This window comes from Sapajus apella, unplaced genomic scaffold, assembly GCF_009761245.1.
Source record: "Sapajus apella isolate SASKATOON/1434 unplaced genomic scaffold, GSC_monkey_1.0 scaffold62, whole genome shotgun sequence".
Lineage (NCBI taxonomy): Eukaryota > Metazoa > Chordata > Mammalia > Primates > Cebidae > Sapajus > Sapajus apella.
In genome coordinates this window covers 19,575,110-19,647,198 of record NW_022437002.1, presented here as the reverse complement: position 1 = coordinate 19,647,198, position 72,089 = coordinate 19,575,110, and positions in this window count along the sequence as shown.

Genomic DNA, 72,089 nt, shown 5'->3' with positions numbered 1-72,089 from the left:
CACACATCAGTAAAAATTATTGCTAACTCCTAGAGACGTACCAGAATATGCACCACTGCTGCCATCACTGCTGCCCCTTGTGTATGCAATTCTCACCGTGGTGAGCATTTCACACTTTCTCTCACTGCATTCTCAGGACAGCCCCAAGAGGGAGACATTTATTAGCTCCATTTTATAAAACAGGAGGCTAAAACGAGTAACGTGCTCAGGGTTAGTTGCGCAGCTGCTAAGTGGTGGAGCTGGGATTCGAACCCAGGTCTGCTGACTCCAGTGTGCACACTCTGTCAGGATAATAAATAATCCAGCATTCAGAGCTGGGGGAGAAGAACCTCACTGGGGTCTAAAAGAACGATCCTGTCACTCTTGTGTGGCCAAAGCCTCCACTCCCTAGGGTGCAGGACTTGTTCAGCCTAGCACCTTATGACTCACTTACTATAATTGGGTACAGCTGTCTCCCAGAGTGTGGCAAGGTTTTCCCAAGTGCTGATGCACAGGCATCTCTGAAGCCGTTAAAGAGCTGGCTTTCAACTTTTGTTCAAAATAATGACCATGAGAAGAGTCATAATATAAACTGATTTTAATACATGCCCAGCTTAACAGACAAGCTCCGCTCCAGTATTGACATTTTCTGACAATACAAAATTATTTTATTCTTAGTACAAAGTTGCTTATCAGATGCATGCTGCTATTTGTTTTTAATTAATAATGAGATCATTTTATGGCCCATCTGCACCTCATTTCTAACTGTAGCACCCACTCCCAAGCCCAGGTCCTCTCATTTACAGTAACAGGTGCCAGGATGTGTTCTGGTTTCTCAGGCCCTGAACTCTCTATGTCCAGCTCTTCTGAAATCTCCCAACCCCACGCAGAGCTGCCCTGGGAATATTTTGGACTCTTCATCAACCCTGGGCTGCAGAAGGGCCTGAGGCAACCCCGCAGGCACGTCACACTCCTCCATCCCTGGACCAGTACCCTGGCTGGCTCCCCAGAAGAAAAATGAAGGTCCTCCTGACAGGCAAGCATAAATATTTTCTTTCCCAGCCTGGTTCAGATGGAGATCTTCGCTCTTAATAAAGTGGCAGCTGGCTATCTGGGAGTGTCTGAACGTGGCCTTCCCTGGCAGGGAGCACGTCATCCATCTCTGTCCTCACCCCGTCAGATGACAAGACTTTGCTGGCCTGCTCCTCCTTGGAATGTGCCTTGGCTGGCAGAAAGCAGGCAGGAAGCATTTGCAAAACACCAGTTTCATCTTCTGTCTGTGGACGGGCCCGGAGGAGCGAGCTGAGTTTGCTGCTCTTGGCAAGCCCATCTATCAGGAGTGTGGCCATCGGGTGCTGGGCAAGGCTATTTATTTAAGCCTCACATCAGGCAGTGAGACTTAATTTATGGGGACAGGAGGGAGGGTGGTGGAGCAGGCTGGGTCTTCCCACTTTGAAAGGTGCTCAGAACAGAAAGGGCAACAGCACCTAATGGGAAATCGTGCTGTGCTTTGTAGCATGTGGCCTGGAAATGGAGCTGCAAGGCTCGGAAAGGTTTTGAAATAACATTTCAGGTTGGAGCCCTCCCTGCCCCCACCTGGAAATAGGTGTTAGGATGGAAAACAGGGCACCTCGCTTCACCCCTCCTCACCAGCCAGAGCTGTAGAAATGAAAACAAAAAATTCTTCCTTAAAAGAAAACGTATTTTCCAAAGTTCTGTGAATTTTCTCTTGACTTCTAAGTCCAGAAAAGGCTGCGTGAAGGCTTGGAACTTTGAAGCCTGCTTGGGGGTCCAAGGAGGAAGCGCTGTGGGGGTAGATAGCAGCAGCCTCCAGGCCATTCAGGTTTGCTCATCCACACATTTGGTGAGCAGCAGGCTTCTGGATGGTGAGAAGATACAAAGATTTAGGGTTGCTGAGGCCTGGGCCCAATTCCCCGCTGTATTAGGTTCCCAAGGTTACCTTGGGAAAACTATTCAAACTTTCTGTGCTTTAGTTTCCCCATAGTAGAATGGGGACAGTAATGCAGATGTCTAAGGACTGGTATAGGACACTATTGAAGCCTGCAGGTGACAGTGCCGATTATTGCACACAATCAGTGCTTGGCAACATGTTGAATTTGTCCAAGAAACTCACAGAGGTTTCCCATTGCCTGCAGAATGGGGCAGAGCGCCTCAGTTTTATAGTCAATACCTTCTGGGATCTGATCCCCACCAATCCTCTCACCTGGTGTCCCAGGATCCTCCTACTAAAATTGGTGTGCAGGGCCCTGTTCATTCACTCTACACCACTGCACCCCCAGCTGCTTGCCCATGCCGTCCGACACCCAGCACGCCGTCCGACACCCAGCACGCCTTCCTTAGCCTTCCCTCCTCATCACACCTTCTGTCCGGAGGCCCTGTCGTCAGGGGTGGCGAGAACTACCTCTTACAAGTGCACACCATGGGTCAGACACTGCACGTGTGTTATTTTAGATCTATGTTTTACAGGATCAGAAGACACGGAATCAAGAGAAAGGAAAGGGAGCACAGTAAGAAATTTCTAGAAGGCAAACAATATGGTCAGATTTACCATGAAGGAAAGATCGTTCCAAGCCAAAGAAGAGATTGTGAAGTAGGGGAGGAGGCCAAGTGTCAGGGAGGAGGCTGGGGGTCAGGGAGGAGGCTAAGAATTAGGTCAGAGGCTGTTGCAGGGTCCCAGCAAGGAAAGACAGTGACAGCGGCTTTTAGATGGGAGGAGATGCTGGGTTTGAGAGTTTGCATCATTTATTCATTCAATGCGTATGCAGTGGGCATCTACTGTGTGTCCGGCTGGATTCCAGCTGCTGGGACGCAGTAGTGAACAAAGCAATACAAAATCTCTGCCATCCTGGAGTTTACATCCTAGTGGGAGAAACAGATCATAAACTAATAAGAAAAACGTACAGTGCGTTAGATAAGGGTAAATCTATAAAGAAACATCAAAGCAAGGGAATGGGATATCAGAGGAAGCGGTCAGTGACAAAATTATGGATACAGTAGCCACAGAGGGCCTCACTAATAGGGTACCTTCTGAGAGGAGACTGGAAGGAAGTGAGAGTCAGCCCTGCAGACGTCTGGGGGGAGTATCCCAGGCAAAGGGAATTAGGAGTGCCAAGGCTCCAAAGCAGGAGCGTGCTGGCATGTGCCAGGAGAGGCTGGGGTCTGCGGAACTGGAGGGGGCGCAAAGGGAGAGGATTAGGAGAGGAACTCAGAGGGGGGTGAAAGGAGCTGGGTCAAAAAGGGCCTCGTCTGTCTCAGGCTCCTGGAGGTCAGGACTCTGGTGTTAGGTCGTTAGGTGGGCCCCTCCCACTCTGGCTGCCCAGTGGATGGTACGTGTGATGTGGGTGTGATTGTGAAAGCTTTGAGGATAATGCCATGTGCTGAGCAAAACCCAGACCCTGCAGCCAGGTTCGATGACTCACGCCTGTAATCCCAGCACTTTGGGAGGCCAAGATGGATGGATCACCTGAGGTCAGGAGTTCGAGACCAGCCTGGCCAACATGGTGAAACCTGGTCTCTACTAAAAATACAAAAATTAGCCAGGTATGGTGGCGGGCACCTGTAATCCCAACTACTTAGGAGGCTGAGGCAGGAGAATCACTTGAGCTCAGGAGCCAGAGGTTGCAGTGAGCCGAGATTACACCACTGCACTCCAGCCTGGCAACAGAGTGAGACTGCATCTCAAAAAAAAAAAAAAAAAAAAAAAAAAAAAAAAACCCCGTACCCTGCAGGCCCTGAGATTCTCCAAGTTAAAGTCTTCAACACACATACCCACCCTTTCTGAGACTACAGTTTGGGAGAGGCTAAGATGGTAGCAGTGGTGCCCACCTCACGATGCAGAGGGCCTTAACTCTCCCCACCCACCTGCTACCTCTGCCCCCTGAGAACCAAGAGAGGGGGTGACTTCAGGCCACACTGGCCTCTAGGCCTTGTATCCACAAATATTGTGTCACATGGCTTGGGGTCTTTTCCTTCACAATGAATTTATCTTCATCCATCATTCCTTTACTTATTCTCCCCAGTATTCATTTATTAGTGTACACACTCATTGCCTCCCTCATTCTATTTATTTGTTTCTTCACTCCACACTTACTTACTTTCCTCCCTCCTTGCATTGATCATAAGAGTAACCAAATACATAATAGATTATGCAACTCCTGGTGTCAGCCTGCCTTCTCAGCTACAATGTGCAGGATGAGGGCAGGAAGCATGTCTTCTTCACAGCATCTGGCCCCACGTGGAGCCCATAGCACGTGCTCTATAAATGGATTCCTACAGCCATTCATTCACTGCACATGCATTCATTCTTTAGGCATTCCTGAAACCTCTGTGGGCACCAAAACCTGGGCCAGACACATTTTAGGAGAAGAGGGAGGAGAGGGAAGAAGAAAAAATAGGACACATTATCCCAGCCCCTGTTGTCCATCATTCCATCCATCCATCCAATAAACATTTACCGACACTTAGCACCGAATCCTGAGCTGGAAACTGCTTTTGTAAGAATGACCAAGGGAAAGGCTGAGGTTGAACCACAGCTGGGCCTCAAAGAATGGGCAAAATGTCAGGAACAGGGAGCAGGAACTGTAGCCAGGGGAGAGGGAATGGCAGGAACAGAGGTTTCCATAAACATCACCCTGCCTGGTGGTTAGGGGACAACTGCTATCAAGACAGCTTGGGGCAAATCGTGGAGGCATTTAGTTGCCAGGCATGAGAGTTTGCTGGGCTCCAGGGGAACTTGATCTGGGCCCTGTCATTTTCAATTGTGAGGAGGCACGTGGGGCAGGCAGCACTGAAGGTTTCAGGTTTGTTGCTCCTGGGCAGAGTATGATTTCCCATTTGCCCAGAGAGGAGGAAAAGGCCTTTGAAAGAGAGTAAAGATTCCCCAACAGGCCACACAAGCCCAAAATGGCTCAAACAAAGCTTTGTGATGACTTTAATGCAAATGAACTAACAATATATGGATTAAATCTTCCTCCCCAAAATACATGAGCTGTGGAAACAGAAAAGTGAGTGTTTAGGGGCATGCCCCTTGAGCTCCCTCTGAGCCTGTCTTAGCACAATGACATACTGAGGGGTGCAGGTGCCACCGTTCACCCAACAGGCCTGGACCTAATCAAGGACCAAGAGGTCTTGGCCCTCTAATACTGCAGCTCTCCTCCTCAAATCTTCTGGGCCCCGGCAGGCCCTGGCAGAGCTCCTGGGCTACTCTTGGCCTCTCTGACCAGGCAAAATTTGCTCATGGGCCTAGGTCTTCAGAAAGCACCAGCTCCTTCTGGCTAGCCAGGAAGGCGAGTAAACACCAAATAACAACAAAAACAATAGGTATGATTTTAATACTTATTCTTTCACATGTAAACACATTCAGCTAACAAAATGAATCAGTATCTCATTTGATCCTCATCAGAAGCTGAAGGGAAAGTTGGCAGAGGAGGGGGCGGGGGTAGATTATTATCACCATTTTACAGATGAGGAAGCTCAAGCCCAGAGAGGTTAAAGTGACTTTTGTGAAAGTCACACCTCTGCTACAGCGGTCTAGTGAGCCCACTGCACCAAACTTCCAAACTGGTAAGATCATGGCATCCTTTTTCAGTGAAGAGTGTGTCCCGGATGTAAATAGCCGTAAGTGGTTCCTATGGTTCTGTGGTTGAGATGGGCCATAAGCAGCTCTGACCTTTCCTCCCATCTCATGATAACCTGGGGGTTACAGGTAAGGCTACAGTCTACAACTGAGGTCTGGACTCAGCCCAGGCAAGAATCAGAGACCAGGTCTCCTGGCCCCAGCCCAGTGTTATTTCCACCCTACCTGCCCTGACACTGAGCTAGGGCAAGGCCCTCCTGGTTTTTTCAGCCTCTCTATCTGTAGTGAGAGGGTGTGGGAGAGAAAGCCTCTAGGGCCCCTTCCAGGGACCAGACTGTAACTGTGATCAGTTCCGAGCTCAGGATGTGAAGATGAAGCATGAGAGCAGGAAGTGCCAGGCTCCAGGGGGTGGGGCAGGCCCTACCAGGGGAGGCAGAGGGCACTGAAGCCACCCCTGACCGACTTCGCAAGATAAGGCCCACCCTCACCTCCCCACTTCCTCCTCTCCAGCCCCAGGGTCTCCTCCGCTTCCACATCTTGTTGACTTTTGAATTTACAAGGTGTGCCAGTTGCCAAGGCCCCCGATTGATTACACCCCTGGACCTGCCTTAGGAAAGCATCCTCCTCCCCCAGCCCCCACCAGCAACTGGGAGGTGGGGCTGGGAACACAAGATGAGATCTCCGAGGTGCTGGGAAAAAATTAAAAAGAGGAAACTTATTGAAAAGAAGACAGAAGAGAGAACACAAAGGTAAGTTCCATTCTGGAAAGGAAAGGGGGAGGAGCCACGTGCAACTTTATAGCCAGTTCTGAAACTCATGACTCTTGACCAGGTCTGACTCTGACCGTAGGGAACGCTCAGGTGGGGTGAGGAGCTTTATGGTGTTTGCTTGGTTTATTGGTTCTGTGAAAGAGGATATGAGGGCCCAGGCAGTTCTCTGGAGATAGGACCCCTCAAGGAAAGGCCAAGATTTATGGTTTCCGGAAACCCTCAAGGTTACTGGCCTAGGCCTAGGCTTTCCTTGGTTCCAGGGATTTAAGGGAGGGAGGGCCTGGAGGTAAAGGACATTCCAAATCGTGGTGGGAACCATTCCCCAAAAGACTTTATCTTCCATCGTCTCCCATGATTCCCAGTCTACTCCATGATGCTGACGGTCTGCCGTCATTTTAACGAAGTGGGGGCCTGAGGCTGAAAGAGCAGGCAGGGTGGTCCCAGGTCAGACATAATCAGTGTCAGAGGAGCAACTCAAACCTAACTCTCCTGGTTCCCACTCAGGGGCCCTTTCTCTCTGGGCTATTTATACTGGAGTGGCCTTTGAGGCCCAATCAGGAAATACCTGGGTCACCCTGACTAAAAGAAAAAAGTATTGCTAAGGGCTCTGGCCTGGAGTCACCTGTGTCACCACATGCAGGCCTGGGACAATAGCCGCCCATCACTGCTCAGCAAGGTGGCTTAGGTGTCCCCTCCCCCAAGCATGTGACCACACCAAGGGTGCTTGACCTTCCAGGAAATGCTCCTGTGGACACTGGCCCTGGCCAAGTGGCTCTGGAAACAAATGTTTCATTGACAACCTTACTTCACAGACATAAGAGGCTAGTTCCTGACACAGCCTTCCAGTCTTCCATGGACCCTGTTAGCAGGATAAATTTTATTTCTGAGCTTAATTAGGGGACATGCCATAAATATTCATGCAGCAAAATGAGCCCTGGCTCACAAGTGCAGCTGCTTCCCGCATGGGGGAAATTAACATTGTTTTCCAGCCATGAGTAATGAGGCGCCACTGCTGGAGAGAGGAGCCTTTTCAACAGCCTCTCTAGGACAGAAAGGGAGAGCCACACTCAGAGGCACCCGCACCCTGGGGAGCCAACCTGGCACCCACAGACCCCTCTGCATCTCCAAATGAGGGGCACAGCTGGGACCCTCTAGGGCTCAGTCCTGAAGGGGGCCCCCAGCAGGGCACTCAACAGAGCAGACAATGCATCGAGAACAGGGATCAGCAAACCATAGCACAAGGGCCAAACCCACCTGCCACCTGCTTTTGTAAATAAAGTTTTATTGGAACCCATTTGTTTAGATATGGCTACAACAGCAGAGTTGAGTAATGTGACAGAGACCTTATGGCCTGCCAAGCCAAAGGAAAATATTTACAATCTGGTCCTTTGCAGAAGAAGTATGCCCTAGAACTATTTCATCCTGGATATTTGTGATTATTAATATAAGTCCCACAATCTCAAATTCTCTGTAACCTTAGGAATATGGAATGGTTTTAGAGTCTCATGTTTCTAAAATCTTCTGTGCATAGACTCTGGGACCAATCTCAGCTCTATCACTTCCTTAGCTGTGTGACTGTGGGCCAGTTACTTAACCTTCTCTCTGCCTCAGTTTACTTATCTATAAATTGGGGGTAAGAATAGTTCCTAGCTCAAAGTGTTGTGAAGACTGAATGAATATTTATAAAGCCCACAGAAAAATATTCAGCATAGGATAAGCTATAAATAAGTACCTGTTAAATAAATTGATTCAATCTCCTAAAATTTCAAAATCCTCAAAAAATAGGATCTTAACCTCTCCCTACAAATTTCAGCCTGTAAGATCTTAGAATCTAAGCTGTGACAGGGAGTCCCCAAGTTTCTGACACTGTCCTAAATGCTTTATATGCATTATCTCATTTAATCTCCAAAACAATTCTTTGAAGTAGGAATTACAGGCAATTTACATATAAAGAAACGGACTTTGCAAAGATAGGAGACTAATCCAAGGTCACAAGGGTAAATTGCAAAGCTTGAACAGGAACCCAGGGTACCTGACTCCAAGCTTTATCTCTCAGATAATGCCATCCCTCACCCACTGCCAAAATCTCTCCTCTGTAACTGTCACAGCGTCCTCCAGCCTCTGCTGGGCACTGCCATGTCAGGAAGCTGGAGACAGCCAGCTCTGTGGCTGGAGAGCTCACACTGGGATCTGCTCTTACCTTTGCTCCTCCTAACCCCCTTGGTCCTAGTTTTTCTCTTTGTGGCTCTGAAAATCCCAGGCAAGAGACCATTGACATTTCTGGGGACATCTCCCAACTTGCTGGGAGCCAGCAGCAGCCTGAGCCTCAAGCGTTTGCAACAAACTCGGCCCATGAAAAAACAGAGCTCCGTAGCTTTAAGCAAACCACACCTCCAGCAAGCCCTCTCCGGTACCAACAAGAAGCAGGGACCCCTCTTTCTCCTTAAGACTCCCAACATTGCTGCCTGAACCATCACTCGGTGAGACAAGAGCCATGTCCTCATCTAAGTCTTGTCATAATACTCCTAGGACTCTCTAACCCTTGTCGCCTTTCTGCTTGCTTTCAGTGTTTTGAGATCTAACCTCTCCCCTGGTTCTGCAGCATAATGAAGCTCATCACGTGCTGGTAGCACTGCGTTTATCCTCATAGCATTCTTGACCTAGTGGGTCAAGAAAGTATCACCATTCCGATTTATAAGATGATGTACCTGAGACCCAGAGGCGAGGAGGAACAGAAAGAAAGAAGAAATTATACTACAGCAGAACCTTCTGGGGCCAGGCCCTGTGCTAAGCCCTTTGTCTCATTTCATCCTGACACATGTAGGTGCTCACCCCACTTGCCAGGAAAGGGAACTGTGGCTCCTAAAGGACAGCTGTCTTCTTCTAGGCTCCATAGACAGCGGGAGGAGGAAGACATTGATCAAGCATCTACCGTGTGCTAGGTACATTCATACACATATACGCCTTATTCTGCCATCACACACACACGAAACCCTAAGTGGGGGTCTTTTTAATGCCTGCTTGCCAGATGTGTAAACTAAGGCTCAGAGGCTGGGATGGCTGTCCCAGGGGAGCAGGGCTGGACCCCAAGCCTCGCTGGCGTGGATGAAGCACTTTTGCCCGACCCCAGCAGCCGTGGCGAGACTCAGCCCATATCCTTTCAGGGAGTGGAAAAGGAAACACTGGGCCCTTTTACAGGGTTTCCATGTGCAGGACCGCAGGACCAGGAGCCCCTGAGGATCGCCGATCTGCCACGGATGGGAGGAACAGTTTATTTTTTCTGTGGGCTGCTCTGGAGCCTTTCAAGGGTGTGAAGTTCCATGGCCTGCAAAAGCTGATTCTACTGGCTGTCCAGAGCAGGCCCTGCCTGGGCTCCAGCCCCTGCAGCCCCCACAGCCCCCGCAGCCCCTGCAGACCCCAGCTTCTTCATGTGCCGCCCACGGGAACTCCCTCCGGCCCTCCTGGCCTCTCACACGCTGAAAGGCTGCAGAGTGACAGGCTGGCAACTGGACTCTGATGTTTATTCACCAAACACAGAGACGGCCCTCCAGGCTCTCCTCCATCATCCAAGCCTCTGCTACCTCAGGAAAGAGAGGTCACCAGCCCACTCCCAGGCCAGGATCCCAGCACACTCACCTCTGGAGACTGGCTATGAGGAGGGGCATCCAGACTGCTCCTGCAGCAAGAGAGACTCTGGCTAGACACAAGGAAGAACTTGCTGCCACTGAGGGATGTTCAGCTTGGAGAGAGAAGGGGAATCTCCTGAAGTGCCGTGGCATCTTGGTAAGGATCCCAAGCTCTTCTGTAACCCCTGGGATAAGGGAGGGGTGAGGCTGCATGATTCTCAAGCCCCACTCTCTACCAGTTCTGACAATATGATAATTCTGAGGTCCCACGGCATGAGACAGGGGCTCAGAGTGGACCACAGGATCATTTCTGTAGGTTTCTACCTCCAGACCTGCCAAGTGATTGGACCAGACTGAGCAATTGTGTTGGGGAACTGCTTGGTTGCTTCCCTGTACACAGTCAAGGAAGTTGCACAGTCGCTTTGCGAAAACGGAACTGCTGCTACTGCTTTTCTGTTGTTCCTTTTTGCCCTGCCATTTTTATAACTGAACTGACTGCTTTGATTGGACTGGCCTGTTGTGCATCTAACCGATCCGTTGCTGGACTGAACTGACAGACCGTTCGTTGGCCGCAGTCAGCCGTGGATGTGTGTGAGCTCGTTGGTGTGCAGCTTTCCGGATTAGATATTTTGACTAAACGGGCTGGTCTGAGCCCTGTAATCGCCCCAGCCCCACTCCCCAACCTCACTACCAACCTTGGCCTTTCCAGAGAACTGCCGTTCCAAGAATGTCAGGCATAAATCCCAGCCAAATCCACCATGAAAGGACACACAGTATTGTCACGAGTTTAAAGCTGGGATTCAAATCAAGAAGGGAGAAAGCCCCAGTGGAGGACCTGTTGTGCCCTGCAGCCTTGCCAGGCAGTCCACGTGGGGTGGACCGACCCTGCCGCCCTGTCCCTTGTGTGTGTCAGGGGATTGCCAAGTCCCTAGCACAGCCCCCTCACTTGCTTCTTTAACTCACTTCCTTTCATTGCTGGCAGGTCCACCAACTTTCAATGGGGCTGTGGCAAGAGGGTACTCAGCCGCCCACCCCCAAGCCCATTCACGCTGCCCACCCCTCCTTGGCCTTTCAGGCTCACGGTGAAAGGGACTTGTCCACAAATCAGGGATTTGCCATTGTGCCCTTTGTAAAGACTCTCCATTTCACTCAGCCCCACCCCTCCCATCTCCAGAATCAGTGGGGTTGGCCCCTGAAGGGCTGCAGACGGAGGTAACAGCACAGTGCACCCAACACCCTTGTTTAGAATCAGGGCTGAGGCCTCAGAAACTCCAACTTTGTTTTGGAGCAAAAAGACGACCTCTAGATTTCTCCTGCCTCCACCCCTTCCCCATTTTACAGATGGGGAAACTGAGAGCCATAGAATGAGGCCTCTTGACACCTGGTTTGCTATTCCATTAGCTCATTTTCACTCCCCATTTCTTTTCTTCTTTCAGAATTGAGGAGGCAATGGCATTTGTCATTTGTGTTAACAATACACCACACCATTGAAAACGGTGTACAATGGCTGCAGCCAGCAGTCTAGGAAGTTTCGCATCTGAAATCAAAAGCTAGAGCCATGAAAATAGCAGGTCTTGGTTGAACTGCCTCTAAAATAAATAGAAACACTCGCCTGACTAATTTGAAATTCAACTCACAAGAAGGAAACAAAGCCAAATTGTTCTTTTCCTGTTTCTAATATTTTTGCTCCCACATTTAGATTAGTTAATCCAACTACCTATTTGTGGGTGGGCCTGCTAGGGACCAGAATGGGGCTCTAACTTGCCCAAAGGCACACAGCGTGGCAGGCATGTTTGGCCTGACTGCTTTCTACCTCTCTGGCAGGCATTTCAGTGTTGGAAAAATCTCGGCTACAACGAAATGGTATTCCTAGAAGCAGCTGGGCACTGCAATTTGGTTTGCTGTGGGGCTTTGCAGTTTCTAAACTAAAGGGTTTATTAACAATAGATGTGTGAGGCCGGGCATGGTGGCTCATGCCTGTAATCCCAGCACTTTGGGAGGTCGAGGCAGATGGATCACCCGAGGTCAGGAGTTCCAGACCAGCCTGACCAACATGGAGAAACCCTGTCTCTACTAAAAATACAAAATTACCGGGGTGTGGTGTCACATGCCTGTAATCCCAGCTACTCCGGAGGCTAAAGCAGGAGAATCTCCTGAACCCAGGAGACATAGGTTGCAGTGAGCCAAGGTTGCACCATTGCACTCTAGCCTGAGCAACAAGAACAAAACTCTATCTCAAAAAAAGGACTAGATGTGTGAGATACCATCTCATGCCAGTTAGAATGGTGATCATCAAAAAGTCAGGAAACAACAGATGCTGGAGAGGATGTGGGGAAATAGGAATGCTTTTATTCTATTGGTGGTACTGTAAATTAATTCAACCACTGTGGAAGACAGTGTAGTGATTCCTTGAGGATCTAGAACCAAAAATACCATTTGATCCAGCAATCTCATTACTGGAAATATACCCAAAGGATTATAAATCATTCTACTGTAAAGATATGTGCACATGTATGTTTATTGCAGCACTATTCATAATAGCAAAGACTCAGAACCAACCCCAAATGCCCATCAGTGACAGACCGGTTAAAGAAAAGGTGGCACATATACACCATAGAATACTATGGAGCCATAAAAAAGGATGAGTTCATGTTCTTTGTAGGGACATGGATGAAGTTGGAAACCATCATTCTCGGCAAACTAACACAGGAACAGAAAACTAAACACTGCATGTTCTCATAAGTGAGAGCTGACAATGAGAACACATGGACACAGGGAGGGGAACATACACCGGGTCCTCTCTGGGTGGGAGTAGCTAGGGGAGGGATAGCACTAGGAGAAAAACCTAATGTAGATGATGGGTTGATGGGTACAGCAAACCACCATGGCACGTGTGTACCTATGTAACAAACCTGCACATTCTACACATGTATCCCAGAACTTAAAGTATAATTAAAAAAAAAAAAAAAAAGAATAGATGTGAAAGCAGCAAAAGGGGTTGATTTCAATGCTTCATCTATGGGAAGATTGCCACGATCTCTCAGCATTTCTATCCCAGGCTGCTCCCTCCCCGAGGAGGTGCTTTATGTGAACCTGGGGCTGGGAGATTCTGTGTGGGAACTGAGCTGGAGAAAAGATCCTTTGAGGAAGATAGCCTCATATTTTAGTGGTCACTGCACAGACTCTGTCTTCATGGTGCTTGGATAAAAAGCAGGAGGTTTCATACTGAAGTTGTTTCTCTTTGGCTAGTCCTTCTACAGAGCTTTGGGATGAATTCATTCCGAAGGCAGTATTTCCTAAATTACCAGTGTGACTCTGAAGCCAACTTCGTTTTGCTTTTGGTTTATTCCTAAACTTAATAGAATCCCAAGTGTTAATCTCCGGCTGATATCTAACCAACCTCTTCCACTACGCTGTCATGGTGGGGATTTATGGCTGTGTGACCAGCCGCCACATCTCTCTGAATCCCGATGAAGACATAGATAACATCATCAACTCATCACTGAACCGTCCTCATCAACCCGGCTTTAATCACCCCCAAGACTGATAACCATCGGAGGCTGTTAATTCCCAGCAAATTATCTAATCCACGTGTTGTCCGATCTGTGTAAACTCCAGCCCATGAGGATCATAAAATAAATAAGCATGAAATGGCTTGCAGTTTTGAATCTCCTCTCATCTAGATAGGCCAGGCTGTGTGATTTCAGCGCTGTCGGGGCTCCCACCTCCTTCCTAGACGGAATGGGCAGCACAGGTTCCTATGTGGGCCTATTGGAGGCTGTTTCTGGGACGGAGGCCACACGCACACACCCCTGCCTGTCCCTCCTGCTCTCCCTCCCACATCCCAAATGAAGTCAAGGCTTCATTTCACTGATATGTTAATCACTGAAATAGTCTTTTCCTGCAAGACACAGGCATGGTGAATTAAGATGCTGGATGATTTGCAAAACGAAAAGCAAGCTGTCCCTTGAAAAACAGAGGGCTGGTAGGAATTTGTAATGATGAGAGGCAGGCAGAGAGGGGAGACAGAAAAGGAGGTCGGCAGCTCTAGGGGATGTAAGAAGCGATAAAATTAGACTGCGTTGTCTAGACATAAGCACAGGGTTACCGAGAGGTTTTGCGTGCGTGTGTGTGTGTGTGTGTGTGTGTGTGTGTGTGTGTGTGAATAGGACTGAGCCAAATGGCCTCTAAATCCCTTTTTGTCGCTGAAATTCGTCAAGGCTATGTCTAAAAGCCTATAATTCTAAAATTCTGTAATTCATAGATCTGATACTTCGCTAACAAAACAGACAGTCCCTGATTCCAAGGTTCTGTGATTCTAAGAGTTTGTAATCCAATGAGTCTGTAATTATAAACTGCTATGATTCTCTAATTCTAGACACTATGGTTCTAATTCTACCATTCCATGATGCTAATATCCTGTGATTCTAAGATTCTATCATTCAGTGTTTCTTTAATTTAATATCCACCATTCTCAAGTTCTAGGATGGAAGAGGCCATGATTCTGTATGTCTATAAATTTATTCTTTTATATTTCTAATGCTCTACGATTCTAGTATTCTAGAATTCTGATTTCATAATCCTAAAATTCTAGAATTCTAATGTTTTATGCTACTAAGAATCTAAAGCATTTATATGATTTTATAAATCAATTTTTCAAGAATTCCTACAATCTGAGATTCTAACATACTGAGTTTTTAAGATCCTACAATACAAAAATCTTTTTAAATTCAATGTTCTATATTTTGAAGACTAAATTTCAAGTAGTCTTAGTTCTGAAATGTTAATATTGTATGTTATCTTGATTCCAACGTTTCTCATATTTTATATTATTATGACAAAAAGTCATTTTATCTACAAAATGCGGGAATTAAGCTGCAAGTGACAAAGAATCAAGGGACCTCCACAGCTGTCCTCCTAATCAGATTGGAGCACATCACAGGGCCGTGGATTCTTCCTCGGTGGCAAAGGAGACCTGAAGACAGCTGCTTTACCCAGCCAGGGCTCCAGGAGCTGCCTGGAAAGACAAAGGCACGGGAGGCGGGGCCCGGCCGGGGTCAGGCTGAGGAGTCGGCCCCCTTGCCTCCGGGAGGCCTCTCCTCAACAGCCAGGTTTCCAAACATCTGCCAGCATTTGGGTCCCGATTGCTGTCCTTTAAAAGTATCCCTCTCCTTTTCTTGTTCTCCATCAAGGGCTCCCATGACAATCATTTCAAGCAGCTAATGAGTTTCAGATGGGCTTTGGGAGCCAGGAACGGATGGACGCTCAGAGAGGAGCGTTCTTAGGCTGAGTTCGTGGGCAGGGGGAGGGGTGGGGGTCAGAAAGGAGAATCTTTTGTAGCTGAAGCATTAGGGGCCACCCACCCCTCCCAGGCCTGGAGACAGAACCTGGAAAGGAGCCCGAGCCCTGGTCACACTGCCTGCTCCTTCCCGCTTGCCCACGTTTGTTCGCTGTCAATACAGAGACCCACACCCCCTTTCTATGCCTCACCCACTGTTTTGAACTTTGTCGAAATAAAGACCCAGAGGCATTATAGGAAAGATTGAGGCCTTCTTGGGGCCAAGATGTGATTACTCACCTGCTAATAGTAGGGTCTTTGCAAAAGACAGAAATCGCCCTTGTTGAAATTACGTTGTCTGTGATTCTCTCCCCTTTCCCACCCGGCCCGGGGTAGGGTTGGCTGTGGGGTCCCTGGGGATGCTGGCCCCTGAGCCCCCTAGCACCACACGGGGGCAGCTCAGCAATCCTGCCGTTCCCTGTACTAGACTGCTCTCTCCCTTTGGCCTGGGGCTCCAAGGAGGGGCGACAGTGGCCCCAAAGAGCTTTCTTCCTCCTGTGCCAGGGGAAGAGGAGAGGCCAGGGGCCCCGGAGAGGCATCCCAGCCTTCATTTCCATAGCATTCGGAAAGCCCAGGGAGCAGCCGGTGCCCAGAACCTGGCCAGGATTATACAGTGGGTTCTGCAGCATTCTCACTCCCTGGCTGCCCGAGAACTTCCGCTGCTTTCAAGATCTAATTTAGGGATTCACGTAAATGAGCGGAACATTGAGAAAGACACAGCAATGCATTTCAGAGGAACTCACACTCTCCACAACACATCCAGGCCGTTCCCTACCAGAAATGTAGGGCAAGTTCTGCAACAGGATGTGTATCGTTTAGGGTTTGGAGGGGGTCTCTCCTGGCAAGAGAGAACAAACCTTATAATTAAGTAACTCTTCGTTTCCTTTAAGATATCAACAACAACCACGTTCTCCCCAGTTGCCTAAATAGGACAAGTCCCCAGTTAAGCAGTTCCTGGTGGTCTGTGCTCACACATGTGCAGAGAGAGAAAAAAATCCTCCTGGAAGCTGGCCTCCCTGGCTTCCCAGCAGCAGGCCACCTCCCTGCCCCACCACCCCCCACTCCCCCGTTAGCAATTAGGGGTAATCTTTTGTTGCCTGGAAAGTGTAAAAATTGCCGGCTTTTCTTTTTGCATGCATAATATCCATTTCCCCTCCAAGCACGTTATTTGGTTTGGGAATTACATCTATTTACAAGAGTAGATGTTGCACAAAGGTTGTGTTTATGTGGAAAATTATATCGGTGACACGGGCTGATTGGCATGTGGAGGCTGGGAGAGCAGGCCTTCTCATCAGCTTGGAATAACAAAATGATTGTATTTTCAGCAAAGCTAATTGATCACATACCTCGCAGGGCTATCTGTTTACTTAAAGGCCATCCAGGCCCTGGGAAGGTGGAGAGAAGAGAGCCCGGGGCCGTGGTCACTGCCAGGCCGAGTCAGCCAAGGGCTAGGGGTGTGACACAGAGACCAGGGCGTTGGACAGGTCCTCAGGTGGTGAGGTTGGGCAGCGGGTCGGGCTGACTCCATTCTCCCCAGGAAACCAGGCCCAGACTTCACACTGGTGACGGTGTCCTTTCTCCAGACCCCAGAAGTCAGCGTAGGGCAGCGCAGGTGAGGGGAAGGACAGGTCGGAGTAGGATCCGGAGCCACTGATAAGAAAGGTGAGTAAATTCCCTTCTTTCATTCATGTGAAAAGCAGTGGGCTTTAAGCTGGTGCTGAGCTGGCCACACAGGGCTCGTGGGAGTGAAAGCTCTGGAAACCTGTCTCCATGTGTCTGCCTTGACCCAGTGACTCTGTCTTTGCTCTTCTCTGGGGAGCTCTAGATCAGGGGCCAGGAATGAGACTAGAAGGATGGATGGGAGAGAGGGACGTTGTGGGGTGGGGGGCACTGTGAAGGAGTGCATTCAGCCTCCAAATCTGCAAACAGCGAAACCTGAGCGCAGCCCTCTCTGACGCCCTGCAGGAACAGATCTTGCTGCTGCCTTTGGGGAAGGAGGTGCTTATCTTTAGGCTTAGGACCAGAATTCCTGACCCTGGGCTGGCTGAGCCTGTGAGAGGTCTCCTAAGAAGATATTACCTCCCCTAATTGACCCACACCAGTCAACAGCTGAAGCCACCCAAAAAAGCCCAGAGTTAGAATTGTATTTCCTCCCCAGAGTTAAAACTACAGTTATGTGAGAGCAGAAAGCAAAACAGTTGGATATAGTTAAGCAAGTATTTGAACTGAAAACGGCCAGTTATTTGAGAAACAACTTGTCCGCAATTCACCAAGAAACATTAATTTACCAGTCACTTTGCAAACCTGAAGTTCCTTTGAAAACTACTGGTTAAAAGTAATCTGTTATCCCTCTCGTGTTTTATGAAGATGACTGGTTATTTCACAAACTTCCAGCTGGGAGTCGGTCATGCTACTAGTTATTCTTTACAAACAACTTGTCACAAGCTCCAGCTCCTGGTTCGTCAGGTTAGAACTATGATTTGGTCTTTCTTCCCATTGCTGATCAAATTCAAATTTAGTTAACTTTTCCTAAAGCAAAGATGAAGAAATATTTGGGGGCAATCAATAATGATCTTTCACTGATTTCCAGGAAAAATCCTAAAATCCTGTTGGCTATTCAACCCAATAGCCTCATTTTACAAGTGGGGAAACTGAGGCCTAGAACATTCTAGTCTTTGCTGATCCCTGCTGAGGATGTCTGAGCCAGGTTTGAGTATTATTTGTGGGTACTTGGATCAGGTGATGCTAAGTAAACTTCAGGTGCTTCTTCTCTAAGCTCAGTCATGAGATTTTTCACCTCTAGCCAGGTCTGAGCCACACAGTCCAACTTTGGAAGAGTTGAGATATTGCTGTAATAACCTTCTGGTAATACTGTGTATGTGTGTTTGTGTACGTATGTGTTTGTCCACCAGGCACTTCAAAATCTCTGGCCTTTCTGAAAGACAGGCAAGTTTATTAATGCAGAGCTCTTTGAATTGTTTTATAATTGGAAACATTTTGCAATGAAAGAACATTAATAAAACCTGAATCCAAATCAAACTTCTCTGTGTATGTTATTTTTACTCCGCAGTCAAAAGCTTTTATTAGATTTAAAACTTTCACTGTGCTTATCTCTGGCTGTATAATGTTCTACAATTAAAAAAAAAAAGTCCAGTGACTCTGAAGTCTGGCACAATAATGTACTTTCTTGGATGTCTCTGTGTGTTGCCAATTAGCTTTGCCGTGAACACCGGCACCCATCCATCACCCGCCTCTGGGTGGCTGTAACAGAGACCTAATTTGTTTCATATGCCCCGCACTCTCTGAGCCATTCACCAGCGCCTCCAACCTGCTGAGGAGCAGCTTGGCTGAGATGAATGACAAGAAAACCCGAGAGGAGCCAGAGAGACCGCTTATCAGAAATGGGCCCTGCTCTGCTCACCTAGTGGGAAAATCCCAGCCCTTCTTGCCTCCAAATCCTTCCACCCACCTCCCGCCCCACCCCTCTTTCTCTTTCTCCTTCTCTTCTCCCCTTTCATGACCTCAAAGACCCAGGACTCACAGAAGGCAAGGCTTTGAGTGGAGAGTGGAAAACTTAGCCTTGTCTTCCAGCAGGGGCTGGCTGCTGTCCTCCCCCCTCTCTGCCGGGTTCCCACTCCCTCCCACCTACTCCTTTTACAAGCCCAACGTTTAAACCTCCAGTTCCCTAGGAATTTTATGAATGCTCAGCACAAGCCAAAACAAACTCGTAAAGAAAAAGTTTCTAAAGAAGGTCATAGACCCGTACAGCAAGTGCGAGGCGGTAAATACAAAAGTTCTTGGGGTCTTTGAGAGCCGTGGGCTGGGCGGTGGAAGGTTGGGGTCAATAGAGGGAAAAGGGAAGAACAAGGAGAAAGAGTGAAGTTTTCCTTTTCTCTCCTAGTCATAGACCCTCAGAGTCTTCATTGTTATTATTTTGTAAAGCCCTATAGTTTGATCCCTCATTTTATGGGTGCTGTAGCCCAGAGAGGTGGAGGGATTTATTCAATGTCACACAGGAAGCTGGCCCATTCAGGGCGCTGACACCCATGTCTGCAGGCCTCCCCCTCTGCGATACTGACATGGTGAGAGGAAGAAAGGAAGGGGCCTTCAGATCATGGAGCCGCCTATTTTAACTCTCTAGAGCAGTGATGTCCAATACAACTTTTTCTACAATGTTAGAAATGCCCCCTGTCCGTGCTGCCCAATAGAGGAGGTACTTGCCACATACAGCTATTAAATTAAGTAAAATTTAAAATTCAGTCCAACCAGCCACACTTCAAGGGCTACAATACTGGATAGCACAGATAAAACACATTTCCGTCTTTGTAGAACAATCTATTGGACAGCACTGGTCTGAGGGCCACTATCACCAGCCCCCAAGGATGTGCTTGTGGTCACGGTACAAGATGGCTCCTTCCTCTATGCTTCCACAGCGCTCAGTACCTTCACTACCCCCGATGACAGTGCCACTCAGTTATAAATGACCATGTCCTGTCTGTCTTGCCCACCTGAATGAGAGCATTCTGGGGGCTGGAGTCCTGGCTCTTTTCTCTTTTCACCTCCACAGCATCCGGCACAAGACAGATTCTCAATGAAGATTTAGTCTCAGAGTCTTAGAGTTGGAAATGACCTTAAAGGGAGTTTAACAGAACTGCTCCCAGGGCAAGGGTCTGTCCTGCAGCCTCGAGGTAGCCCATCCACCCACTGTTTGCACACCTCTAGGGACAGAGACCTCACTATCTCCACAGACAGTGGAGGCCATTTCTGAGCAGCTGGGATGATCAGAATAGACTTTCTCAAATCCAGCTGATTTCTCCCTATTGCATCATCTACCCTTGCTCTGCCCTCCAGCGTCTCACGATATTAATTTTGCTTTTGTTTCTATGTAATGACCCTTCTAAGAGCTAGACATAGTATAATTCCTCCATGTTCCTCTTCAAACATGAAGCTCATCACTGAATGCCTAATTCTAGATGTGGGCTGTTCAGCAAGGATAGCAGATACCGACCTCCCTGGATCTTGAGACTATTCTTCTGCTAAGGCTGCCCACACATTCAGCAACATCATTACTCCAGAGGTTCATCTTGGGTTTGGGTTGTGTAAACCTCCCAGGCCATATGCATGGCCATGACTAAGTTGCCCCAGTAGTGAATGGGATGGAAAGGCCTCTGCCGATACTGCTCCTTGACCTGGGTGTGCAGGGGCACTTCTCCTGCCTCCTTCTCAAGTAGCCTCACGCTTTGAGTGCCAACCTCAACATTTCTAAATCCCTCTCCATTGCCTGGGACTGACTGGAGCTGGCAGTGTCTTACAGGTGGGATGCTGTGAGCCAGACTGAGACCTGCCCAGGCCCTGGTCCACTTCTTCCCTTTGGGGTTCTTTCCAACCCTCTACTTTACGCAAGGGGTTGACCAGATGGCCTCAGGAGCTCTGGGATTACCTTCTATGGGCTTTTCCTGGGGCTGCATGGCCAGGCCCTAGTCCCAGTAGAGCAGTCTGGCAAATGGATCACGTCCACTGGCCAGTGTGATACTTCTTTTGTAGGATCCTATGAAACTGGGTCTCCAGAATGATGCTGACGTACTGATTTTAGGTGACAGATTGTTTCCAGAGGCACCTTAGAGGCAGTTCTGGTCCCTGTGTTCACAATCCAGGGAGGGGAAATAGCCTACTCTGCAGTATCTGGAGAGAATGCTGGGTAAGCCCAGAAGAAAGAGCCTGGGGGGCTTCCTAGAGGCAGCTATATCTAAGCTCAGTCTAAAGAATAAGCCAGGAAAAGGAGGGAAGAGAGAATTCCAGGCAGAGCAAGCTGTGTAGAAAGATGTCTGAATGTGATTCAGCCTGGCTGTGTCAGCTTGGGGAGATGGCTTAGCTTTTTTGAAGCCCTGTTTCCTTATCTGTAAAACTGAGAGAATAGTGTAGGCCTTACAGGGTCAGGCCTTCATCTAGTCATTCAGAAAACGTCCTGAGAACCTACTAAGCCAGGCCCTGTGCAGGTGCCAGGGGCATTCAAAAGAGCAAGCCAGGCTCCTGCTGTTAAAAGGCTCCAGACCGTGGCCATGCAGCGGCTGAAGGGGCTGCCCCAGGGATTGGGCCCAGTTCTGCAGCGGCCCACAGAGGGCTGAGCTGAGGCTGGCTGGGGCAGTAGGGGCAGCTTCACTGACTTCCTGACCCTCAGGCTCAATCTTGAAAGAAGGATCAGTAAGACAGTCAAGGCTGAGAAGATGGGAGGAAGGCTAAGTGCAAACAGAGCAAGAGGGAGCAGTAAGTGCAAAGGCACCGGGGTCTGAGACAGCCTGACATTGCTGGGGCATGGGGCGTGGTACCATATGCCTGTAGTGTATGGGGCACATTAACCGTGGCTGGAGATGAGGCTGGAATTCAAGGCTGTAGCCTGAATGGCCTCAGGTGCCTTTTATCACATGGGTGGCATTGAGCTCTGGAGGATTTTACGCCTGAGAGTCACGTATGAGATTTGCAGCTTAGAAAGTTTCTCTGGAAACGAGTGATAAGGCTGAACTGATGCGCAAGAGGCTGGAGGCTGAGAAACCAAGGGGGAGGCTGGGTGAGATGTCCAGAGGAGAGACGACAGGTAAGGCCATCACCAAGAGGGGTGGAGGGGCATGGCCGGACTGAGGCCCACGCAGGAGGCAGAGATGACAGGAGCCTGGGGATTGGAGGATGTTGTGTAGTGACGGAGAAATGGGCCCAGGAATGACTCCGGTGTGTGCCGTGTTTGCTTTCCAGAAGGAATATCGTTATTAGCTATGGTATTCCTTCAGGGAAACACACAAGGGCACACACAGGGCACACACCTGAGTCACTCATGGCGCCACTTGCATGCAGTGAGCATGTATTATGTGCCAGGCAATGTGCTAAGCATTTTACCCGCACAATCTCATTGAATCCTCACAGCAATTCTGTGAGGCAGCTCCTGTTTTATCTCCCATTTTGCACATGTGGAAACTGGCTCAGGAAGGTAAGGTAACTTGCCGAAAGTCACACAGCAGACCCAGACTGGCATTCAGGGCAGCCCTCAGGCTCTGGGTTCCCACCAGGCAGTCCACACCTGTCCGACCACCCAGGCACTCAGGCATAGGATGGGCTTCGCACACCTCTGCAGGGCTTTCCTGCGTGAGAACCCAGTCTCCTCAGCTCACTCATCCTCCATCATCCACGCATCCACCCCAGCACACTCACTGAGCTCCACTCTGGGCCACAGCCTGCGTGGAGCCCGGAGACACAAAGGTGAATAGATTTGCCTCCTCCATTACCCCCCTCCCACCCAGTGCATTCAGCCTTCAGCCCAGGGCAGGGCAGGGGGCCCGGGCTCTGCAGAGGCTCCTGCCCAACTTCCCTGTCCAAAGGCACGACTCCACTCTCCCTGCGCCTCTCTCAGCTCCGTGCTGTTAGTTCAGAGCCTCATCACAGCTGAGTCGTTATTTCCGCCTGTTGTGCCCATCTGCCCTAATAGAGGTAACCTCCTTGTTACCAGCTGAATTGTGTCATCAAATTTCCATGCTGATGCTCTAAACCCAGGGCCTCAGATGTGACTGTATTCAGAGGTGGGGTGTTTAAGGAGGTAATTACTAGTAAACGAGGTCATGAGTCTGGGTCCTGATCCATTGTGACTGGTGTCCTTATAAGAAGAGGAAATAAGCACAGACAGATCCGAGGCAGGGCCCTCTGAAGACACAGGGCAAAGAAGACCGCCATCTACAAGCCAAGGAGAGAGGCTGCAAAAGGAGCCCACCCTACCGACACCTTGATCTTGGGCTTCCATCCTCCAGAGCCTCGAGAATATGTATTTCTGTCATTTGAGCCAGTCTGTGGCCCTATGTTGTGGCAACCTGAGCTGACATACACTCCCTAAGGGACACTGTCTTCTTTACTCCGTGTTCTCCTGAGCGTAGCATTGTATCCCACCCAGGCGTAGGCTCTAGGTAAACATCTGTGGATTGAATATGTATGCTTAAATATGTGTGATGCTTGCACATGTCTGTGCGTGCAAGGATCTGTGATACACTGTGAATATGTGTTTGCAAGTATACCTGTCTGTAAGAGCAGATGTACCTGCTGGTGGGTGCATGGTCAGGTGTGAGCAGAGGTGTGACAGATGTGGGAGCATAAGCATGGATGGTGCTGTGTGTGTGTCCGTGAGCTTTCCACGCAAGTGTGCATCTCAGCATATCCACGTGCTCACCTGAAAATGAGTGTGTGCATGTCTTTATGGGTCAGAACGTGTCAGTGATGGTGAGCGTGAATTCAAGTCTGGGTCTCTGTGTGTCAAGTGTGCCCTTGCACTCACATGTGTCTGGCCTCCTCTTCCAGGAATGTTCTATGGCTGGGACAGTGATGGGGTCTCTGCCCCAGCTGAGTTCTTGGAAGGCTTCGGAGCTGCTGGCCCTCCCTGAGGCAGACTCACTCACAGAAAGTGCTTTCTGAAGTGAGGTTGGGCAGGGCAGGCCCAGCCACGAGGGGTGGTGGAGGGGAGAAACAGAAACCCTGCCAGCAGTGGCTCTCCTGGGACCTGTCCCTGTCCCCGACCCCCTGCCCTACACAGACTATGCTCAGTTCAGCAGACGGACCTTTGCCTATGTAACGTGTCCCTCCTCAAGGCGCTTGTTCCCTGCTCCTGGTTTTGTTCCTCTTGTTGAGATGATGACTATGGCAATGATAGTGGGTGGTATGTGAACAGAATCAGTATGTTTCCTTCTTCCCCTTGTAGTTTCTTCTTGTCCTCCCCCTCGCTCCAGCAGAGACTGACTCTATGCTCATTGCCTCACGGGAGGTGTGTGGCAGAAAAAATGTGGCCAGCAAAGGCTCCTGGATTTTCTTTCCAAAAGCTTAAGCCCAAGAGCATGGAGAGGCCCTGCAGAGGCGGTGGAAGGAGAAACAGGGCTGTCCAGCAAGATAACGCAGAGAAATGAGATGGACCAACCTGGGGGCGCAGGAAGAGGCAGGATTTCCACAGACCCAGGCTGCGCAGAGGAACACAGCAAGATCTGTGGATCCCCTCAGTGGAGAGGTGCTGACTGCTCTGGGGATGATGCGTATGTGAGAGGTTTCTCTAGACAGACACACCCCAATACAGCGCAGGAGCCTCCTAGAGCTGCCAGGCCAGATGGGGCCATGTGACGGGATGAGGGACAGCTCTAATGTCGCTTTGAGTTCAGCTGACTGACAACCAGAGCAGGCCCTCCCACCCTAGCATAGTGCAGAATCCTGGAACCTGAGTGACTGAGGTCACCTTTCCTACCAGCTCAGCAAAGTGGGGACTCAAATGCAAACTTGTTTTTAAACAATACTGGGCTCATTGTGTCCTGCATACTTGAATGTGTGGACTAAGATTCACACCGGTGAGAGTGGTAACAGCCAGCATCGGTCTTTGCATGAGTTCATCTAACCCCAAGGACAGCTCTAAGGGAAGGTACCATTATGAGTCCCTTTTTAAAGATCAAGAAACTGAGGCACAGAGAAGTTAACTTGTTCCGCAGCTGCTGTCTGGCCGAGTCAGGATTCTAAGCCATCTTAGTCACTACACCATGTCACAAATCCTTCCTGACTGGTGTTCCTGCCAACCCTCTCCACAGATTCCACAACTCCAGTGCGAATCTAAGACTGTATCACCCGCAGCATGCTTCAGCCCTCCATCACATCTTCGCCTTTGGGATGAGTCCAAACTTCCCTCCTCAGGGCCTGCCCCAGGACCCACCCCTCACCACCCTTTCCTTCCCTTTCCTCTGCTTCTCACTGCGCCCCTCCCTCCAGACAACCTGGCTGCCCCCTGCTTTCTGAACACGTTTTGCTTTCAGGCTTCTGCACCTCCGCACCACCCTGCCTATTCCAGCTGCCCTGAAATACCCTTCCTCCACAGACCACTTCCTCCAGGAAATCTTCCCTAACTGCCCCTCTCCCAGCTAGAAGGGGACTTTATATTTCCCCAGATTTTTTTTTTTTTTTTTTTTTTTTGGTACGGAGTCTCGATCTGTTGCCCAGACTGGAGTGCAGTGGCATGGTCTCAGCCCACTGCAACCTTCACCTCCCAGGTTCAAGCAATTCTCCTGCCTCAGCCTCCCGAATAACTGGGATTACAGGCACCTGCCACCATGCCCAGCTAATTTTCGTATTTTTATTAGAGACAAGGTTTCACTATGTTGGCCAGGCTGGTCTTAAACTCCTGACTTCAGGTGATCCTCCTGCCTCAGTCTCTCAAAATCCTGGGATTATAGTCATGAGCCATTGCACCCAGCCAACTGTGAGCTTCTTGAAGGCAAAAAATATGTGAGATTCAACCCTGTGTCTCCTGAGCACTTAGCAGAGAGTAGATACTTAGTAAATATTTGGAGAATAAATGATTGCATGATGTTGCTCACCATTCAGGCCCAAAGTAACACTTTTCTCCTCCCGGATCTTCTCTGTTAATAAACAGGGACCAGGAAGGGAGGAAGGATGGGATTTTAAGCCAGAGTTCTCAGTTTGGTCCCTAATTTCCGTGGACCTATCCGTCATTTCTCTTCTCTGAATCTTAATACTCCTTTCCCTAAAATAGGAGCGGGAAGGCCCCGGATTTGAGGACAGAGGAGGTGCTGGCTGTGAGCACACTTTGTAAACTACAAAGCTCCAGGGAGCCCCCTGAATGTGGCTCCAGTTTCCCCTACGGCGCCTCGGCTGGGGTGTCTTGGCCTGGCTGCTGGGCGTCCTCGAGCTCCACTTGCACCCAGGCCTCCCTTTCTGGGTGTGAGTCCGGCGGTGCTGACCCAGCCTGGCCCAGCAGGAGAAACTCAGCTCGGGAACCGTGGGGCGCCGAGGGGAAGGTCAGGCTGGCAATTTATGGTGTGTGGGACCAGCTCCCTGCCGACACATGATCTGTCAAGGGCGATGTTTTCCTTGGAAAGCTGCTCCTGCGTGGAACCCTCTTCCCGGCAAGGAGCTCTCCCTCAGGTGCTCACCGAGTTCACCGGCAGGCAACGGGGAGGCCAGGGCCTCCTGGGAAGGGGCCGTTTCCATCAGAAATGACAAATGGATTTCCTTAGCTCCAGGCCTCAGCCCAAGCACATTCCGCCGGGCAGAACGGCCTCCTGGCCTGGCTCTCCGCCCCATCCATACCAGACTGCCTTGGTCTCAACAGAGGCAGAGATACAGGGATGCAGAGACGGAGGGAGAGCGGCAGAGATGTAGACACAGGCACAGAGAGATCAAAAGTCAAAAAGACAGAATGACAGAGAGACAGACTGGGCAGGGAAGGAACAGAGGATGCGCCCGAGAGCCAAACTGCCTGGTGGTGGAGAGCCTCAGACAGGCAGGGACAGAGCGAGGAGGGAGAGGGGAGGGCAACGCCGTGCAGTGAGCGGCCACGGCTCGGGCAGGGGTCCTGAGAGACAGCAAGAGAGAGCTGGAGCCAGAGCGGAGGGATGAGACAGACAAGAGGGAAAGCCTGGGAAGAAGTGAAGGAAGAAGCCAGGAGAGGAGAAGAGCGGTGGGCAAAAGGGCCGATGTGGGCAAGGCTGTCACAGCCCACACAGGGCACTGAGGCGAAAACCAAATCTCTGCAACCCCAGTGAAAGAGATGGGTTGGTTCCACATTCATTTAGAACAAACGTATGGGCCATTCAAATCTCAGGCCCATCATGCAAACCTGCCCGCTCACCCCCTTCCTGGACAGCAGCAAGTCCCCAGACGTACAGGTAAAGGATGAGAGCGAGGTCCGTGGGGTGCCCATGGACTGTGTCAAAGGCCTGCGGTGGGTGGGTGTGAGGGGAGACCAGGGAGGTAGAGGAAAGAGCCCTTTTGGGGGGCTGCAGTGATGGTGAGATGGAGGGATGGTGAAGAGAGAGCTATCAGGAGTCCTGCTCTGGGGCCACGGGCCCCTGCATTTTTCATAGACTTGAGTTTGAAAGCTAGGGCGTCCAGCCTCCACTAGGACAGGAATAACTATTTATTGAGCCTCTACTAAGTGCCAGGCAGTCCTCCTGTTGCTGGGGATACCACAGTGAACACAAGAGACAAGCAATATGCTCCCATGGAGCTGCTTCCTAGTGAGGGGAGAAAGAGAGAGAAGGAACAAAGGCGTGCAATGCTTGGCCTGTCGGGCAGGGATGGGAGCTGTGAACACAAGCGGCAGGGGGGAGGCGAGAGTGCCAGGAGGCTGGTGATTCTAAGTGGGTGCTCACACCAGCCCAGGGAAGACCCAGCAGAAAGGCCTTGAGCGTGTGGAGGAGCGAGCTGTGAGGATGCTGGGAAAACAGGCCTGGCAGTCTGTGGACAGCAAGAAGACTGGGCCTGTGGGGAGGGGACACGAGGCCCGGGGAAGATGAGGGCAGGGCCGGAAGAGGGGCCGGGCCTTGCAGTTCCTGCGGGCCCATGTATGTGCTGGCTCAGGCTCTGAGTGAGATGAGGAACCAGTGGCGGCTTTGAGCAGAGGACTGAGGTGAAACGACTTACTTTACTTAGCAGGTGACTGCCATAGCTGTGACAAGAGATGGTGGTGACTGGGCCAGGCGTGCTAGCTGTGGAGGTGGTAACAACAGTCAGGTTCTAGATGTTTCAAAGGTAGAATGCACAGGATTTCAGATGGATTGGTGTGGGTGTGGGATGAGGAGGAGGTTGCAGTGAGCCGAGCTCACGCCACTGCACTCCAGCCTGGCGACAGAGTGAGACTCTGTCTCAAAAAAAAGTATTGACCATGCAGATAATTATTATTGATAATTAAGAGTCAGACAGATATGGATTTGAATTATGTGTCCTTGAACAATCTATTCAACTTCTGAATCTCAGAGGATGTACCTTCAAAAAAGAGGGCATAGCAGAACTTCGCTTGTCCAGCTGTTATGATTAAATGAGATAATGCATGTGTGAAATTTGTCATGGTGCCTGACACAGAGGAAATACAGAAGTGGGTGGTCAAGTGAGTGTTGGGGTTAGTTTACTTCAACTTATAAAAGAAAGATTATTAGATGTTCAGGAATTGTGTAAGCCAGCTATTAGTAAAACATAAAATATGTAAACTTACAATTAAAGGAATTACATTAAAAACAATGGTAACATTCAAACCCCATTGTTTTCTAATGATTTACACTTACTAGTATTGATACTGTTAACAGCTGTTGTATCTGTGTAGGTAGATACTACATAACGACTGCTCCTGTGCATCCCAGCTCACGTCTGTTTAGTGACGTCAGGTTCAGAGCTTGGAATTCACTATGGTAAGAGTAATTACACCCAAAATTTGCAAAGGCTACCAATCAGGGTTTGCTTTATTGTTTAGTTGATTGTCTAGATTTAAGAAAATGATGGAGAAAATATAATAATGCAATGTCAACTTAAAAGTATGTCATGTCAGCCAGGCGCAGCGGCTCACACCTATAACCCCAGCATTTTGGGAGGCTGAAGCAGGAGGATCACCTGAGGTCAGGAGCTTGAAACCAGCCTGGCCACCATGGTAAAACCCCATCTATACTAAAAATACAAAAATTAGCCGAGCATGGTGGTGGACGCCTGTAATCCCAGCTACTCAAGAGACTGAGGCAGGAGAATCGCTTGAACCTGGGAGGCGGAGATTGCAGTGAACCGAGATCACGCCATTGCACTCCAGACTGGGAACAGAGTGAGATTCTGTCTAAAAAAAAAGGTATGTAGCGTCTATAACGCAAAAATTTGAAGAAATTATCTTTAGCATTCCAAACTATTATGCAATTCAGCAAGAAATTTGGTCACATCATTGATGAATGAGTGAAGTTCCAACACAATACCTTTGTTGCTATACTTTCATCTTTCTTGTTAACGTAAACAGAATTATCAACCAAGCTTTCTGTTAGAAATACATTCATTCATCAGTTGCAAGTATTAGCTGGCTATGGATTTTAAAAATCAACAAAAGCATTCTCTAAGAATTAATTGGCACTATGCAATCAACTATAAAATAAATACACTGTATATTTAATTATTTGTAAATTGTGTGTTACACATTCTTGTAAAATGTATGATAAACATATATATGCATATTATACACATATACACACATTTATTGAGGGACAGGTTTAAGCATTTACCAGTATACCACTGTTGTCAATAATTGTATGACTATTGTTATTACATATAATTCAGTGTGACTCCTAGTACTGGCAGACTAATTAATTTAGACCAAAATCTCCTGTTAAGTAGTATAGAAAAATGGAACAATAATAAAACACATTTGTCTGAAGACATTGGAGAGCTAACAAGGCAGTGAAGAATTATAGGACCCAAACTGAAAGAAGAAGGAAACTCAGACAGGGAGACTTAGCATTTAAGGTTGCTTTTTTACTAGGTGTGTCTGCCGATTCCAGAGAAGACCACTGAGAGGCTGAGAAACTGAACAGAACTTTCAACAGATTCGTAAAACCAAGGAAACAAAAGCTACAGTTTAGTCTGCCAAGAAGGAAGGATCTAGTAACACTTAAGGCTTTTGGTGGAGATCCTGGTGGTTACATCCTAAGAGAAAGTGTGAACAGGAAATAGGCCACCCTATGAGGAACCGTGGCCTAGTCTTAAGTGATCTTAATCACTGATTGTATTAAAGTGATCTAGCACAGTTAGTACCCACAACCACTATTAAGAAAAGGTAAATCATCCCTGGACAAAGATAATATCAGCCCAGGCCTCAAAATTATCTCTAATTTTTCATAGACAATGTTTAGAAAACAATTTAAATTATCCAGGGATATAAGACTGAAAATTTTAAAAATAGATAAGATACAACAAAACAGACCTACAGGGGAGCCAGATCATTTAGTTAATCAGACATAGATTTAAAATTACAATTGTTATATGAGAAATAAGTTTGACTGTTGGACAGTTCTGTAGAATGACTATAGTCAACAATATATAGTTTCAAATAGCTAGAAGGAGGATATTTAATGTTCCCATACAACAAAATGATAAGTGTTTGAGATGATGGATAAGCTTATTATCCTGATCTGATTATATGTATCACAATATCACTATGTGCTCCATAAATATATACAATTATTATGTGTCAATTTAAAATATTTTCAAAACATTATTAATATGTTTAAGAAATTAACATTTGAAGGATTTCAGCAGAGAAAATAAAACAATAAAAAGAATTAATTGGAAATTTTAGAACTGAAAATTAAAATTTCTGAAATTAAGAACTTAGTGAATCAATGGATCAGTTTAATGGCAAATTGGATGTAGTTGGGGATAGAATTAGTGAGGTAGAAAATAGGTTAGAAGGAAATAACCAGGATGACATACAGAGAGCAAAGAAATGCAAAATACAAAAGAGAATATAAGACAGGCCTAGCATACCAATAATATGAATCCCAGATAGAAAAATGAGAAATGGAACAAAATCAATATATAAAAAGATGATAAAAGAGAACTTTCTAAAATTACCAAAAGACATTAAACCGCAAAATCAATGAGCTTTGAAAAACCCAAGAAGGATTAACTCTAAGTAAATCATGTCATATTACAGTTAAACTGCTGAAGATCAGACCAAAAAAAAAAATATTAAAAGCAACTAAATTTGTTTTAAAAAAAGACAAGACCTTCAAAACAGCAACAGGTAGATTGATAGCTTACTTCTCAACAGAAGCAACAGAAACTATACCTTAGAATAACATTAAACAGCTGGAAGAAAATAATCTGAAATTCTATTCCCAGTGGAAATATTTGTCAAAAATTGATGGTAAATAATTTTTAGACAAAATTTGAGAAATAAAAGAATTACTACCAGCAAACCTGAACTATAAGAAATATTAGGAACGTTCTCAAAGGAAAAACATCCCAGATAGAAAGTTGGAAAGACTGAAAGAAATGAAGTACAATAAAAGGTGTGAGTCTATGGGCAAATAGAAAGGAATATTGATGCTGTAAAATAACTACAGTAATATCTTGTGTGGGTTAGAAATATAAATAATTAAAAATATGAAAGAATCCTATTAAATTTGAGAAAAGAAAAATTTAAATTGTTCTAAGATGCTTGTACTTTCAGGAAGAAGCAAAAGTATAAATTTTTATGTTATAAAATGTTCAATAAGTTAAGAATACATTTTATAATCTCTAAATAGATACGATATTAGTAAAAAATAATAAATACAAAAGAAAGCAAGAAAAGAAAAAAGGGAACATAGAACAGGAAAGACAAACAGAAAGTAAATGATGAAATGAAGATTTAAACCTAAACAATTTAGTAATTACATTGATGACCTAAACTCTTCCAGTTGATTAAAAAACAAAAATTGCTAGCTCATATTTTAAAATAAAATCAACTATATGCTGCTTATAAGAAATGTACCTAAAATATAAATATACAGAAAGATTGAAAACAGAAGGATGGAAAAGGACATAACATGTGCTGTCATTTGAATATTTTGCCAGTGCCATATAATTAAGAGGTGGGGCCTTTAAGAGGTGATTAGGCCATGAGGGCTCCTCCTTCATGAATAGGACTATGTGCCCTTATAAAAGGGCTTATTGAAGGAGTTCAGCCCTTTCTCTCCTTTTGCCTTCTGCCACGTGAGCACAGCATTCCTCTCCTCCACAGGACTCAGCATTCAAGGTGCCATCTTGGATGCAGAGAGCAGATCCTCATCAGACACTAGATGCCAGTGCCTTCACTTTGGACTTCCCAGCCTCCAGAATTGTGAGAAACAACTTTCTGTTCTTTGTAAGTTACTCTTTCTGTGATATGCTATGATGGCAGCACAACATAGACTAATATAACATGCAAACTATAATGTTAAAAATTGGTGTAACTATACTAATATCAGACTATGTAAACTTTTAGTAAGTTTTAGTAACTTTTTCACAAATGGTAAAGTTTTAGTAAGGTTGATGGATATAAGATCAATAATCTAAAATTCAATTTTATTTCTGTATCTCTTTACCAGACTTCAAAGATGGCAGGTATTATAGTACTAAACAATGTTTAATACCCCAAAATAAATCTAATTAAAGGCATGTACAATCTCTGCATCAAAAACCATAAAACATTGAGGAGAGAAATTAAAGAAGCCCTAAATAAGTGGAAGGACATTCCAAATTCAAGTATTAAAAACTCAGTGTTGCAGAGATATCAGTTTTCCTCAATTTGATCTATAGATTCAATGGAATTTTAACAAAATCTCCCACAATTGCTTTATGACAGTTGCTGACAAGCTGATTCTAAAATTTACATAGAAAGCAATTAGCTAAAAACATCCAAGATTCACTTCAGGAGAAATAGTTATTAGAAGACTTATTCTACTGGATAGAAAAATGTATTACAAAGAGATAGCACCCTACAGGAATGACTTTTTTTGGGTTTTTTGGAGACAGAGTTTCTCTCTTGTTTCCCAGGCTGGAGTGCACTGGCATGATCGCAACCTCCACCTCCTGGCTGCAAGTGCTTCTCCTGCCTCAGCCTTCTGAGCAGTTAGGATTACAGGCATGCGCCACCATGCCTGGCTAATTTTGCATTTTTAGGAGAGACAGTTTCTCCATGTTGGTCAGGCTCATCTCGAACTCCCAACCTCAGGCGATCCACCTACCTCTGCCTCCCAAAGTGCTGGGATTATAGACGTGAGCCACCAAGCCCAGCCCAGAAATTACTATTTTGCTATTGGCCACAAGAATAGAGAAATAGATCAATGGAACAAAAGTCAGAAAGACTCGTGCTTATATGGGCACTTCTTTAAAGACAAAGGTGACCCCACAGAGCATTAGAGAAAGAATAACTTTTTCACGAATGATACTCAGTCAAATAGGGAGAGAAGGGTTTAAGACCAATTCCTTCCTCACACCATACAAAATCAATTAAAAATGAATTATAGATCTAAAGTGAAACAAGAAGCAATAAAGACAACATAGAAGAATATCATCATGAACTAGGGGTGGGGAAAGACTTCTTAAAGAGGACGCAAAAGTACTAGTCATAAATAGAAAGCTTTAATGAATTGGATTATATTAAAATCAAGAACTTCTGTTCATAAGAAGACTTGATTAAGAGAGCAAAAAGGCAAGATAAAGAGTGGAAGAAACTGTCTATAACATGTACAACTGACAAAGAAATTGTATTCGGAACATTTAAAGAATCTCTAGCAGTCAACAAGAGGGTAAACCAATTAAAAAGTTAAAAAGAGATTTCAAAAGCCAACTCACAGAAGAGGAAATCCAAATGGTCGATAAATATATGAAAAGGCATTAAACCTTATGGTCCTCAGGGAAATGAGAATTAAAACCACAGTGAGAATAGTACACACCCACCAACATGGCTAAATTTATAACAAACAAAACTAACAATAATGCAATAATGAGTTTTGGAGAGGATTTGAATTAGAATTCTTTGTATCGCTGGTGGGAATACAAACTGGTGTGACCACTTTGGGACACTGGCATTATCTACTAAAACTGAGAACATACATGCCCCATGTATATTCATGTTACTCAGAAATTTCACTTATAGGCAGGTATTTATGTCAGCATAAATACAAGCGCACGTGAAGCAAAAGACATGCTCAAGAATGTTTATGGCAATAGTATTTGTAATAGTCCCGAACCAGTAACAAATTAAATGTCCAATGACAGTAGAATGGATAAATGTATTCGAGCATATTCGTACAATCGCATATTATACAGAAATGAAAATAATAAACCGCAGTTACATGCAGCAATATGGATAACTCTCACAAGCAAAATGCTGCACAAAAGCAGCAAGAAATGGAAAAATATGATTCTCTTTATATACAGGATTTTATTCACATAAGTATTTATTTATTTGTTTATTTAGAGACAGAATCTCACTCTGTCACCCAGACTGGAGTCCAGTGGTGCAATCTCGCCCACTGCAACCTCTGTCTCCTGGGTTCAAGCAATTCTTGTGCCTCAGCCTCCCAAGTAGCTGGAATTACAGGTGCCCACCACCACCCCTGGCTAATTTTTGTATTTTAGTAGAGACAGGGTTTCACCATGTTGGCGAGGCTGGTCACAAACTCCTGGCCTCGAGTGATTCACCCACCTCGTCCTTCCAAAGTGCGGGGATTACAGGAGTGAGCCACCACACCTGGCTTTACATAAAGTTCTTAAATGGCCATAACACATTTGTGATCTTGTCAGGTAGCAGTGACCTTTGGGAGAGGCGAGAATAGAGTGGGAAGGGGCATAGGCAAAGATTCTGGTGTGCTGCTGATGCACAGACTGTGATGATCAGAGTGCATCTTCATTTCTGTACTTTCCTGCAGTGTTACATTAGATAAAAGGCTAAACAAAAAAATTAATCTTCTTCCTACACTCCAGTGGTTCCATCTTCCAGATATCTTCTCTGACTCTTAAAACTCAAATTTTATACCATAAACAAGCCCCTCCCAGAACCCTCACACTCATTGTTGTCAAAACTTTCTTCTGCTCCCACTCTGTGCCCAACTCTCTATTAGGTAGTAGACATACAAGGATGACTAATACAGTGCTTGCCTTCCAGGAGTTTAGATGACAGGAGGAGCAAGGAAAAAATACTATGATGCTCTCAGGGCAACAGCAGAGGTGTGCAAGCATTAGGTGACCTCAGGCTGCTGCTGAAGGAACTGTCATTGGAACAAAAAGAAGAGCATGGGTCGGTATCAGGTAGACAAGGTGGCATGTCCTTGCTCTACCACATTCTAGCTGGGACTCTGAGTAAGTTCCTTAAACTCTCCATCCTCAGATTTTTTTTTATCAGTAAAGCAGGGATCCTGCCAAGATATTTTGAGTGCCAAATAAGATAATACAGTTGTGTGCCTGGCACATAGTAGGTGCTCAACAAGACTTAGCCTTTTCCCTTTCCCTCCCTAGCAAAGGAGTCCCAGAGATGGGTTTGTGCTGGGCTTTGAAGGATGCAGGAATATCCCAAGTGAGGTTCACTTTGAGGGAACTCCCTCCACCTCCTCCTTCTCTCATCTCCACCCTGACCCCAGTACCAGGCTGAGTACCAGGAGGGTCTTTACTAAAAGCTTGTCGATTCAGTCATGCCCTCCCTTCAAGTTGTGAGTCTCAGAGCAGAGGATGGATGTGTTCTGTCTCAGAGCAGAAATCTGAAACAGCCAAGTGTTGGTTAAAGTCATGGTGATACATGTGCTGAGTTTGGTGCTAAGCTCTGCCACTCACCAACTCTGCGACCTTGGGTAAGTCCCTTTGTTCTCCAAACCTCAGTATCTTTCTACATATAATGGGATTTTAAACTCTCCTTCACATGGGTAAGATCATAATTGACTCAAATTATGCATATAATTATACATAAAATTAGGAAAGGAAAAATGCTGTGTAAATGTCAATAGGAATAATGATAGTGAAAACATTGATTGAGTGCTTTCCATGTGTCAGACACAGGGCTATGAGTATCTTACAGACATTATTTCATTAAATCCTTACAATCCTAGGAAGCAGTTAACAATTGCCAGCTCCGTTTTACATAGGAAGGAGCTGAAGCTTAGGAGTAAGTAGTGTGCCCCAGGTCACTCAGCTAAGAAATGCTGCAGTCAAGAAGCAGATGTAAGCAGTCCGACTTCAGAGGAGCCCGTGCTCAGAGTTGCCTTATGCTGCCTCCTGCCATAGTTCAAGGGAACTCAGTCTGAAGGTTTCTCAGCCTTCTCCAGGTGAATGCCAGGTACACCCCTTGTGGGAGTAGCAGGGAGCTTTAGAATGAGGAATAGGACCTCGGGGTCATTCCCATGATGCCAGGAAACTGTCTTAGTGCATTTGTGTGCTATAACAAAATATCTGAGACTGGGTAATTTATAAACCATAGAAATTTCTTTCTCACAGTACTGGAGGCTGGGAAGTCCAAGATCAAGGCACCAGCAGGTTTGGCGTCTGGTGAGGACCGTTTTTTGCCTCCAAGATGACATCCTCTGCAGAGGACAAACACTGTGTCCTCACATGGCTGAAGACAAGAAGGGCAAAGGGCAGAAGGGGCAATTGCTGCAGGAAGCCTCTTTTATAAAGGCATTAATCCTGTTAACAAAGGAGGAGCCCTCATGATCTGATCACCTCCCAAAGGCCCCACCTCTTAAGTCCATTGCATTGGAGGTGTTTCAAAATGAATTTTGGAGGAGACAAAAATATTCAAACCACACGAGGAACCCACTCAACTCTGATCATTTTGCCCCTGTCTGTTTTCTCACTGGATACTCTCAGGTCAGGTGTATATTAACCACATGTGGCAGATAGAAAATTAGATTCCATCAGCCAGGTATGGTGGCTCATGCCTTTAATGCCAGCAGTTTGGGAGGCTGAGACAGGCAGGTCACTTTAGATCAGGAATTCAAGACCAGCGTGGCCAATGTGGTGAAACCCTGTCTCTACTAAAAACACAAAAAATAAACTCCGAGATCCAAGATGGCTGATCACTAGCAGCTCGGGATTGCAGCTCCCACTGAAAGAGCAGAGAACGAGAGGACGCCACACTTTCAGATCAATTTTTGTTGCTCACACACCAGGAGATTCCCAGCGGAGGAGCCCCACCTGTCGCCAGCGTGACTCTTGAGGCCGGTGAGGCGGTTTTGCCGCTGCCTTGGTGTGGCGGTTCTTGGTGCAGAGTCAGAAAAGCACCATCAATCTTAAAGCCGCTGTTTTGGCCGGAGCAGTGGGTTGCTCAGATTCTGGCGCCGGGAATCAACAAGTTGGACGTCCATTCAGAAACCCAACTATAAAGACGGTAATTATAAAGACCACAGATGGATAAATCTATAACGAAGGGAAGAAAACAGCCTAAAAAGGCTGAGAATACCCAAACTCAGAACGCCTCTCCCTCTACAGGGGATCACAGTTCCTCATCAGAAACAGAACAAGGCCTGATGGAGAAAGACTGTGTTCCATTAGCAGAAGCTGGCTTTAAAAAGTGGATGATAAGAAACTTCTGGGAATTAAAAGAACTTGTTCTAACCCAATGCAAAGAAACTAAGAACTTTGAAAAAAGGTTTGACGAAATGTTAACAAGAATACACAATTTAGAGAGGAATATAAGTGAATTAATGGAGCTGAAAAATACAACACGAGAATTTTGCGAACTATGCACAAGTTTTAACAGCCGAATTGATCAAGTAGAAGAAAAGATATCAGAGGTCGAAGACCAACTTCATGAAATAAAACAAAAAGACAAGATTAGAGAAAAAAGGATAAAAAAGAACGAGCAAAGTCTCCAAGAAATATGGGACTATGTGAAAAGACCTAATCTACGTTTGATAGGTGTACCTGAATGTGACGAAGAGAATCAATCCAAGCTGGAAAATACGCTTCAGGATATTATTCAGGAAAACTTTCCCAACCTAGCAAGGCAGGACAATATTCAACTCCAGGAAATACAGAGAACACCACAAAAATATTCCTCAAGAAGGCCAACCTCAAGGCACATAATTGCCAGGTTCACCAGGGTTGAAATGAAAGAGAAAATACTGAGGGCAGCCAGAGAGAAAGGTCAGGTTACCCATAAAGGGAAGCCCATCAGACTCACAGCAGATCTCTCAGTAGAAACCCTACAAGCCAGAAGAGAGTGGGGGCCAATATTCAACATCCTTAAAGAAAAAAACTTTCAACCCAGAATTTTACATCCAGCCAAACTAAGCTTCATAAGCGAAGGAAAAATAAAATCTTTTGTGAACAAGCAAGCACTCAGAGATTTCATCACCACCAGGCCTGCTTTACAAGAGCTTTTGAAAGAACCACTACAAATAGAAAGGAACAACTAGTATCAGCCTTTCAAAAAAATACCAAAAAATAAAGAACATCAACATATTTAAGAAATTGCATTAACTAACGGGCAAAACAGCCAGCTAACATTAAATGACAGTATGATACATAAAGACTCAAAACAAAGGGATGGTGAAAAATTTACCAACCAAATGGAGAGCTAAAATAAATAAATAGAAAGCAGGAGTTGCAATTTTTGCTGATAAAATAGATTTCAAAGCAATAAAGATCAAAAGAAGCAAAGAAGGATATTACATAAAGATAAAAGGATCAATGTAACAAGAAGAGCTAAAGATCCTAAACATATATGCACCCAATACAGAAATACCCAGATATATAAGACTTACAAAGAGACTTGGACCCCCACACAATAATAGCGGGAGACTTCAACATCAATATTAGATAGATCAATGAGACAGAATGTTAACATCGATATCCAGGACTTGAACTCAGATCTGGAACAAGTAGACTTAATTAACATTCATAGAACTCTCCACTTTAAATACAAAAAATATACACTCTTATCAGTACTACATCACATGTATTTACAGGTTTAAATGAAATATTGCTTGGCTGCTTGTTAATTATTTTATTCCCTCATTTTTTTTTATGTCTCTATTATTAAACACAATTACAGGCATACCCAGTTTTAGACTGCATTCTAGCCCGGGCAATAAAGCAACACCCCTGTTCTCTCTCCCTCTTCCTCTTCCTCTTTCTTCCTTTCCTGTATTCTTTTTTTTTTTTTTTTAATTCTTTTTCTTCCTTTCAAAAAAATAAAAATACATAAATAAATAAATAAATAAATAAATTACCAACTCTGAAGTATTCTGTTATAGCAATAAAACAAACAAACAAAAAACAGCAGAGTAAGCCACAAAAAAAAAAAAAAAAAGAAAGATTTTTTTTCTTTTCACAATTTTTCTTTTGTTTTTTAAAAATTATTAAAAAAAAAAAAAAAAAAATACCTCAAATAAGTTTCATTCAAATTTAATAATAACAATACCCATGTAAGGTAGTAGAATATTCCTCATTCTATAAAAAAAGAAACAATGGAGAAAATGATTGAATAAAAAGACTAAATTCAATGCAGCATCAGTAACAGAACTGCGATTTAAGCCAGATCCTCAATTGTCAGGGTAATTAGACTCAGATCTTTAATTTTCAGGCCAATGTACTTTCCATTAAGTCATAGCTTTCTCCTCATTTAGAGTGATCGAGGTCAAGGTACAGACTGACTCCAAACACACGTCGAAGGCCATAATTGCCACACATTCGAATACCTGGTTGCCTCCAGAGTACAGTAAAAAAAAAAAAAAAAGCCCCCCGTCCCTGCCCTGTGGGGGGCTTATAAAAAAAAAAAAACACAAAAAATTAGCCAGGCATGTTGGTATGTGCCTGTAGTCCCAGCTACTTGGGAGGCTGAGGCAGGAGAATCACTTGAGCCTGGGAGGTACAGTTGCAGTGAGCCAAGATCACAACACTGCACTCCAGCCTGAGTGACAGATTGAGACTTCATCTCAAAAAAAAAGAAAAAAGAAATTAGTCTCCATAGAAAGAGAGCAGCTCACCCAAGGCCCATTGTCAGGCCAGGAACAAGCCTGAAGAAAGGCCTCTGACTACCAGCAGGGCTCTTTCAATGCTACACTGACTCAGAAGCTGAAGCCCAGGAGCCAAGAGAGGCGACTTGCTAAGTTCCATTGGTGCGGGTTTTATTTGGATTGGAATCATTGAGTTGAATTGCACTGGTTTAGTTCTATTCATTTGGGTTTTGTTGGGTTGAGTTTCCTTGGTTGATTTCCTCCTAACCTGACCTTGAGTGTTCTGTAGGCACTCTCAGTTGTAATTGACAGTAACCCAACTTAAACTGATTGCACCAAAAGTGGGATTTATTGCCTCATTTTATTAGAAAGTTCAGGAGCGGCGATAGCATCAGGAACTCCAAGGAGCAGAGGACATCGTCGGATCTCTCATGTATGTGCACCTGCTTCCACTCCACCTCTCTTTCAGGCTCTCCTCATCGTGTTATTAATACTTTCTGCTGTAGACAGGCATCCTGTCCCTAGACAGCTGTTCTCCATGCCTTGAGGTGGAGAGTGGAGGGGTGGGGAGGGTGGTCTCTGACAGCTTCAGTCTTACATTATTCTAGTTTTAAGACTCCAGACTTTCTCTTTCCTGGTCTCCATATATTAAATACTAAAGAAAGATTTAATACAGGGTCTAGCTTTGTTCACATGCCCACCCCTGAGCCAATCTCTGTGCTCAGAAAGGTGGAGTATTCTAAAGGACTCCATGAACAGAAGGGACAGATCACTGACTGGGCTCCTGTCTCATGGAACAGGGAGAGGGAGTGTCTGGAGGGAAGAGATGTCAGGCTGACCTAGACTAGATGTCCTTTATTCCGGTGACCGCTGTTGTGAAGCTGGCTCTGCCTGGTATGCTCCGGCTGGAGTCATTTCCTCTGAGGGTCTCTCTCAACCTGGCCCGTGGGAAAAGCATTAGGCAGGTGGAGCAGGTGGGTCAGGCTTACCCTGCTCACCTCAGAACAGCGTCAAAATGTGACTGAGTGTAGGACTGAGTCCAGCAAAGAGGCTGTGTACTGTGGACAAGCGTCCACATTTCACTGGGCCTCAGTTTCTTCCCCTGTAAAATGGGAATGATGGCTACCACCAGAAGGAAGGCAGTGAGGGTAAAACCAGGTCCTGGTGCAGACCTTGGGCGGTCCTGGTGCGGACCTTGGGCAGGCCCAGTGGGCAGTTAGGTCTATGGGTGTGGTACTCAGGCCACAGAAGCGAGCTGAAGGAGTGGATTGCCGCACTTACAGGCACAGAGATTGATTAATTCATTCAGTACCTTTGTGCCATTTACTGATGTGCCAGGCGCTTTCTAGGCACTGATACATCAGCAAATCAAATAAAGATTCAGCCCATCCTCCATTCTCCAGAGGAGACATGCAATAACAACAAACGTAATGCCTAAGTAAATCGTGTGGCACATTAGATTATAAATGTGATGACGAAAAGAAAAAGTAGGGCAGGATGAGAGGAGGGCAGTGAAGGGGATGGGACGAAAGTTTTCAATGGGATGTCGGGGTGGGCCTCACTGAGAAGGTGACATTTGAGCCAAGTCTCGAAGGAGGTGAGTAACAGAAGCCATGGGAGTGGATGAGAAAGCCCCAAAAAGAGTGGGATTCTTATCTGGGATCTGTGAGCAGAATTCTGGAGTCTGGAAGCATCCTGAAGCTGGATGGATGTGTGTGTGTGTGTGTGTGTGTGTGTGTGTGTGTGTGTGTGTGTGTTACAAACTCTTCAAGCCTCAGCCTTGGAAGGGTGCTTAGAAAACATTGTGTCTGGCCAGATGCAGTGGCTCATGCCTGTAATCCCAGCACTTTGGGAGGCGGAGGCGGGTGTATCACCTGAGGTCAGGAGTTTGAGATTGGCCTGGCCAACTGGGTGAAACCCTGTGTCTACTGAAAATACAAAAATTAGCTGGGTGTGGTGGCACACACCTGTAAATCCCAGCTACTCAGGAGACTGAGGCAGGAGTATCACTTGAACCCAGGAAGCAGAGGTTGCAGTGAGCCAAGATCATGTCATTGCACTCCAGCCTGGGTGACAGGAGAGAAACTCCATGTCAGAAAAAAAAAAAAAAAAAAAAAAAAAAGAGCCTTGCATCTTACCCCACCTTCCTGTGTTACTGCAGAGGTCTGAGGTCAGAGAGAGAGAGCAAGTTATCTACCGGGTAGAGATGAGAACCCATATCTTCCAATTCCTGGCCCAGGACTTAGTAGCTGGCTGCTCCATGAGTGGAAAACCAGGTCCTCCCATATCACCAGCCTGGAGCCACTTTGTCATCATCCATACCTCTGTCTCGAGCTCTGCCTCAGGAGGGGCTGTGGTCTCAGCAGTGAGCCGTGGGCTGTTCAAGGGCAAGGTCAAGACTACATGGCAGGCATAGCCAGTTAGCAAAAGGATTCTACCACAGCCCCGCCTGAAACAAGATCATCTTTAGATGTGTTGGGACCTTCTCACCACAATTTCAGAATCAGAGGGGACCAGTCCAACAAGCTAGCATTTTGATTGTGGCTTCACTGGCATTTTCTGAGAGTGGCCACAGATCCAACAGCATCCCACTCCAACAGCCCTGCCTGGGATGGTGCCTTCCTCCAAAATCTGCCCTAGCCAGGGCCTTTGTCTTCAGAGTCCTGAGAGGCCCATCCTCCCTGCTTTGGGGCCTTTGAAGATGCAAGGTAAGCTAATGAAGGCCTACAAGAAGAGTCTGTTGAAGCAGTTTCAAAGCCAGAGGGAGATAGGTTCATTTGCATTCATTTCCATTTAATTAAACAAACATTTACTGATTACCTTCCTATGTGTCAGACACACAGATAAGTAAGATCTCGTCCTGCAGTAGACTGCAAAAATGACGACAAACTCTCCTCATTCTTGCATCTTTGTAATGTCACTTTGTAAATCTTCCAACCAAGAAATGAAATCTGTTTTTGAATCCCTTGACTCTGGACTGCCCTCATGACTTGCTTTGACCAATGGGACATTATGTGACTTGGAAGCACATCTTGAAAAGCACCTGTACACGGAGCTTGTACACACATACACACACACACACACACATCCAACCAGTATCCAGATGCTCCCAGACTCCAGAATTCTGCTCACAGACCCCAGCTAAGAATCCACTCCTTTGAGGGCTTTCTCCTTCATTTCCATAGCTTCTGTTACTCACTTCCTTCAAGACTTTCCTCAAATGTCACCTTTTCAGTGAGGCCTTTTGCTGCTCTTGAGAACCCTGCAACCACCACCATATGAAGAAGCCCAGGGTTAGCCTTCTGAATGAGGAAAATCATGCCTCCTCATTACCCCAGCCAGCAGCCAACCAACCACAAATGCTTGAGTGAGCCCAGCCAACACCAGCAGAGGAGCCAGTCAGCTGAGCCCAGATCAAAATGGTAACTCCCAGAATTGTCAGCTAGATACATGGTGGTTGTATTAAGACACTGAGGTTTGCATGGTTTGTTATGCAGTAAAAGGTAACTGAGACACTGCTCATAGGCACCTCTCTCTGCCTTAGAAGGCAGGCCAGTAAGTAAATATGTGAAACGAGCTCGGTGTAGGGAATAGTGGAAATGGTGGCAAATGGACTTCGCCTAAAGGAAACAGCTTCTGTTTGGCCCTTTCTAATTGCTGCCATTGAGGAATGTGTACCCAGTGTTGCCAGACAGTTTTAAAAGAAGTCAAAAATCAGGACACATATGCAAGAACTTCCAATGCTGAAATGTTAACAATTTAACTTTTTTTTTAGATGGAGTCTCACTCTGTCACCCAGGCTAGAGTGCAGTGGCACGATCTCGGCTCACTGTAACCTCTGCCTCCTGGGTTCAAGCGATTCTCTTGCTTCAGACTCCTGAGTAGCTGGGATTACAGGCGTGTACCACCACGCCCAGCTAATTTTTGTGTTTTTAGTAGAGACAGGGTTTCACCATGTTGGTCAGGCTGGTCTCGAACTCCCGACCTCAGGTGATCCGCCCGCCTCAGCCTCCCAAAGTGTGGGTCGCTGACACCCAGCCCAATTTACCTATCTTTAACCTGAATAGTCTAAGCATCTAGAGGCCTAATCTGGCCCACAGGCTTCTAGCTTGCAACTCCAAATTAATGGAAGAAAGGAAATGCTTTAATGGCAACAGCAGTGATAGTAACAAAAACAAACAATAATCTTAAAAGGGAGCGTTAAATGCAGGGAAAGTTAAGCCCCCAGAGCTCCCGGAGCTCAGGAGAGACATCTAACCTAGGCAAAGGAGGAGAGGAGAGGAGTGTCAAGCAAGTGCCCTTGGGCTTGGGTCTTGAAGAATGAAGACATGTAAGGCAGGTAACAAGGTGACAAAGATGTTCCTGGCAGAGGAAACAGACTGTCTTAAGGACAGGTGTGACAGTGGTGCCATCTGGGAGAAAAGCATCCCTGTGCCATAGGTGGGACAGCAGTAAGGGTGGGCAGAGTGAGGCTGGGACAGTGAATCACATCAGGTAAAATCTGGGCTTTACTGACGAAAGAGGAGGCAAAGTGATGAAAGTCATTCAGAGAGCAGCGTCAGGAAGCAGGCTCTTTTATTTGAACTGGCAGCTTGGCCATTTCCTACCCATGTAAACCTTTGGCAAGTCACTTACCTCTTTGTGCCTCAGTTTCCTCATATCAAAACCACTGTGACCCCATTGTGAGTCAAATCATTGTTATTACTGAGCCACAAAGAACCATAGAAAGGTGTTGGTTGTTTCTGTGTTTTCTTTCTTTCTTTTGTAAAAGCAAAATATATTCATTATAGAAAACTCATAAAACATGGAAAAGTATAAGGTGAGCATGGTGGTGCACACCTGTAGTCCCAGCTACTCGGGTGGTGGAGGTGTAAGGATCCCTTAAGGCCAGGAGTTCAAGGTGCAGTGCACTATGGTCATTCCTGTGAACAGTGAATAGCCAGTGCACTCCAGCCTGGGCAACACAGCAAGATCCCATCTCTTTTAAAAAATTATAGAAAAGTATGAAGATGAGCATTTAAAAATCACCCATAACCCCACCACTCAGAAGCAAGCATGGCTGACATTGTGTAGCTATTTTCCAAGTCTCTTTATCCGTAAGGCATGATTTGCTTGCTTGTTTTCATAAATTTGAAGTCCTAGACTATATGGAATTTTATTTTTTTCTCTTAATGGCACACCATAAGAATTTTCCCTTGTCCTTAGAAATTCTTCAAAGGCAAACTTTAAAAAAAAAACTATTATGAAAATATGAATCACACATGTGTGTAGGACGTTTTCTATTTGCTTTGATGCACAGAGAATAATGCTAGTACTCGTGATTATTAACTTACTGAACGTTCACTATGTCAGCACCGTTCCAGGATTTCCTATGTAGGGAGTCATTTCATTCTCCCAGCCTAGAAGCATGTCATTTGAATGACCCCCATGTGCTGGGATGCTCTCTTCCCTTCTCCCTGCCCCGGGCCTCAGTGAGCTCATGTGTATGGACAGCCTCCACTGTCTCCTCTGCCCTCTGGCTGGTAATCCCAAAGGAAGGCACAGCAGGAGTCTATTGAAGAGATTTCAAAGCCAGAGGGGAGGGCAGTGACGGGGAGGGGATGAAAGTTTTAAATGGGATATTGGGGTAGGCCTCACTGAGGTGACGTTTGGGCCTTCTCTCTGTTGGAAGTTGAGAGCCTTCTCTCTGTTGGAAGAGAGAATTTGGAAATTTTTATTCCCAGGGCTCCATTCCTGCTGTGGCTGCTGCAGACGAGCTGCCTCCCTCTACGCAAAGCCACGGCCCCCCTCAAAAAGCCCTCTCCACCCAGCTCTCTTTCCAGTTTCACTAACCATGTCCTCGCCTGGCCCCGGAGGCCTAGGGGTGTTAACAGCTCCCAGGGTTGCTAGTCCTGGGGTACTCTTCCTACACCCTGTGTACACTTTCCCAAAAAGCCCTTTTATAAACCTCTTGTCAAATTACCCAGGTTGACTGGGCCATCTGTGTCCTGCTGGGGCCCTGAGCGACACAACATGGCGGGTAAAAAGGTCATGTGCACTGATAATCAGCCATTCCAAAGTGATACAGTGAAAACGAGCCTTCTTCCCTGGTTTTGGCAGGCTCCCACATTTACTGCCCAAAGGTGACCATCCTCAAAAGGTGAATTATTTGTTTAAAAATAATAATTACTGACACATGTAGCACTTTACAGATGAAGAAATTGAAGGACTGAGGCTAAGTGACTTGCCCATAGTCACACAGCTCCTAAGTGGCAGAGCTGGGATTTAAATCCAAGTAACCTGGCTACAGAATCTACGCTCTTAGATATACTTATACACACATTGCCTCAGAAAATACACTAACATTTATATCTGTCTTCATCTAAATGCTGTCTGTTGATTTTATCCAAATTGAAGCACATTAGGTATAATAATTGATTCCATTCACTTAGTAATAAACCTTTCAGTTCTTGCCTTATACCTTTTGTTTTGTTTTTCATTTGATATACCTTCACATGCTTTCCTTAAATAAAGGTTTACCTCATTTTTAAATTAATCCACCGGCCTCCTTGTCTGTTGTTTGGATGCTGCCAATGGAAGGTGAGACAGGAGATTTGTATTTCGGTTGTTTTCAATTTTTTGCTATTTTAAATAATACACAATAAATAACCATGTGCATATATCTGTGCATATAAGGGAAGTCATATCTATGGACTAGATAGGTACAAAAGGCATGCACATTTTTTTTTTTTTTTGAGACAGAGTCTCTCTCTGTCACCCAGGCTGGAGTGCAGTGATGCGACCTTGGCTCACTGCAGCCTCTGCCTCCCGGGTTCAAGCAATTCTCCTGCTTCAACCTCCTGAGTAGATACAACTAGAGGCATGTGCCGTCATAGCTGGGTAATTTTTGTATTTTTAGTAAAGACGGGGTTTCACCATCTCGTCCAGGATCATCTTGATCTCCTGACCTCATGATCCGCCTGTCTCGGCCTCCCAGAGTGCTGGTGAACCACCATGCCTGGCCACATATGTGTGTTTTAAAAATCTGATGGCTTTTGCAAAATTGTCATTGATGATGATTATCCTCACAGTATGTTTAAATGCTGGTCTTTCTAGGTTGTGTTTCATAAATTACTTATTACTTTTGCAGTTAAAAAGTGCCTTAACTTTCACCTTTTTCATTATGAAAGAGGAATTCAGCATCTTTTCAAATAAAAACATTATTTCATTGGCTCCTTGATACTCCATCCTATGCCATAATTTACTTAGCCCATCTTTCAAAATTCACTATTCAGTGTGATGATCATCCTTGTACATAAATATTGGTACATATCTTTTAGAATTTCCTGGGAAAGATTTACAGAGGTGGAATTACTGAGTCAAGAGGTGTAGGCTTTTGTTAGACTTCTGCTAAAAACTGCAAATTGTTATAGAAAGAATGAGATTACCCTCCCACCAACGACGTTTGAGAGAGCACCCTCACCCACCTCCCCAGCACTTTTATCATGTTAAACGAGTGTCTACAAATAAGGAAAATGCAATCTCAATTTAACTTACATTTCTTTGATTTCTAATAAGCTAAATTAATTTTTTTCATATTTCTGGGCCATTTACATGGCCATTTCTGCCCTATTGCTACTGGGATCTTAGTGTTTCTTTTACAACAGGCACTACACCAAATGTTTCTAAGGAGGTCAAATCAACATGTTACTTATTAAATTTCTACTGTGTAGAAAGCACTGAACTAGGTGTTCGGAGAGACATAAATGAGAGGCAATCATTATTCTTACAGATCTTGTGATTTAGCCCAGCAGACAAGCCCATACACAGAGAAAGCAATTAGAGGGCAAGCCAGACAGTCTATAATCAAGTGCTGAATGGGCAGCTTGGGGCTACGTGCTGTGAGAGCTCAAAGAGGAGAGAACAGGCTGAGCAGGCGTCAGCGAAAGCTTCTTGTAGGAGGAGCCCCATGCAGGAGCTGTGACATTTAAAATATGACTGTTACACTGCGACACACATTTCTCTTTCCTCCAACACAGAGGATGATGTCTCAGTGGCTCTCTTAGCACTCTTCAAGGAAATCGGTCTTAAAGAGATAACTTGTTGATCACTGCCAAGGCTCAATCCAGCTAGCATTGGTTGGCCACTGTCATCATCGCCATGGTAATGACAGTGACAGCAACTGACATCTATTGTACTCTGACCACAGACAGGCACAGTGTACAAAAGCTTTACAATCATTAACTCATTTAAGCTCCCCACAAGTCTGTGAAGTAGGTACTATTGGCACCCCTTTTCCAGATGTGGAAACTGAGATTAAATAAGTCACTCATAAGGGCATTAATGAAAGTGTCAGAGCCTGGTCTCTGGCCCATGTTTGTCCAACTCCAACAAGCATGCTCAACATGCAGGCTTGCTGCAACTGCTGTGACCAAAAACCTTTTCCACCCACCCAACCCACGTCTTCTTTCTCCAACTGGTGCCTGCAGTCACGTCATTCTGGTGCTTCCTTTGGCATCATTGACAAAACCACACTTACCTTTGAGGGGAAAAAATGAGAGTCACAGAAGTTCAGCAAAAACTCCCTGAGCATCTGCTAGGGTCAGGGTGAGGCACTGGCATCCCCACCCGGCAAGGGAATGATAGGGTAGGTGACCACAAGACTGGGAGTGTGGAGCACCAGGAGCTCGGAGGTGGGGTTGGGGGTGAAACCTAGGCTGGGAAAATCTTCTGGGAGGAGATGACACCTATGTCAGTGCTGAGAGATGGAGGAATTAGCCAGGCAGAGGGGATCTCTAGGAAGAGGGACAGCCCAGACAAGAGCCCGAGGTGGAAGCCAGGGTAGATGCGAGGGCAGGTCACGGCGTGCCTTCATCACAGCACTGGTCACGCCGTGTTGTCCTCTCCGTGGCCCCATCTGTTCTGCCCAGCAAGCTGTGTGCTCCCCCAGGGCAATGACTGCATCTGACTCTCACCTGGGAGCTCTGCAATGACCCGAGGCCTGGCACATACCGGGCGGGGGTATGCATGTGTGAATGAAGGAGCTGATGGCCAAACAGGTGACGCCTGTCCGTGCAACCAGACTGTGCACACTCTGAGGACAGGGACCAATGTCCTTCACCTGTCCCTCAATAACATGTTGTCAGGCACAAGCCTGTGGAAAATGCAGCCCTAATCGTTACCTTTATTAGAGCAGACGCTTTCACAGTGAGGCTTGCAGGTCCTACTCTAAAGCTGCTTTACACAACTTATCCTATCTTCTCAACGGATCCTCAGAAAAACTCTGCATACCCATTTTACATATCAGAAAACCAAGGCTCGGAAAGGTTGAGTAACATGCCTGAGGTCACTTGAGAGACACTAAATAACAGAACTTTAAGGCACAGGCATGGGAATCTGACTGGACGTCGGTTCAGGTCTCAGCTGTACCACTCGGCCACTGTGGAATCATTACTTACATTCTCTAGCCTCAACGTTGCCATTTGCGAGATGGTAACAATACCAACTTCACAGGTTTCTGGTGGGGAGCCAATTATATAAACGTAAAGCACCTAGCTCAGTGCTTGGCACATAGTAGGTATTCAGGAACTGGTGGCATCATGTTTGCCCTGCAGTCGGGAAAGCTCTCTTCCCAGGGAAGGGGGCTATGTGTTGCCCTCCTGTTCTCCCAGGTCTCCTTTCTCCTCAGACATGACCTCCCCCTGCCCGGATGAGCCACTCACAGGAAGAAGTGTGAATCAGCCCCGCTCCGCTTGGGCCTGCTGTTTCCCAATCAGCAGACTTCTTCCATATAGAGCAATCTTTTCCACTGCTCCCCGCTGCCAGCAGAGACCGGCATTAGAGAGAGTCTTGGCTCCCATCTGAAGAAAAACAAACTTTGCAGAAAAATAAACACTTTTTTAAAAAGTCCTGTGGTTTTACATTCAAGACCTAATAGTTTTTCCTTTCTTTTTTTCCCAGACACCACAAATCTTCTGCTGGAGGGGAAAAAAAGGAAGAGTAACCAAGAAGAGACTTCTAGATTGTTCTTCCACGCAAACATGGCCCAAGATGGCTGCATTCAAGGTCCCAGGACCCATGTCTGTGCTGCAGTGAGCACTCCCAGCAACAGCTCCCTGGAGACTTGGGTCCTCTCTTCCCCACTCCTCCTTAGTTCCACAGCTCCAGAAAGGGTGAGACTGGGCACCTTTCCTCACCCACTCCCATTGTTCCTGGGCTGTAATAGGCAGAGACACAGGCGTAAATGTCAGGGAGGCCCAGACGGAGGCTCTCGTGTGATAGGCCTGGGACAGTTTAACTCCAAAACACACTTGCTCCCCACAGTGAGGCTGATTGGCCAAAAGCCATCCTGTTCCAGTGACAAGTCTAAAATAGGAAACCGTTTCTTAGAGAAACACAAAACCATTGCCTCTGAGAACACAGAATCAACCAGCAAGAAGAAACAGCATCTGATCTGGAGGGCAGTTTCTCGGTAGCCTCCATTCCACCTATTCCTCAGCAGGGCAGGGAAGACAAGGTCCAAGTAACCCTGGCACTGGCTGCCCATGGTCAGGGGGCGCTGTACCCCTCATACATGCCTATGTTTGCTCACCCAAGCTTCTGGTGTGTGGCAGTCTGCAGTGGGTAGCAGGAGAGGCTGGTGGGTGTGATGATTTAGTTCCTTCTGTAGGAACTGACACTTAGTAGGTGCTCTGCTCATCTTAACCCTGGGACCCGTGGCTTCTGAAGATCCAGAAACACCCCGAGTGGTAGACAGTATTTTCTGTGCATATCGTCGCTGGTGAAAACATTTATCAAAATCTCTAAGGGGTCCAATACCCCAAAAGGCTAAGAATCACTGGCTTTTTTACTCAACTTTTGAATTAAGAGTTGAACTCCTTAGAGACAAGGACCTGTCTTATTCATCTTGGTGTCATCATGGTATAGGAAAAGACCCGGCATTTTGGGCATTCAATGGAATGAATGAATGAATGAGCGAATGAGTAAGTGAATCAATGAATGACAGCTTATTCATCCAAGGACTTTAGAGCTTGGTAGAGAAACTATAGCAAAAAATAATAAAAGGTAGAAAGTGATCAGAGTCAAAGGAAATGGAAAAATAAAGCATTGTAGAGGCTCTGAGTGGGCATAAGCTTCTCTGGCAGGGCTGGGGAGGGGAAGTAGCTGGCAGAGTGGGGCTGGGACAACTGGGGGAGTTCGGGGAGGTGAGCTTCGGTAGATAAACTGGGGAGAGAGCTGGGAAGTCATTCAGGAAACACAGTGAAGAAAGGAATCACAAACTTTATAGAGACATGAACTGTTTTTTTTAACTGTGGTTTTGCATACAGGGCCTAATGGTTTTTCCTTTCTTTTCCCATGCAAGCTGTCCAGTTTGGCTAGAGGAGAGGATGTGTTCGAGGAGTGGTGGGAAAAAGCTTTAGAAACAGAGGCTGGGGCCAAATCCTGGGGGGCCTCGGATGCCAATCTCTGCCAGCCCAGCCCTGAAGCAACAGAGCCATTCAGCATGGGGAGGAGAGGCTGAAGGGAGAGAAGCCCAGCCTGCCCCAGCTGGGGGAGCGCCTGCAGGGCTCCAAGTGAGGGGCTCTGAGGCAGCAGGGCCAGGGCAGCCTGGATGGAGAAAGGGGACAGGTGTGAGGGGCTGCAGAGGGGGACGCAGGCATCTGACAGCTGACTTCACGTGGGGATGGTGAAGAAAAAGCTGTCCTTAAAGAGTCCTCTGGTTTTCCCCAGCCTCTGTGATGGGCCATTTTCTGTACTCAAATAACAGCACATTTTAAAAGATAAAATGAAACTCAGTCATACGAATATATAAAGCAAGATTTCTTAAATGAGCAAGGCTGAAGTAAATATGTGGAATAGGCACAAACTGACGTTTCCTCTAGTTTCACCTGTTTCATGATTGCTTCCTACGCCTCTGGCTTTCTCCCAGGCCTAAGCACCCTCACCCTGCTGCCTCACGGCATTTGTTCTCTAAGATTCTGCCTTGAAACCCTGTCCTTCCACTCTCTCTCAATAGCTCCTTCCAGCATGAAGCAGCTTGCTAGTGCAATGATATAATGCTGGATTTTGCTAACGGTCTTCAGCCAAAAGTTACTATCATCGTAGATAATATGTTAGAAACCCAAACCTTCCAACCCAGTTCTCTCCCCAACTCCAAACAGGAAGCTCTATTCTTTTTCTTTCTTTCTTTCTTTTTTTTTTTTTTTTTGAGATGGAAAAAAAAATTCTTGCTCTGTCACCCAGGCTGGAGTGCAATGGCATGCTCTCAGCTCACCACAACCTCCACCTCCCAGATTCAAGCAATTCTCCTGCCTCAGCCTCCTGAGTAGCCGGAATTACAGGCGTGCACAACCATGCCTGGCTAATTTTTGTGTTTTTAGTAGAGATGGGGTTTCACCATGTTGGTCAGGCTGGTCTCGAACCCCTGACCTCATGATCCACCCACCTCAGCTTCCCAAAGTGCTGGGATTACAGGCATGAGCCACCGCACTCGGCTCTATTTATTACAATAACAGTAGCAGCAGCTACCACTTCTGTCTGTGCCTGCTCTGTAACAGGCGCTGCCCTGAGCACTTCTTGTCTACCAACTCATTTTATTCTCACAAAAATCCTCATGGGGTGGATGCCACCATCATTCTTACTTACAGATGGTAAAACTGAGGCACAGGCTTTGGCTAATGAATGGCCAGACCAAGATTCAAATGCAGGATGTGTCTTTAGGGTCCAGGTTAAACACCTCCACCCTTGGCTCCTTGTCATTTGGGACCCAGCTCTTTCCTTCACACAACCCCATGGATATGCTTCACTGGTGGAGTTAATCACTCACAAGACTTTCATGCAGAAAAAGAGGTTAAGGGGTGGGTTATCCCTGCCTGCCATATTCCTCCAAATATATGCTTTTTAAAAAATGCCGGAGGAATTATTGGATGTGAGACATTTTGGGAGAGCAGATAAGTAGCCGCTCTCTATGGCCTGTCCAGTTCCCTGCACTCCATGGTGACCTGAAGGGACCAGACACCGAGGCGCTCTCTGCTTCCACAAGCCGATCTGAAACATGGGCTTGCAAAGTAAAAATTCACATCTGTCCACAGACCCACAACGACAACACAAATTATAGAAGTCTTGGAGAGAAGCTTCAGAGACTTGCCTATTTAGGTTAAGTAAGATCTTTCAAGAAAAAAACCACAGGTCTGTCAGGGGCCACAGAGGGAACTTACTTTTTAGCACAAGAGAGAAACATAATAACAGAGAAAATGACAGAGTGGCATGGGTCTCAGTGCTCCGTCTGCCGCTTCCTAGCTGTGTGGCCCAGAATAAAGTCTGCCATCCAAGCTTCAGCTGGTCCTCAGGTCAACGTGAATAGTCCTCACTTTGTGTCCATGACTTTGCTCCTTTTGTGCCTGGTCTCAAGTTTTCCATGAGTTGAACTTCTACATATTCCTCAAATCCTCGTGGAAGTGCCATCCCAGAAGCCCCAGGTGGAATTAGCCCCCCTCTCACTGGGTGCAGGGAATACTCACTTCTCTCTCTCCCTGGGGCTAACATATCTTGCTATTGTATTTTATTTATTTGTTTAATCATTTCGGAAAATGTTAATTTGTTCGATGTGATCTGAGCACCTGCTCCATGCCAAAGGTCATGCCAGATGCCAGTAATATAACCATGAGGAGAGATTGTGATGGGCTGAACTGCGTGCCCCAAAACGACAAGTTGAAATCCTAACCCCATCTAGCCCCATGTTCCTCAAAATGTGACCTTGTTTGGAAATAGAGTCATTGCAGATATAATTAGTTACATTAAACGAGGTCACAGTGGAGTAGGGTGGTGTCATTACAAGAAGAGACACAGACACACAGAGGCAGAGGCACTGCCACATTCCAAGGAATGCCTGGGGCCACCAGACTCTGAAAGAGTCTTCTTCCCTAGAAGCTTAAGAGGGAGCACGGCCTTGCCAACACATTAATCTCAGACGTCTAGACTCCAGAACTGTGACAGAATAAATTTCTGTTGTTTTAAGCCACCCAGTTTGTGGTATTTTGTTACAGCATTCCTAGGAAACAAATACAGAAATGTTCACCACTTTCAAAGAACAACACAACTGATAATTATGAAATAGTAGGAGAATACTATAATAAAAAGATTTCCCCTGTATAATCACAGAGGACATACAAGTCACTCAGCCTTCGAAGAGGATCCAAAAAGGCCTCCAGAGCAGGCACAATTGAAGCTGGGTTTTGAAGGATGAGTAGGAGTTCACCGGAGGAAGGCAGTTGGAGAAAGCACAGCAGGCAGAAGGAACAGCAGCACTACCTGTTCATCCCCTTGGTCTCTCCTGCTGGATGTGCTCCCTGCTTCCCTTAGTGAAAGTCTCTGCTTATGACAAATGCTCAGTATGTAGAACGTGCAGAAAAAAAAAAAAACATTCTCTAGACAAGAAGAGGGAACAGAGGATAGAGTGTAGGTGGCTGCCACCAGGAGACAGGAAAATCTGAAATCTTCAGACCCCTCAAACAGAGAGTAGATGGAGGGTAGCAACAGCGGCCAGAGAAATGAGGCAGCCAAGCAGGGTTAGCTTTGAACACATGCGCGCGCACACACACACACACACACACACACACACACCGGTGCATACACACAGACACACACAGAGATGCACACACACACACACACATGCATACACACACCCACGTGCGTACACACACACACACAGATGCACACACACACACACACACACATACACAGACACACACCCGCGCATACACACACACACACACACACACACACACACAATTGGGTTGTTCTCTAGGGCTCCAGCTCAGCTGGAAAGGGAAGCAATTTATGGCCAAAGGAAGTAGCCTGACAGTAAACAAAAACACAGTGACCCTGAGTTCCCACTGGACAGAAGATAGATGGTGCCGTCGTAAAAATGAGATTAATTTTAATAAGGGCTTTCACCAAGCAGCAGACCCTGGTGGCCAGAGGCCTGTCGGAGCGCCAATGACAGGCAGCATTGCTGATGAATGAGGCTGACCCTGGCGAGCTGAAGACATGGGGAGCAATCAGAAGCTTGGGGCTGGTCCCTGGCTGTGCCTTGCGCAGCTGCTATCTGTGCAGAGTCTTTATCACGTTGGTCAGTGTCCAGGAGCTAAATGCCCATAATCCAAATCTCTGAACTGTGGCTCATCCCCTGCCACAGCAGGAATCGACCTCTTCGCTCAGCTCGATGTGGGACTATGAGGACACTGCTTGCACACCTCTAGTAATGAGAAGCTCACTACCTATAAAGGCTGTGAGGCAGCTCTCTGTGTGTGGTCACTCAGAAAATGCCCTTTGTCTGTTTCTTTTGCCACAGGAGAATTGTGCAAAGTCTGTGATCATTCCTGATTTAAGTCAGCAGAGTTCGATTTAATAATCACTAACTGAGCACTCACTGTGCAACAAGATTATGAGAAGAAAGATGGTTAAGAGCTGGCTCCTGCCTCCAAGAGCTTTCAGAAGGGAAAATAGATGGTGCCCTGACCCTGGGTATTGACTGAGCCATGACCCTCATCACAGTCGGAGCCCTGATTCTCTTCTAGACTCAGCCCTCATCTTGGACAGCAAACTGAGCCCTGAACTAAGCCCTACGCCCAACTCAGACTGGACCCAGTTTCAGTCTGAAGTTTAACGCCCTACACCCAACTCAGACTGGACCCAGTTTCAGTCTGAAGTTTAATTTTTTTATAGACCAAGTCTAGATCCTTGTCACAACTGAGACCTGACTCTGACCTATGGCCTCATGAACAGATGCCTCTTATTAAAGAATGAACGTAAAAGGCTCAGTGCAGCTCATCGCCACACCTGGAGCAGTGTCTGAATCCATGATGCTTGAGACAGACATATTTTACACACAGCACGGTGTGGAGCACAGACCTGCCTCTGAAAGCCCAGTCTTCCTCCCTCCCAAGCTCTCGCCACTCCTCGCTCACCCAGCCACGGCACTTGTCACTGCATCACCGTTTATGTGTGCGCCCACCCGCTGGCCTCTGCTCTCCTTGAGGACAGGGATTGTTTATTCGCTTTCGGGCTAGGCTGCTGTCATGATCCTTCCTTCTGCCTCACTCCTGAACACCTGCTCAGTGCTGGGCCCTTGTCTGCTCAGAGACACAGAGATGAGCAGCCTCATGGACCAGCACAGACACTACGGAGGGCCCTATTAAATCTTTAATCATTTACTTAATCAATAAACCAATGAGAGCAATCACCTTGCAAAGATATGGGATCCCAGGGCGTTTATGAGATGAACACCTGCCAACCATATAAACCCAGCCCTCCTAATTTCCCAGCACTCGAGCTCCCTGGCATCAGATAGCCCAATGTCGTGTCAGCCATTTCCCCAATAACGTATCAATAGATGTCACACAATCTAGTCTAGGCTCCCAAGAGGGTGTTTGAAAAGTCAGAGATGTTTGTCTAATGCAAACCGATGTCATGTTAGGAATTAGTTTGACTAATAGGCCTTTAATGAGATCCTTCTGAGGTCTGGGTCCCAAGGAGAGGCTTCCCAAGTTTTCATTTAGAAGATAAACTATCCCTTCCCCCAGATTGCCACCATAAATCTCCCTTCCCATGTGCACTCAGAGTGGCAAAGCAAGGCATAGATTTGAGCCCTGGGCCCAATTGCCCAAGGGTCAAGTCCCTGTGAGTCCCCTTGAAGGCTGGAACCCCCATAGAGGAGCTGGGGGAGGTGCTGGCTGGTTTTCTCTGCCCCAGATGGGGACCAGAGCTTCTCACCAGGGCCGTGGAAGCATTTTCCCAAACAGCAACAGGAAATGTTCATTTTCTCAACCTGAATAACCCTTGCAGAGTCAATTCTAGAGCAGAGCAGAGAATAAAATGTGACCATCATCCAGGGCATTTCTCTCAGGGGAAGGAACATGGAAACAGAGAAGCCTGTAGAATGAGGTCATCATGCCACCCAGGCAGGCGGAAGGGATTTTACATGAAATAATGTATGTGGCCCACCAGGCACTGAGCAGGTGCTTAGTACATGACAATATTGTGATTCATGCTGATTCACTCCTCCGCCCTGAACTTACTCGAAAAGTGCTTGAGTACACACAGCCTAGATCAGCCCACTCCAAGTGTGCGCCAGGGCCTGGTGCCAGCCAGCCCCTGACTGGTTACTGGTTTGTGATGAGTTCACAGAAATTGAGAGAGAGCAATTAGGAATGTTTATAGATAGCTGGCGTTGCCATGACAACATTGATTGTATTTCACGGAAATATTACTGGTCAGCAAAAGACTGAAAATAAAAAATAGCCTTTTGCCACAAATAGTTTGAGGACTGGGGGCCATGAAAGCTTCCGAGGCAGTCTTATTATTACCATTTTATACATGAAAAACTGAAGCTTGTAATGATTAACTTGCCCAACTCCATCCATCCAAGTGGTCTAGCTGGTCCTTGAACCCAAGTCCTTCTTGCTCTAAAGGTTTGTAACTTACAATCACTCTATTCCAGAGGCCAAGAGGGATACAAATGTGAACTCAATACACTGCTGATAATAAAAACATTGATCTGAAACAAAGTCTGGAGCATCTTGTCTCAGCTCTGCAATCTTCTCACACAGTGAGCTATCTCCTTGTTGGGTCCTCAGTTTCTGTATATGCATAATGAGATTTATCTTAAGGGCCCCTTTTTGCTCTGGCACCCTGAATTTGATCATAGACTCCCTCAACAGAAAGAGACCATTGATGTCATGTCACCAATTTCTCTTCAAAAGCACCTGGGCCTGGGGCTTCTGCAGTCTCTTGCATACTCCCTGTATGTATCCAAGATTGGATCGCTCTGACTTTCAGGCTAGAATCTTTCCCTGAAGGGCTTCTGCCATGAATATTGGGCAGGGTCCCTCTGTTGTCCTCAGGATGCTGACCCCCTCGCTCTTGCCCCTAGGGGATTCTTTCCCAGAGATGGGTCCTCCCCATGTGCTGCCTTCACTCTCAGGTGTTCAGTCTCAAACCACACCAGATGCTCTTTCCACCTTAAAAGGAAATTTGATCTGTCTGGGTTGGGCTCACCTTCGGTGCATAAGAATAAAAGCACATATCAAAATATCTTATATTCCACATACATATATATGTATATACACACACACATACCCCTACTATGTACCCACGAAAGTTAAAAAATTATTTTAAAAAGGAATGGAAGGATAGCCTAGAAGTCATTTGTGTTTCTTTAGGGGAAGCACTGAAAGTCCTTTTATCCTCAATGCCCAGGGATTCCAACCTGTGAGGGACTAAAGACCCAGAAAGCTCCCATCTCCTTTTACAAGAGGCCTAAGGGGGCACAGCGACTACCTAGAGGTTCTCCCAAGGCCTGTGCTGGCTCCAGCCTGTGACCTGTTGGAGCCCCCCTCGGCCTGAGACACAGGCTGTCCTGAGATGAGAGCTGGGCATCAATCCTGATTCCGTCCACACCTATCAAGTATACAAGCCTGCCCCAATGAAAGCAGACCCCCCAGACTTCATCCAACCACCCACCCCTGAATAGACGGAAGGAGCTAAAAAACTGGGCCATCTATGTGACATGCCACCCCTGACTCCAAACTCCCACTCCCCAAGTGCTGACTCATTGCAACCTCTTTTAAGCTGTCTCTGCAACAATCAGTTGGAAAATGGAAAGATTGGTCCCCGCTGATGCTAAATGAAACGACCCACTACAGATGTGGGGAGTCCTGGAAATTTGGAAATGCATAGAATTTCCCAGTAATCAGCTCAGAGAATCATACAGCTAAACACTGAACACGCATAAGGTATCAGGCCCTAAGTCGGACCCTGGAGGCTTGAAAGTACAGGACAGCCTAGAGTCAGAGAATCCTACAAACCATAGCATCGTGAATTCTTCAGGTTCTGGAATCTTTAAAAGTATAGAATCACAAGACATTAGATAAAATCTAGAATCGCAGGACCTTGGAAACCAAGAACCTCAAGTCTCCACAGAGCCAATACAGGCTGTTAGAAGTCTCTGTACTTCATCTCCGGTTCAACCAGACCAGCCCACCCTGCACGGGAGGCAAGTTTGGAGAAGAAAAGACATTTCCACTATAATGTCAGTGAGGGGGTAGCAACCAGGACACGTGCCAGGGAGAGGAAACTGGCCTGAAGGATGAGAACGGGGCAAATGGCAGGAGCTCTGTTGAGTCATGAAGTGGCTCCGAAATAAAGACCAAAGACAGAGGGAGCCGTGACAGCATAAGGAAAGGCCACAGCTGGAGGCAGACCTTCTTGACCGGTCCCATTTCCTGCTAATGGAGGGCCTCCCCGGTCCCGGACAAAGCTGAGGCAAGTCAGCACATTGCTGGGTGGCTCTGATGGGAAGACTTTGCTTATATGGCCCTGGAATCAACCTCCTCTTCCTGTCCTGGTTCTGGCCTCTGCAGAAAGCCAGACTAATAGAAGAGGGTTCACAATACTTTGTCCCACATCAGCAAGGGCACTCCTGACAAAGACAAGCACGTAAGCAAAAGCAGAGAGGCCAGAGCATGGGGCATGTTCACAGAAGGTGAATATGTCAGGGTGTCCAGGGCTCAGTGGGCAATGGAAAAGACAAGATGCTGGACGCTGGGATAAAATGGCAGAGGACCAGGAGGCTCAGAGGCTGGATTCTGCGTGCCTCTCCCACACCTCTCGGTAACATGGTCTACGGCACTGTCATAGGTCAGGGGAGATTGCTGATGGCCTGGTTCCCAAGGGGGCCTTGGCAGGGACCTCTTATTCTCCCTATGGCAGGTCTGTGGGATGCCCTTTCCCTGCCCCTGGGTGGCTCAATGAGGCCCTGGAGGAGCCATGTGGTGGGCTCAAGGTGTAATGTGCAGGCTTAAGTGTCTCTAAAACAACTAGTAAAAACCCTGACCAAATCCAAACCAGATGCCCCAGGGCGTGCAGGGTTGAGAGCTGTCAGCACCTCTGCATTTTCACCTGCTCATGTGGGTTGCACCTGTAGGCGGCCTGGATGCAGGAGAGCTTCAGGCTGCCCACCAAGTTCAGCCCCCAACTGGCCCAAACGTGGAGGCACTGAGGGGCTGTAGGGTAAGGCCATAGACTGCTCATGGCACAGTCCCCACCTCTGATTATTTTCCCCTTCCTCCTAATTCCCAATACAGACCTGAGGATTTATTAACATCTAAACTATACTCACTTGTGAGGAGAAATTGGACAATTACCTTTTCTCTCTGAGCCTCAGCTTTCCTATAAGCAACATGGGCACATTAATAACGGCCTCCTAGTTTACTGGATAGTTCCTTCATTCACTTGGACAAATACTTATTGGGCATTTATTGTGGCTCAAGCATTGGATGAGGTACTGGGAATATGACAGTGAAGAAAACAGACATGAAAGGCAAAACAAGCCTACTCACGAACAAATATGCAATTGATAAATTTGTTAATGCTTTGAAAAGGACATGCTAGGTGCATGTGTGCATGCTAGAGAACATTCAAAGGGGGAGGGGTGAAGGAAGTGTGTCTGGAGAGATGATATCTGAGCTGATACCGAATGCTGAGCAGGAGTAAGACAGAGGAAGGGTTTGGGGCAGAGTGTGTCATGCACAAGAACAGCATGTGCCAAGGCCCTGAGGCAGGGAAACACTTGACTCATTTCCTTCTCATGAGCAGAAAGCAAAAAGAGAGGCGGAGGTAGCATGAGGTGAAGCTGGCAAAGTAGACAGAGAACAGGGCAGGCAGGAAGCCCCAACTGTGTTCAACAGGGGCTTCGTTCAGCTCTACTCACAGCTGTAAAAGATTGTGCCAGCCAGGTGCAGTGACTCATGCCTGGAGTCCCAGCTCTTTGGGAGGCCGACGAGGGTGAATCACGAGATCAGGAGCTCGAGAACAGCCTGGTCTACAAGGTGAAACCCCATCTCTACTAAAAATACAAAAATTAGTCAGGCCTGGTGGCATGCACCTGTAATCCCAGCTAGTCAGGAGGCTGAGGCAGGAGAATCTCTTGAACCCGGGAGGCAGAGATTGCAGTGGGCTGAGACTGTGCCACTGCACTCCAGTCTGGGTGACAGAGACTCCATTTCAAAAAAATGTATCATGCCAGTGATAATGGATAAAACTTCTTCACCTCCGGTCTCCAAGAACTTCTAGAATCTGAGGCTTCAAAGACAAAGGAATTGGCCCAAAGTCATCTGGCCAGTAAGTTCCAGGATCTAGTATATAAGCAAGTCCTTCCCAGGCCCTGGACTGCCCCTTTACCAATCAGAATGTGCTTACTGCCATCCTTGACCTCACTTGGCCGTTCCAACCCTTGGGGAGGGAGGCAGATACAGGTCTTCAATTCCCTGACCCAGTTCAGGAAGCCCAGGTCCAGGGAGGTGAATGGGCTTACCATGCATCGTGAAACACATCAGCGGAACATGTCCCCACTAACTTGTCCTCTGACCTGAAGTTAGATGAGATTATGCCCCAGAATGAGCGCTTTATCAAGAGCCTGGCCCTGTGGGAATGGACAACCTCAAGGATGGAGATAAAATGTTAGGGTGGAGAAAGGAGGCAGAAGTCACACCACATGAGCACAGGTATGAGGCTCAAGGTGCCAAAACTTGTCCAGTGGACAGAAGGTCTGGGAGTGAGTGGAATGAAATACAGTGGCACATCTGAGAACATCATGTAGGCAACTGACCACTGTGCAAACCCAACAGTTATGATGATTGCCCTTGACTTGTCCCAGCCCTTTCTGGGCCACATCCTTGCAACATACCTGTTTTCCCTGCCCCAGAACATGCCTGCCAAGACTTAAAGGCAATATCTCTGCCTTGTGTCTGAGCAACTCCCAGCACAGCTGCCCAGCTCCTGCCATCGTCATTGCCAGGACAGAAGCCCAATCCCTCTCCATCTCCCCTGGACAGTGTCCCTCCCGGCGAGAGTCACAAACTCCACCTCAATATAGTCTGAGCAGTTTGGAGTCTGCAGGGGCTGCAATCCCCTTCTTTTTCTCATGATCTCTCTGTGGGTTCAGCCCAGATTTAACTCCTTCCACAGCCATGTGACACTCAGGACCGTTCTCACTATTCCCCTGGAGCTACGGCAGCACTTGGCCTGCCCACAGTCCCACTGTCCCACAAACTGCTCCAGCCTCTTTCCGGGGCGAATGCCTGCCATCCTTGAAGGCTTAGCTCAGCCATCTCTTCCCTGTCTTCCAGAGCTCAGAGCAGGTACCCTTGTCCTCATCCAGGAAGCCTCCCCTGATCTCAGGGAGGCGCCTCCCCTCTGGGCTCCTGCAGCCCCGTCCTTCTCTTGCCTCTCCAAGTGGACTGTCAACCTTGTGAGGGCAGGGTTTATGTCTTCCTGGTCCTTGGTTCCTGCAGCCCAGCACGTGGTAGGAGGTCAGTAAATGTCTAGATCTCTTCCCTTTCCTTTCTGGGAAGAGAGCACCAAAAAAACTTGGAACATAAAAAAAAAAAAAACAATTTGAAATTTGAACAGTAGTTGTTTAAATCCCCCAGTATCTAATAGAATAAAGTCCTCTCAGCCAGCCTTCCCCAGGGACATGGCTGCCCCAACCCCACCCTCTCATACTGCAACTGAGACAACCTGGGATCATTCATTCCCCACCCCACAGGGCCACGTGCTTCCAGTTTCCCTTTCCTCTTTCCCTTCTCTCCCTCTTGGCCAGTGGAGCAGGATGAGTGCAAGCGGAACCTCATCTCTTTCAGCAGCTGTCCTGGATGTGGCGGGACTACTCTAACCCTCACCTTAAAACAGGAGGCTGATTCCTGCTATGGAATAGCCTTCAGAATATGTCAGCTTCCCCTTTCTTGCCTTCTTTCCCTATATACATTGTTTTCCTCTCCCCAGAGCTGGAGTTAATCCCTCGCCCAGGAAGCTTTCGCTGACCTCCCCCTCCTCAAACTTTGCCGAGCTTGAAAACTAGGTGGCCTCCAGCTCACTCCTGTCCCTTCATCGAAGAGCTGCAGGCGGGATGGAGCCGCCTCTAAGCCTGGATAAAGGTGAAATCCAACAGTTGGGAGAGGTTATTTTTGGACCTGACACAGATGCTAAATGAAGAGCCCCCAGCCTTCCAAGCAATCTTTGCTTTGTGCTCCAAGGCCCAAAACTAACATTTTCATAATAATTTTCCAGTATCAAAGTGATAGTTTTGATTCAAGACAGCTGAAGCCTGCAAAACTGTGTGGCAGCCTCTCCCACCCTCGAGCCAAACATGTGCCTCTGTCTCTATTTTAACACCTTTGATAATCATTGAAAAATGCACGGCCCAAGCAGTTTTCTCAGCTTTCTGACCATAACAGCCGCCTCTGGAAGGAGTCCGCTGAAGTCTGTTTTCCTTCTGCATTACTCTGAGCCCAGGGCTTAGCTCTCCCAGCTCGCCTGGCTTTCCACCCTCCCTCTCTGCATTCCATTAGTAATGTCTGATTAAGGAATTGGCCTTTCTAGTGCTATTAAAAAAGGGGGGAGCCCAAGAAATACAGTAACACAATATCATGGAAAACTGATATAATCTTTTCAGAACTATAAAGATTGCTCACCCGGAGGAACATCTGCATGGAAAAAGAAAAAGGTTTTAAACAAACTGGAAAGGGGTCGGGTAACTTGTAAAGGCTGGAGTGCTGCGGAGATGCTGGCGCGTCCTCGGCCTGCTGTCACTCTGGAGGGGGAAGGCCATCCTCGGAGGAGCCAGCTCCCTCACTGAGAGCTCCCACCATCTGGAATTCATTGCAGGATGGAACACTGGAGTTTGCAAAAAGAAACTCAGCCTTACAATAATTGTTCCTTAAATCATTAATATGGCCCGAGCACCAGATGGAGAGTCAGAGGACTGCAGGGGCCCAGGACCAGCGTCCTGGCCCACCCCCACTGCCCTCTCCCTTGGAAGCTCCGGCCACCTCCTCCCAGGAAACAGCCTCAGGTCAAATTCTAGGCTTTCCCCCCAGCCAGGCTTTGGCCGCCCTGGAGATGAAACTGCTGCAAAACAATGATTTGCAAAGATCCTTTCGGTTCCTCTGCCTTCCGGACTCAAGACTTGGAAAGAGCTGGCGCCCACACAGCAGAGTCCCTGCATGAGACCTGGCCCTCTAAGCACCCACACTCCCTGGAGGACCCCAGGCAGCTTTGGTGGTGAGTCAGCAAAGGCAGCATCCACCATGCTCAGGGAACCTGCGGAGATGACCTCACACACTGGGCCACATGAACGCACGGCATAGCCAGCACAGGCAAGGCCAAAACTGGCTATCTAGTCCACCACCAGCATCCTGAGGTGGAAGGAGTTAGTGTGGGCCCTAGTCACTGGGTCTTAAAATAAGACGATCTGCAGATCTGAGCATCCAACTGCCTGAGAGGTCTGGAAGCACAGCTGCTGTCCCTCTGGTCACCAAGATGTTGGCCCCTGACACCTTCCCCCATTCCACCCCACCCCACCCCACCCTGATATGCCTAGAGGCAGACAGGTAGGTGTACACTGAGTCTCAGATGTCACTCCTCAAGCTGTGTGAATCTCAGCCAAGCCTGTCTGGTATGTAAAGCCCTTGGACCAGCCTCCAGGGCCAGAGAAGACATGGGGCCTATTCAGTGTAAGTGACATCTGGAGCTCCAAGCTGAGAGCCCCATGGATGGTGTCCAGGCCCTCAGTGGGACCCACTGTGGACTGTGGTCAAAGCCCAGGGAGCTAGGATTTCCACAGTGATGTCATCATTCTCCTCTCCTCTCACTCACCCCACCCCCGCCCCAACCATCCTGTCAGTCACCAAGACTTGCCAGGGCCACCTCCTAGATGTCCACTCACCTGAATTCCCATAGCAGCTAGAGCATCTAATGCCCAAACGAGCTTAGGTCATGTCCCTGCTTAGAACCTTCCACCCTGGAGTCAAGATGAAGCCTCTTGTTCATCTCTGTGTTCAGGCCTGGCTCACTTGCTCCCTCCGAGTCTCATCCCTCACCACCTCTCCCTCCCGCTCCACCTTCCAGCCACATGCACTTCCAAAAGTGCAACATTTCCTAGGCTTTCCAACCTAGAACATGCTGTCCCTTCTACCTGAAACTCCTCTCTCCTAGAAAATATCAATTCCTTTTTCAGCCTTGGCTTAGTCTTCACTTCCTCTAGGAATGTCTCCTGAATTCCTGCCCTATAAGGAGTCATAGGCATCTACTCATTCATTCAGTCAGTCGTTCACCAGTCTCTAGTATCTACCTCCCTAGCCAAAAACACCTGTTGAAGAAGAATGAAAGGGGAGGAAGGGGTGAATAGCAAATCGATTTGGAACAGAACCGATAGGACAGACAAGAAAGATGGAAGAAGTGGCAGAAATCTCCGAATCCTGAGTGATCTGAGAAGGCTTCCTGGAGAAGGGGTGGTTGGAGTCAAGTCTGGAAGGATAAAATGGCTTAGTTAAGTGAGTAGTCTGGGACTTAAGACAGCCCCACATACCAAGTTAATGAGTTTGGACTTTATCCTGAGGTCAGTGGGGAAGTATCAGAGGATTTTAAGCAGGAGGTGTTTACAATTAAGCCATGATTAAATCTCCATGTTAGAAGGGTCTCCCTGGCTGTGATGTGTGTGTGGAGACCGGTTAAGAGGCTTCAGCAGCCTCTGTAAGAGATGCTGACAACCTACACTCAGGGGAGGGACGGAGATGCAGGCTGGATCTGAGACCTGCTCCGGAGGCAGCGTGGATGGTACTTCGTGACTGACTGGATGCTGGAGGGAGAACGGGGATAACAGTGCCTCTGGGTTTTCCCACCTGGAACTCTTACACTGTGAACAAGGACTGGATTTTCTCTGGACACATTATACATGCAAGTGTCAGGTGGGAAACAGGGGTGAAGGTGGTCATAAGCAATCACTTCTGAGCACTCAGCAAGGGCCAGAGCACATGTTAGGTGTGCGTTAAGATGAATGGACTTAAATTGAGGTGATTTGTCTCCTTTTCCCAATGGAGTAGAGCGTGACCCACTCGTGACAGCCCAGCTCACCTGAGGGTCAGGATGGGCGTGGAAGCTTTGCTGGGAGGAGGACCAGCCTCAGCCAAAGCCTGGAGATGTGGGGGCATGCCTACAGGACACAGGAGCGGCCAGCACCATCCAGAGATGAAGGGTGGACAGCTGCCCTCTCAAGAACCCAGGCTTCATTCTGGAATGGAATGTTGGGTGGGCTCCTAATTTGTCTGCCAAGGAAAAGGGTCTGGTGGCCCTCGCAGACAGATAGCAGGAAGGGCATGAGTGGCGCTCCTGGCACCCTGACGCCAGACAATTACCCACAAGGAAGTCAGATAAGAACAGGGCATGTGGCAGCCAGAGACGGACCACTCCAGCAGCCCAAACCCCAGGTCCAAGACCTGGCAGGCAGTAGGTTCTCAATCAGCATCTCAGATCAGTCCTTTCTCTGCACTCTGGGCCCAAATTCCCAACATCCAGGATGAAGAGAAGCAGAGACCCTCTCTGGTGCAGTCCTCTCCTGCTCACCCGCGCACCTCCCGCCCTCCGCCCCAAGCAGGTGAGCCAAACACACTTCCCTGGGCCCTCCACACTCCCTCCTTCCTCCTGGCTTATGTTCATGGTGCTCCCAGTGCAAGGAATATGGCTGTCCTCCCTGACCCCTTATCCAGCTTAGATGTCACCTCCTCCAGGAAGCACTGTGATGCCCCCAGACTGGAGTCATCTTTGGGCTCTTGCAGCCCCCAGCTCCAGCTCACCTGAATCCCTGCAGTGACCCCCTAACAATGGCTGCCTTATTCATTCCCGACCCAGGCACCTCACCCACTGAGAGCTGGCTTGGTACGCTGCGTTGCCTCCCTCCCTGGGCCACCACAGCTGCTCCTCCTTCACCCAGAAGGCACACTCTTCTCACATGTTCCTTCTGCCCGGCTCAGGACAAAGGTCACTTTCTCAGAGGCCATCCTGGACCCCACACTGTGCCGAGGTCCCCCACACTCAGCTCCCTCAGCCCTGTGGCCCTCCGCTTTGCCGCTGCAATCATACTTCTGTATCCTTCCTGTTTGGGTGAGTGGCAGTGAGGCACAGCAGTTAAGGGCATGGACTCGGGGCCAGGCTGCCTGGCTCACCTCCCAGCTCTGCCATCCACCAGCTCTGCATCCTCAGGACCATCCCGCAGCCTCCCTCCACCTCAGTTTCCTCACCAGTAAAATGGGGATAACACAATTCCCTGCTTCAGAGGCTGGTGTGAAGTTTAACTTGATAATGGACATGAAGGCCTGTGGCGGCCACTGCTCACAGCTATCCTCATCCTCCCCTAGAACTGACGTCCCCGCTGCCTTTGAAGCCAAATGGTGGCCATGCAACTAGCTTTGCCCAATGACTTGAGTTATATGTGCCACTTCCAGAGGAAGCTTAAAAGACATTTGCCATGTCCCTTTGCTCTGTCTCTGCCTCAGCCTTGGTCTCTAACCGAGATGTGCCAAGCACCTCCTGCTCACCCACATGTGTACGTGTCATGCACCAGAAATGAGGCCTTGTTATTTTAAGCCACCAAGATCTGGGGGACATTTGTTTCTACAGCATGCCTGTCCTATCCTGACTAATGCAAGCATTTAGAATAGGGCCTGGCAAAAAGTAAAGCACTTTCTGCCAGGTAAGAGTTACCCATTATTATCGTACTTCTGTGTCTGCTTGCTAGACTCTGAGAGCAAGGCCCAGCTCATCTCATTCACTGTGGTAGCCTCAGCCCTGGCACAGTGCCCAGCACATAATAGCTGCTCAATAAAATACTTGCTGACTGACCAGCCAATGGTCAGGTAGGGGCTCTGCTGAGCAGCTGCACCTCACCCACTTGGCCAGGCCCCCACCTGTGGCTGACATGCATCCAGAACCGCCCCTCTGCACTCCCATAAATCCCAGTGGCCTAGTTTCTTGTGAACAGCCACCGGAGTTCCTCCATCCTAGCAACGCCTGTCAGTTGTGATGGAATAATCTGGTCTCACCAAGGTTGTGGTCCGCCATGGCTCCCTCATGGACATCACTCTGGGCTGGCAGAGCAGGCGGCCTTTCGCCTGGCAGTTAGTCGCCAAGCAGTTCCAGGTGGTTTCATTCTACTCTGCACACTTAAAACACTGTCAGTGACTGAGAGGATTCTTGGTTCTGATAAAAGGAATATGGAGATATCTTGCTCAGTCTCTTTGCAGCATCTCAGGAGGCCTCACTCCCTGCTTGCATGCCTCTGTTGACAGGGACCTCACTACCTGAAGGGTTTTAACTCTGTCGTGGAGTTAAAGCTGCTGAGCTCTTCCCCATGTAGGACTGGATCTGCCTGCCTGTAACCTACCTTACCCAAACCTCCAGGGCAAACGTGCCCCACGTGGATCATGGCAACTTTACCTGGCCTGTGACAGTTCTGCAAGGTAAGGAGACCATACTCTCCACCCGCCCTCCCTTTCCCTCACTTTCTTCTCCAAAACATCCTCAGTTTCCTCCTTTCTCAGGATGTTTTTCTTCTCATTGAGATTTTTATAAAAACTTTTAAAATCTCCCATATGTGGGATTTTTGTCACCATGTATCATCAGTCCAGTCCATATTTGGACCTCAAAATATGCAGAGCAGAATGGTAGGTGACTCTGAGAGCCAACAGATTTGATTTTACTGGGGAGGAAACTGGGGCACAGAGAAGCAGGTGACTTAGCCAGGGTCACATGAGGAGTCAGTGGCAGAGGAAGGACAGGAGTCAGGGCTGGAGGAGAAATTACCGGCCCCAGATGAGCATGATGGAAAGAAATCAGAGGCAGCAAACATGTGCTCAAGTCATTGGGATTCTTGGTGTTTCTAAGAGTCCTCCGCCACCCCATCCAGAGGAAATGAAGGCAGGGGCAGGGTAGGGAGGGAGGCTCCAGAGTTCAGGGCTAGCCCTTCATGCAGCCACTGCCCAATGGGTGGGAGGATGGAAGACAAAGCCTCAATACAGTGACACCTCCCCTGGTGTATTTCTGTGCCAAAACACCCACCATTAACTTAAATACAGCCATGGAGAGTTCTTAGTGCAGCATATCAATGGCTGTTCCTTTAGGGAAAGGTATAAAAGGCCTCCAAAAATGTCTCCAGGAGAATGTCCACTCACGGTATCCTTGGCTGGCATTCAAGCTACAGCCTTGATATTAATTTTGTGTGATCCCAGGTTAATTCCCTCACTTCCTAGGACCTCCGTTTTCCCCATTTTCTCGCAATAAGAAAAGCAACACTTAGAAACCTCTAGAGCCCCTCCTGGTTCTATCAGCCACTCACATCTAGATATGAATCAGTACCTCAGAGCAGCTCTGGCAATGAGTCCATCTACAAATGGATCAGTCATTGGTCTTAGTTCAAGTAACAGAAATCAACTCTGGCTAACTTAAAGGAGAAGGAGAAAGAGAAAAGGAAGAAAGAGGATGTGGAGGGAGAAGGAAAGGAGGGATGAGGAGAAGGAGGAGGATAGCAACAACCATGAGGAAGATGAGGAAGACGAGGAAGAAGAGGGGGAGGCAGAGGAGGAAAAGAAGAGGAAGAGGAGGAGAAGGGTTTACTAGGCTGCTTTTGGATGGTCCACAGGATTCAAGGGAATCCTGAATGAAGAACCAGGCTCAGAAAACAGGCAGGAACCAGTGAAAAGTGTCACAGCCAGGGTCGTTCTCCAGAAACAGCCAGGTTCAGGCAGCAGGTCTGCTCCTGCTGGGATCAATTTTCATCATCTCTGCTTCTACACATCACCAGCTCCAAATTCAGTGCCCTGGGTGGAAGCATCCAGCTGGAAAAGCCAGGGGTCAGAGGGAGCGTGTGCACCTGGCCTTTTTGGCTTTCTCTACTTAATCACACATTAAGCGGGGTGGGCAATACCACATGGGCAGAAATGTTTGGGCCCTGAAAGTCTCCACTGAGTGCCTGTTGGGTGCCACTTGACCCCCAGAACAGCATCTGAGATGTGGCAGGCAGGCAACGAATGTGATTCTCCCAGTCCACATGCCTCGTCGTCTCAGCCCATCTGTACCACAGGCCTGGGGGCGGCGCAGGTGCTGCCATGGTCCCATTTAATAGATGAAGTACTGAGGTTCACAGAGGGATCAGCCACACATACAATCAGGCCGAGAGGGTAAAAGCAGGCCTATCTGAGAGCAAGCCTGCCCATTTGCACTGGCACCTGCCGCCTGAGTCAAGTACAGCAGTCCCCAGTGATCCTGGGAGGATGGACTCCAGGACACCCGCCCCAGATGGAGACTGAACACAGATCACCAAACCCTGTGTATGCTATGTTTTTTCCTACACATGCATACATCCATACCTATGAGAAAGTTTAACTTATAAATTAGGCACATCAAGAGATTCGCAACAATAATAATAAAACAGAATAACAATATACCATAATAAAAATTATGTGAATGTGCGCTGTCTCTCTCAAAATATTGTACTGTGCCTACCTGCTCTTGGAACACAGTTGACCACAGGCAACTTGAACCATGGAAAGCAAAACCACAGCTACAGAGGGACAACCATAGTGCCTTGCTGCACCTTATGTATCTTAATTCCTGTGACCTTCACCATAGCCCCAGGAGATGGCTGCTACGACTATCCCCATTTTACAGATGAAGAAACAGAGGCACAGAGGGGTTGAGTCACTGGTAAGTGGCAGAGCTGGGATTTGAACCAGGCAGTATGGCACTACCATCTGTACTCTTAACTCCCCCAGTGTGCCACCTCTCATGGCAAAGAACATTCCCCATTCACTGTCCCCTTGCTGTCTCTCCCTGGCTCTGGTAAGCTGCCAGAGGCAGATTTGGGTGGAGCGCCACCAAACCCCTGAGGCCAGGCCTTGACTCAGATGTGAAGGTCCATGTGTTCTCAGCAAAACCGCACCTTCTCTGGGCCTTGGATAGGCCTCTGCAAAAGAAAAAAGCAGAAAGCAAGAAGGACTCATGGGATAGTGAACTCTATTCCTGGGAGCAATCAAACAATACTTGCATAATAATTTCTATCTTGCATAATGATTTCTACTGATACCCTTTTTCTATTGCATCCCAGGCCGTGAAACCCTCAGCGCAGGACCTCTGATTCATGGCTTCAACCCAAGTGCCTAGTGAAGAACTCGACACAGAGGCTGGATGGAGTAAAGGGCAGGGAAAGGGAGGAAGACATGGAGGGACAGGATGGTGAGATGTCAAAGAAGGAAGAGACTGGTCCATGCCCAAGCCAGAATTCTCCCACTAGCACACAGTGGGGGCTGTGGTGGCCATCCTTACAGATGCTCCTTTCCCATCTGCCCCTTCAGCTGTCTGTCATCAGAGCCACTTCCTTCTTTTTCCTATCCCATGCCCACAGATGGGAACACTATTCCCAGCCATGCTGGAACCCCACAAGCCACCTCCCCCTGGAAGTCTTCCGAGCTCTCCATGCTACCTGTCCCCTGAGCTTTGCTCAGCTTCAGCATCATTTCCATGACAGGTTGAGACTGGGGTGGTCCTCCGTCAGTGTCTCCTCTCCAAGACCTGAAATAGTGGAAAGTAGAGGTTAGGGCCAGACACATCTGGATTCTACCTGTGGCTTTGCCAGATGTCATTCCGTCACTTGGGGCAAATGGTGTCCCTGTGTAAGCCTCAGTGTCCTCATCTGTTAAATGGGAGCAATAAAGATATCACTTCACATGCTGGTGATGAAGAAAATGACAGAACAGGTAAAAGCTTCGGGGAGCTGCAGGAGCGCTGGATTCGGTGGCCCCTCAGCAGCTCTATGAGACAGGCACTGCTGTCCCACGTTAAGAAAGAAATGAATGTACTGAGCTGCTCTAAAGTCACACAGCAGGCAGTGAAGGTAGAATTCACAGCCAGTGCCATGTGGCTTGAAATCTTTAACTCTGGTAAGCAGAGAATAATAAGAAAGGTAGAATAATAACAGAGTTACCTTCCGTTGAGTGTTGACTACATCCTGGCATTGTGCAAAAGAGTGGCATCGATTTATTCCACCCTTATGACAATGCAATGATGTTGCTTCGGCTTCTGAAGCTCACAGAGAAACCCCAAGGCCTACAGCTGGAGAATGGTAGAGGCAAGATCTGAATTGAGGCAGCCTAACTGTAGTCTCTGAGCTCTTAACCACTACAGCTGGTGGCACTGTGCTGCAGTCCGAGAGCTGAGCAGCCCCTCCCCTCTGCCTCTGAGCAAGTTCAAATGCCCCCCGCCCCTCGCTTATTCCCCCACAGGCCCCTATTTTCTGGCCCTACCTCTCAAAGCCCTTCTCAAACCGCTCACACCACACTCACCACTCCGCCCATCACAGTCTGGCTGGTACCTGTCAGCTGCCGGGACCCAGCGCTCACCAAGGCTGCTGGGGACCTCCCTGTGCTAAATGAACATTTTCCATTCCTCATCTTGCCTGAGCTTCTGCTGAGTTTGAAACTGTTGGTTACTCTTTTTCTTGAAATTCTGTCTTCTCTTGGTTTCTGGGACAGCGCTCACTCCAGTTCTCCCACTGCCTCCTTCAGACCACTTCCTTTTCTGCTTTTAATTCTTTGAGTATACACCTGTTCTGCATATTCAGTTCCCCAAGGTTCTGTCCGTGGCTCTGAATGCACGCCTGATGGGGTTCTT